At 37.8% G+C, this 72,089-nt stretch overlaps 7 protein-coding genes across 7 annotated transcripts; 1 reads left to right on the forward strand and 6 right to left on the reverse strand.

Moving 5' to 3' along the window:
* The first annotated feature begins 3,824 nt into the window (after positions 1-3,824).
* Positions 3,825-4,349, forward strand: LOC136777289 (uncharacterized). Its single transcript, XM_066733457.1, has one exon. It carries the CDS (start codon positions 3,825-3,827, stop codon positions 4,347-4,349), a length of 525 nt encoding a protein of 174 aa, XP_066589554.1.
* Positions 4,350-6,676: 2,327 nt separating this feature from the next.
* On the reverse strand, positions 6,677-10,459 carry LOC136777290 (uncharacterized). The gene has a single exon (XM_066733458.1). It carries the CDS (start codon positions 10,457-10,459, stop codon positions 6,677-6,679), a length of 3,783 nt encoding a protein of 1,260 aa, XP_066589555.1.
* Positions 10,460-10,513: 54 nt separating this feature from the next.
* Positions 10,514-11,797, reverse strand: LOC136777291 (uncharacterized). The gene has a single exon (XM_066733459.1). The coding sequence runs from the start codon at positions 11,795-11,797 to the stop codon at positions 10,514-10,516; it is 1,284 nt and encodes a 427-aa protein (XP_066589556.1).
* Positions 11,798-36,487: 24,690 nt separating this feature from the next.
* LOC136777292 (uncharacterized) lies at positions 36,488-37,183 on the reverse strand. Its single transcript, XM_066733460.1, has one exon. The coding sequence runs from the start codon at positions 37,181-37,183 to the stop codon at positions 36,488-36,490; it is 696 nt and encodes a 231-aa protein (XP_066589557.1).
* Positions 37,184-38,223: 1,040 nt separating this feature from the next.
* LOC136777293 (uncharacterized) lies at positions 38,224-40,433 on the reverse strand. The gene is made up of 3 exons (XM_066733461.1): positions 39,575-40,433; positions 39,108-39,476; positions 38,224-38,717 (listed from the first exon to the last, which is right to left on the reverse strand). The coding sequence occupies exons 1-3, from the start codon at positions 40,431-40,433 to the stop codon at positions 38,224-38,226; spliced, it is 1,722 nt and encodes a 573-aa protein (XP_066589558.1).
* Positions 40,434-49,856: 9,423 nt separating this feature from the next.
* On the reverse strand, positions 49,857-50,409 carry LOC136777294 (homeobox protein engrailed-1-like). The gene is made up of 3 exons (XM_066733462.1): positions 50,302-50,409; positions 50,083-50,184; positions 49,857-50,023 (listed from the first exon to the last, which is right to left on the reverse strand). The coding sequence occupies exons 1-3, from the start codon at positions 50,390-50,392 to the stop codon at positions 49,857-49,859; spliced, it is 360 nt and encodes a 119-aa protein (XP_066589559.1). The 5' UTR covers positions 50,393-50,409.
* A 3,665-nt stretch (positions 50,410-54,074) lies between these two features.
* LOC136777623 (uncharacterized) lies at positions 54,075-55,709 on the reverse strand. The gene is made up of 4 exons (XM_066734062.1): positions 55,519-55,709; positions 54,908-55,146; positions 54,657-54,816; positions 54,075-54,352 (listed from the first exon to the last, which is right to left on the reverse strand). The coding sequence occupies exons 2-4, from the start codon at positions 55,079-55,081 to the stop codon at positions 54,249-54,251; spliced, it is 438 nt and encodes a 145-aa protein (XP_066590159.1). The 5' UTR covers positions 55,082-55,146; positions 55,519-55,709; the 3' UTR covers positions 54,075-54,248.
* Between the last annotated feature and the right edge of the window lie 16,380 nt (positions 55,710-72,089).

Below are 72,089 nucleotides of genomic sequence, written 5' to 3' on the forward strand. Positions count from 1 at the left end.
CCCCAATGCGCCTTCTGACGGTCGGGCTTTCGTTTTGTCAATAGCCATAGAATCATTTCCATATAAAACTTTTCGTGCCTCGAGGCATGTTGCTCGACATGTAGCCAGCTCTCCGTCTATTAGTAATATCTGCGATTTTGTTATAAGTGATATCGATGAATATGAGTGGGGTGATTTTAGACTGAAAGATAGTAATAGCAATACACACCTACCTACATGTCTAAACCATAATATTATGTGTGCGTTGAGGAATGTTTATTATATGAAATTTATGTATGAGAAAAAGAAGGAATAAATAAATCAGCTTGAAAATTCAATTTGCATTATTGTATCAAACTCCTGCAGTATTCTTATTGCTCTGATTCACGGCACGTGTTTAAAATGAAGAATCAGCATATTGGATATGTGATACCTGATTTTTTTCCATTTTCAAACGATTTTAACATTCACACATACACATAAATAGATGACTAAGTATATCAAATTTCATCTTCATACGAATTATAAAAAGATTCATCGCGGGTGAAAAGTTTCATTATAGTTTCACCCAGCGATTTATTGTTGGACACGAAGCAACTTATCAGAGATCTTCCAGTGATCATACATTTACAAAATGTATACCGAACTTCGAAAAAAGTTTAGCTCAATTAGAACAGAGGATGAATACTCTACATGGGTTCGCGAATGTCGTGATTATATTCAGGAATTAAGAAACATTGATCGAAATGCTTCAGTAGGTACGCGACAGAAACACTTTGCCGAGATCGCGAGCATTAAATGCCTCCTCCTCCGATCGGCAAAGGATAAGAGTTTCATTAAATTTGGTTCTGGCTCCAATGCAGCGGAAGGACTCATTTGGGAGGAGCTTGAATCAGCGTTTAATAGCCGAATATGCAGTGGTATGGTGATAAACTCAAATTATATAGAACCACGTGATTTTCTGTTAAATGCACAAGAAATTGTACATACCCGTGTAAATAAAGTATTCTGTAGTGTAAATTGTGTTAAAATAAACTGTGTGTTAAATGGACAATTTATTAGTAAGGATATTAGTGATGATAAGAACATTAGTACAAAAAATTATGTTTTATATAAAACTGATAATTTTAGCGATTGGTATAGGCAAAATATTGTAGAGACAATATTGAATGACTTGAGCGAGTTTCAAGAACGCGATAGTGGATGGGCTTTGGAAAGAATATTGAACTTGATAGTCAATATAAATCATTATAATCCACTGCGTGCTGGATGTGGAGTCAAATTACCACCCAGTATAATACATAAAAGAGCTGTGATAAACATTGATTATGAGGATAGTGCATGTTTTGCATGGGCTGTGACGGTAGCGCTTTTTCCTGCAAAACCACCCGCCAAAACCTACCGCACATCCTCCTATCCGCATTATCGGTCTGTTTTAGACGTTGGAAGCTTAACCTTTCCAACCACTCTGAAACAGATCCCGAAATTTGAATCGGATAATGACATTTCAGTCAATGTGTTCACAATGGAGGAGAAGGAAAATGAAAGCAAAACTGAAATAAACATCACACCTCTTTAGCTAACGAAGAAGAAGCGATCGAGACATGTTAATCTCCTTCTTATCACAGATGACCAAGGAAATGCACACTTTCTATGTATACGAAATCTTTCTAGATTAATAAGCAACCAGACAAATAAAAGGGGACATACTATTCATATTTGTGAACGGTTTGTAATGGATATACAAATATATGTATACATAAATATTATATTCATACTAAAATCATATTCATTTTTTTGTTTAGCTGTCTACACTATTTTCATACGGCAGATAAACTTCAGGTTCATGAGAGGGATTGTGTGCAGCTTAATGACAATATCCGTGTCATACTGCCAAAGAATGCAGAAGACTGTTGGGTATCTTTTAAGAACCAGAAGAACAGTGAAAGAGTGCCGTTTGTCGTCTATGCAGACTTTGAATGTTTACTAGAGAAAATTGACAATAGTAGTAATAGTAGTAAAAATAGTTACGATTATCAGAAACATGTACCTTTTAGTGTAGGGTATTATTTAAAAAGTGCTCGCAATGCGTCACTCTCATGTTATAATTCACATCGAGGTGCTAATTGCATCGAATGGTTCGTATGCGAGCTAGAGAGCATTGCACGCATCGTCAGCGAAAAATTGAAGACTGTAATACCGATGAATACTCTTAGTGATGTTGAAATTTCGCGGCACTACAGTGAACCTAATTGTCACATTTGTGGAAAACCGTTTCTTCCAAATCAAGTGCGTATTCGCGATCATGATCACCTAACTGGTAGATATAGAGGACCGGCTCATAATAATTGCAACTTAAACTTTAAAGACTCGCATGTTATTCCCGTAATATTCCATAATTTATCCGGCTATGATTCACATTTTATTTTTGAGGCGATCGTGAATACGCTTGAGGGATCGGTAAATTTGCTGCCTGTAAATAAGGAAAAATACACTTCATTTAGTAAATATCTGCGAAAGTATAATATACAGCTAAGATTCATCGATTCGTTCAAATTTATGGCATCCAGTTTGGATAAATTGAGTTCATATCTGAATAGATCTCAGCTGAAAAATTTAGAGTCACAATTTTCGGAATTAAGTATTGAACAGTTCAGCCTGCTTACGAGAAAAGGTATTTTTCCTTACGATTATGTGGATAACATTACTCGCTTGGAAGAAACGGTTTTACCTGCACGAGAGTTGTTCTACAATAGACTGTCCGATAGCGATATCACGGAAGAAGCATATAATCATGCCAAAGAGTTATGGACCAAATTCTCTGTGACAACACTCGGGGAGTACAGCGATCTTTATTTAAAGACCGATGTCCTATTGTTGGCCGATGTTTTCGAGAGTTTTCGCGATAGCTGCATGAAAAATTATAGTTTAGATCCTGCTCACTATTATACGCTTCCAGGCTTCACTTGGGACGCGATGCTCAAGCATACGGGAATCCGTCTGGAGCTCTTCACCGATGTGGACATGTTGCTTTTATTGAACGCGGTATACGCGGTGGTTTGAGCCAGTGCTCCCACCGCTATGAGAGGGCCAACAATCGGTACATGCGAAACTACGATCCGGCGGAACCGTCGAAATACTTGATGTATTACGACGTTAATAATCTATATGGATGGGCAATGTGTCAACCGTTGCCTACCCACGGTTTCCAATGGATCGATGACGCTGCCAATCTCGACATCCTTAATGTGTCCGAGGATTCGTCCGAAGGCTATATTTTGGAGGTGGACTTGGAATATCCACGCGAGCTTCACGACAAACACTCCGATCTACCATTCTGCCCGGTGCGTGAGAAGCCGCCAGGTTCACACCAGGAGAAACTGCTCGCAACTGTCGACGATAAGACGCGTTATGTGATACACTACCGTGCTCTACAGCAGTGTATACGTAACGGTATCGTCTTAAAACGCATTTATCGCGGTTTAAAGTTCCGGCAGTCCACCTGGCTGAAGGCGTATATCGAATTAAATACACGCTTGCGGACAGCCTCGAAAAACGATTTCGAGAAGAATCTCTTCAAGCTAATGGACAATGCAGTATTTGGTAAGACTATGGAAAATGTTAGGAATAGAGTTGACGTGAGGCTCGTAACCAAGTGGGAGGGAAGATACAGGGCGGAAGCGTTCATTTCCAAACCGAATTTTCACAGTCGTGCGATATTTAAAGAGAATTTGGTCGCTATTCAATTGTCGAAATTATCCGCGAAGTTTGATAAGCCCGTGTACGTAGGCATGAGCATTTTAGATATTTCAAAGACCTGCCTGTATGAATTCCATTACGATTATATGCTTCCTACATTCGGCAGTAAATGTAAAGCGATGTATACCGACACGGACAGTCTAGTGTACAGTATCGAGTGTGACGATATTTACTCGGTCATGAAACGTGATCTGGTCAAATTCGACACCAGCGATTACCCTCCTGATAATCGGTACGGCTTACCTCGAGTCAATAAAAAAGTGCCTGGGCTAATGAAGGATGAGAACAATGGAAAGATCATGACCGAGTTCGTTGGACTGAGAGCGAAAATGTATACCTTTAAGGTGCAGGACTGTACGAAAATTACCAAACAGGCTAAGGGGGTCAAAGGTTATGTTATCGATAGAAACATAACTTTTGACGACTACAAGGATTGTTTGGATAATTTCACCGTACAGTCCCGTAACCAAAATTTAATTCGTTCGAAATTGCACAAGGTATTTTCCACTACTCAGCGAAAAATTGCTCTCAGTCCGTATGACGATAAACGTCACATAACACCCGGTTCTGTAGCGACTCTACCTTGGGGACATTATAGGTTAAAAGAGTAGATTTTAATAGCTGTATTTATTGTATTATATTATATTACATAAATTATTATTATTATTATTACAAAACATTCTTATTTATCCACGAATTATGCGTTTTATCCATTCCTAACCATTTTACAAATACCTTATTCCCTTTCTTACGCAATATCTTCTCTACCAAGTATACATCAGGATTAGCTGTTTTTAAAAGTTCATATTCATAAAATCCACCATGTATGTCTGTACCACGAGAATCTCTAAGTAGATACGTGGCAGGATTTGTCCTTTGCACTTTTGTAATTTGAAATATTTCAGTAGTCCAGTTCGGTGTATAACCTTTAGCAAACGCATTTTTGTATTTACTGATTCGCACGAAATCACCAGCCTTGAACTTGGTACGTCCAACGATCTTAATGTTGCTATATACAGTAGCAAGCAGATGCTCAGCATGCTCAGGTTTCACGTCAACGGGTCGCATTCCTATAACACGATGTCTTCGCGCGTTATAATCATCTACCAGCTGTTGCAGTATATTTCGCCATTTGTAACTACCGTCCAGTGTAAAACGTTTCCACATTTCGGTTTTTAAGGTTCGATTCCAACGCTCGACTATTGACGCTTTTAACGTGCTGTACGTGGAGTAATGATTTATTCCACGTTTTTTCATGAGCAGTTGAAACTCGTTGTTGTAAAATTCTTTACCATTATCAGTTTGCAAATTTTTGGGACATCTTCCACTCTTTAAAATTTTTCCCATAGCTGTGGTCACTTCCTTACCACTTTTTGTCTTAAGCGCTACTGCCCAACCATACTTCGATAAGGTATCAATCACTGTCAGAATATAGTGATGACCAGTATCAACATAATAACGCATATCAACAAGGTCAGCCTGCCAGAGATCATCGAAACCACGTATTATGACTTTTCGTCGTGGAAAATTTCTTCTCGCAGGGACATATAACTCTTGCACCAGTTGTTTCTTTTCTTCACTCACGATTTTCCCTGATTCGCTTTTTACAACCTTTCCCCCAGGCACATATAATTTCTGTTTCTTTTTTTCACTCATGATTCTTTTTCTTTCGAAAGCAATCGATTATCATGAGTATAAAATGTATGATGCATCCTAAACATTCACTTTTTGGATCCATCATTAATCTTGCTGTTTGTTTGCAAAAGTTTTGCCTCAATCTCCTGTATTTTTTTATTTATTCTTTCTTCAATGTTCTCCTCCAATTTAGCTAAACTGTGTTGCAAGAACTTTATATTCACAACACATGTATTATTATCAGAATCAATAGTCAAATTTACTATTTTTTTATTATTCAAATCCAGTGCTCTTTTAGTCACATTTAATGTACCAATATTAAATTCTTTCCTTACGTTAAAACCACTACCAAATTTGTTAATTGACATATTGACGTGTGGTACGCAACTGAAGAAAATGTTTATAAACTGTACCCTTTTATAGAATAAGATCCTTGTTTTGGAGGAACTACTTCGCACGAAGGAATTCCTTAGTTTTTGAATAACTTGTACACTTTTTTTAGGGAAAAAGCCCGAAGGCATAAAAAACCCTATTTATTGCTCGTAATATACTTTCACTTATAATTAACTATAATTCGTTAAACAACATATTGATGGATTAATTACACTATATTAAATGAACATTATTAAGCTCGTTGCTTGTTGTATTTTTATTCTCTTTCGCGTAAATTGTTGTTTAGGCTTACGCCTGTTTTCATTTCTTCTCTCCTTCGTGGAGTTCGTTTTGTAGGTTCACACCTTATTTCGTTTCTCCTCTCCCTCGTGGAGCTCGTTTTGTAGGCTAACGCCTGGATTCGTTTCTCCTCTCCCTCGTGGAGCTCGTTCTGTAGGCTAACGTCTGGTTTCGTTTCTCCTCTCCCTCGTGGAGCTCGTTCGATAAGCTTGCGCTTGATTGTATTTGATAACAACTTGGTTGCTATCGTTATAATGAACAATCCGTTAAGCACCTCAATTACGATCACTTATATGAATATAATATCATTTCTTTTCGCTTCGATTAAAATTGCTACGACGCGTCCGCTTTCTTTAACTGTTACCAAGAGAATGAATTTTATCCGGCAACTGTTCAATCTGATCTGGGCTGAAAACAAAAACCAGCTAGCAATCGATTTTTACATGTTACTACGCAGATAAATCGATCACCTGACTGCAACTAAAATCTCGATCCTTTTAAATCATGCTTATCGAATTGTTCGGTTACCTTATTAATTATACCATTGTATGGATTTAGCTACAATATTCAATTTAAAGATTACATGACTTGAACATCCTCCCCCCGTTGAGAGATGATATCGATCAAAACTTTATTTACAATCCATTAAACAACAAATTGATTTTACATTTCGCTTGAAATTACCTCTAGATGTTTTAACGGTTACTACTCGAACTATACCATCATCCCCAGGATGCGTCTCTATTATTTTTCCTATAGACCAATGCATGCAAGGTTGATTTTTTTCTAAAAGCAGCACAATAGTTCCTACCGTTATCTCTTGTCCAGGATAGAACCACTTATTTCGCTTTTGTAATTCCATTAAATACTCGGATTGCCATCTTTTCCAGAAATCTAAACGAATCTTTTGAATTAGGCGCCAAGCTCTAATATGCTTGTGAGATATTTCGGAAATTTCAGATTCGGGTAACATGTTTAGCGGTTTGCCTATCAGTAAATGAGCTGGAGTCAATGCTAACGGATCATTTGGATCAGACGAAATTGGACACAAAGGTCTAGAGTTTAAAATTGCTTCTATTTCTACCGTAAATGTATTTAATTCTTCTAAAGTAAGCAACTGATCACCGACCACTCGTTTAAAATGGTGTTTAAAGGATTTAACCGCCGCTTCCCATATGCCTCCGAAATGAGGGGAAAGAGGAGGATTAAAATGCCAATATATTTTGTTCTCCAATGCGTAATGCTCCCTTTTATCTTTAAATTCTCTTGATTCTAATAACATATATAATTCTTGTAATTCGCGATTGGCACCTACAAAATTTGTTCCATTATCGGAATAAATGTGAGCGGGTATACCTCTTCTTCCGGTGAACCTTCGTAATGCCGCTATGAAGGCCTCTGTTGATAAGTCGTTAGCAATTTCTATATGTACTGCTTTAGACGCCATACATATAAATACGCATCCATAGGCTTTTATTCGATTCCGATTTCTATATTTTTTTTCTTTTATGAATATGGGCCCGAAAAAATCTATACCACCATGATGAAATGGAAGAGACGGCTCCACTCGTTCCGCTGGTAAATCCGCCATCTTATAATTGTTTATCTTTGGTTTAAATCTTAAACATCGCACACAATTTCGTACAATTTTACGAACCTGATTTCTACCATCAGGAATCCAAAACTTATGTCTTATTGAATATAAAGTACTCTGCACCCCAGCATGATAAAATTTTTCGTGGCATGCACGTATAATCAAATCAGTAACGTGATGCCGCGCTGGCAACAATACAGGGCATTTTTGATTAAAAGGTATCTTAGAATTTTTTAATCTACCTCCTACGCATATCAATCCGTCATTATTTAATATAGGACTCAATGAAGCTATTTGATTTGATTTAATTTCCTTTTTGTTGCTTAAACAATTTATTTCATATGCAAATCGATCAGCTTGAACTATTTTTAATATTTTAACTTCTGCTTGATTGATTTCGTCGTTACTTAAACTTCCTCGTTGTTTATTATTCTTATTAAATCGTAAACAATATGCTATTACCCTTATCATTCTAGAATATTTAGAAAATCTTTTAAGAATTTCCATTCCGCTAACCTTGATTATAAAACACGACTCATTTCGCTCCCCGACTTCGTTATCTAAAGTAATTTGTATCGATTGTGGCCACAACTTTTCGCCTTTTTTTAACCATGACGGTCCTTCGAACCATGTCTTGTTATTCAGGAATTCACTTGGTGATTGTCCTCTCGACAAATGATCAGCTGGGTTTTCATGCGTTCTCACATGGCGCCACTCTATTTGATCCATTACGCTTTGTATCTCCGTGACCCTGTTTGCTTCGTATAGCCTTAAAGATATCGGTGTTTTACGAATCCAATGTAAAACTATAGTAGAATCGCTCCAAAATACGATTTTTTGTATTTGAATTGTTATAATAGATCTGATTTCCTTGTATAGACGCGCAAGCGTTAAAGCCCCGTTCAGTTCCATTCGTGGAATGGTTATCTCCTTTAATGATGCTACTCGAGATTTGGAACAAATTAGTCGTACACTTATATTTCCTTTCGCATCGATAGATCTTAGATATATACAAGCACCATAACCCAATTTGCTAGCGTCACAAAAACCATGAATCTGTACCTCACATGCTTCACCAATCAAAGAATAACGTGGTACCGTTACGTCGTTCAGTAGGATTAATTGGTTGGCAAATAATGCCCATTCTTCTCTTAAAGTCATGTTTATCGACTCGTCCCATGACACCTTGATCTTCCAGCATTCTTGTACAATGATTTTTGCCATGAATATTACCGGACCCAAAAGACCGATTGGATCAAAAATCTTGGCTACTGTTGATAATATAATCCGCTTAGTAACTCGTTCATTAGACTCTATTGGTTTTACGATGTATGACAATTCGTCACTTTTGGCATTCCAAAAAACTCCTAATGTTTTCTTTGTAATTGTATCATCCGTTAAGAACTCCATGTCTGACATCTGTTCATCCATAAATTCTATGGCTCTCGGATGATTCGAAGACCATTTTCGTATTTTAAATCCTCCCAGATTCAACAATGCAATTAACTCATTTCTCAATTTTAATATATCGTCTAAATTGTCTGCACCTGCCATGAGATCATCAACATATAGATTTCGTTTTAAAATCGCCGCACCTATGGGAAATTTATCTCCTTCATCCTCAGCCAATTGTTTTAAAGTGCGAATTGCCAAAAATGAAGATGACGATATTCCGAAAGTTACCGTGTTTAGCTCAAACGTTCGAATTTGTTCTTGATGAAACCATAATATCCTTTGATAACGTCTATCCTCTTTGTTTACCAGAATTTGTCTATACATTTTTTCTATGTCCGCTGTGATCATGTATTTATTTAACCGAATGCGTACTAAATGCTCGAATAATTTATCTTGAATGTTCGGGCCGGTTAATAAAATATCATTTAACGATATTCCCTTACTGCCTTTAGCCGATGCATCGAATACTACCCTGACCTTCGTTGTGATGCTATCTTTTTTTACTACCTCGTGATGTGGCAAATAATAACCTTCTTCTTCTTCTGATTCTATTAAAGTCATATGCCCCGATTCTAAATATTCTTGCATGACTTTACGGTATTCCTTTTCTAATTCCGAATCATTTTTAAATTTTCGAATTAATGCATGAAATCGCCGCGTAGCTATTATCTTAGTATCCCCTAGATCTGGTTTGTTCAATTTAAAAGGCAACCGTACTATGTATCTGCCCTTATCATTTCGGATAGTATTTAATACGTAATGTGCTTCACATTCATTCATATCATTTAACATTTTTTTCTTCTTGTTTAATTCCGTTGATGTAATTTGTTTGATAAAACTTGTTAATTGACAATTCTCAATCTTCCTATGGTTTTCTCTCGGCATTTCACCTACAACAACCCATCCTATCAACGTTTTTTGCAGATATAAATCGCCTTCATTAGGTATTAAATTGAATTGAACTACACTAAATAAAGATATTGTTGCTCCGGAACCTATGAGTAAGTCAACTCCTCTCGGCACATGGAATTGAGGATCAGCGAGTTTTAAATTTGCTGGTATCTTTATCTTTTCGCGCGGAAAAACTTCACTCGGTACATTCTCTGAAATCTTAGGCAATACTAGACATGTCAATTTTTTATTAAATGGACTATGAGCTGAATAAAAAACTAATTCTACCATTCCGTTTGTAAAAGTCTGTATATTATCAATCGCGTTAATCCTAAATTCGCATGCTTTAATAGGCAGGTTGAGTCTACGAGCCATTTCATTAGTTAAAAAATTAGCAGTAGCACATGTATCTAATAAAGCACGACCCTTAATAAATTTCCCTACATCATTTTTTATTCTTATTTCGGCAGTCATTATTAATTGTGAAAATGAACGGGTCGCGATCGTGTGCATCGCGACCATATTATGTCAATTTTTGTCGCCTGGTCGTATTGTTTCTCTATTAGAAGTATCATTTACTTTCGATATATTAACTCGTTGTTTCTCATCTATTATTCCCCTTTTATGTAGCGATGTGTGATGAAACCTGTTGCAAATTTTACATTTTATAGATTTACATGGTCTTTCATGAACGCGTAGACAATTCTGGCATACCCTTAATTGTTTGACTTTGTCCCATCTTTGTTCGATATTCATCGCATCGTATTTGGGACATCTGAATATAGAATGCATACCATCTCGACAAATTGAACAATATCCCCCTCGAGAAGTAGTGGTTAACATAATTCGCGTATCAAAATTACTCTTTTTCATTTTAAATCCATGACTATGTTCAAATCCATTGCTCATTCTTTTACGTGTCTTTTCTTTTTCAATATTGTCTATTCTTAATGCGGCGCTAGCTAAGAATTTATATAATTTATTTAATGAAGGCATTTCATCGAACCCTAAACTTTCTTCCCATCTAGCTCTAATGTTCAAGGGAATTGATCTTTCTAATATTCTCACTAGCATTGTCTCATCTATTTTTACGTCCATTAAATCTAACATATTAACATGCTGCTTCATGTTGTCGATCAATTTATTTAATTCCTTACCGTCGAATCTTGTTTGATTTGGTATGTCAAGAATAGCATCTAGATGTTTGTTTATGATTATCCTTTTCTTTTCATAACTTTCGACTAACAAGTTCCATGCAAGTTTATAACTTGCATCACTTGTGTCGTATATGGATATTTTATTTAATGCTTCCCCTTTTAAGGAATCTTTTAAATATAAAAACTTCTGTAAGTCAGTAATGTCTTCTCTTGAATCTATTAACGTGACGAACGTGTTTTTATAGGATAACCAATTTTCTATTTCGCCTGAAAACCCTGGTAATTGCGCGATAGGCAATTTAATTCTCTTCATTCTTTCATTCTGTGATGCTGTCAATGAGTCAATATGATCAGATACTATCGCAGCGCTAGAGTTATTCTGATTTAATATAGTATGTACTCGACTAGCCAAGTTATAAAACCTATCTTGCACTTCGAGCATTTCCTCAAAATGATCACCGTTCGGCTCTATTAATTCTAATTCGTCATGCAATTCTTCGTAATTCTTAAAATGCTCTTTAATACGCTCGAATCTTAAATTCACGTTAATGCAGTCCAATCGATCATTATCTATTGCGTTGGTTAATATCGTTATTTGTGATTTAATCGTACTTCTTTTTTGATTAATAAATCTTATTCTTTCGTTACGTTCCATTTTTAAACTATGTTTCAATTAATTATTGTTATGTGATGTTATGTATAATTTGGATTTAATTTCCGACCCACTCAATTACTCTTGTTTATAAATGTGTTTATTAATCACTTGCAAACAGTAAACAAATTAACAACGTGTCTATTTCTTTTAATTGGAGTGCATGTGCACTTAAACCGCGTGAAACTGTAATAACCTTATACGTTCATCTTTTTCTACTAACAATAAAACAATTAATAACGCGTCTTGTTTCTATCGATTGGATTGCGTGTGCATTTAATCCGCGTGAAACTGAAATAAATTTATAATCTTATCTTGTAAATAATACATGTATACTAGCTATCGTTTTGAATCTAATCCTCTGCTGCTGCTAATCGTGCGATTTGCCTTTTATTTGCTGGGGTGAGCCTATATGGAATCTTAATCTAACTGAGATTATACGCGAAAATAAATCTTGCTAATAACGCTTTTACTCCTTTGCTCGGCTGGGATGATGGTATACGCAATCTTATTCGAGCTGAAAACGCATAAAAATAAGGAAATATATATCGCTCGCCGTTTTGATGTCCTTTAGCCTCAGTTGTTGAATCGTGACTAGATGGCCATGTATGTCCTTGTTCCTAGCTGATGTGAAGTGTGCTGCGCTCTCGGGCCTAAGCTTAGCCGCCTGAACCTCGCTGTGCTGTTAGTCGATTTGGCTTCTATCTGAAGATTGCTCTCGTTTCCAGGCTCGCTGTTGTTTGTCACTAGCTCCTTGAAGTATCCTTCTTAATCATTTTCTAGACTCGCTTGCTCTCGATTCTCGATTCACTTTAACGCTTTTCACACACGAATTATTTACTCTTCGTATTGTACTTGCACTTTTCGATTCTCGTATATATGAGAAGACCTCACAGGAGGCACCATGTTTTGGAGGAACTACTTCGCACGAAGGAATTCCTTAGTTTTTGAATAACTTGTACACTTTTTTTAGGGAAAAAGCCCGAAGGCATAAAAAACCCTATTTATTGCTCGTAATATACTTTCACTTATAATTAACTATAATTCGTTAAACAACATATTGATGGATTAATTACACTATATTAAATGAACATTATTAAGCTCGTTGCTTGTTGTATTTTTATTCTCTTTCGCGTAAATTGTTGTTTAGGCTTACGCCTGTTTTCATTTCTTCTCTCCTTCGTGGAGTTCGTTTTGTAGGTTCACACCTTATTTCGTTTCTCCTCTCCCTCGTGGAGCTCGTTTTGTAGGCTAACGCCTGGATTCGTTTCTCCTCTCCCTCGTGGAGCTCGTTCTGTAAGCTAACGTCTGGTTTCGTTTCTCCTCTCCCTCGTGGAGCTCGTTCGATAAGCTTGCGCTTGATTGTATTTGATAACAACTTGGTTGCTATCGTTATAATGAACAATCCGTTAAGCACCTCAATTACGATCACTTATATGAATATAATATCATTTCTTTTCGCTTCGATTAAAATTGCTACGACGCGTCCGCTTTCTTTAACTGTTACCAAGCGAATGAATTTTATCCGGCAACTGTTCAATCTGATCTGGGCTGAAAACAAAAACCAGCTAGCAATCGATTTTTACATGTTACTACGCAGATAAATCGATCACCTGACTGCAACTAAAATCTCGATCCTTTTAAATCATGCTTATCGAATTGTTCGGTTACCTTATTAATTATACCATTGTATGGATTTAGCTACAATATTCAATTTAAAGATTACATGACTTGAACAATCCTCTTCACGCAACTCTTCTATTATTGACTGTATTTCATTATGGTGGTTTGTATGAACTGCGGTGGTTGATGCAATTAAAAGTCGCAATCGATCAACTAATTCATTAGGATCGTTCCAATGTATATAGTTTACAGACTCATCAGTAACACGCATAAATCACCTACCAGCTATCACTCGTTGTGATGGTACTTTATTGTAAATTAGTGGTTGAATAATTTTCTTATACTTTAGACCCTTATTCCCTTGAACCTGTTGGTAACTATCATTTGCTCTTTTATATGATTTAGTTTGTTCAAGGATTTGCTTATATATGATCTTGTCATCAATGGTGTAGAGCTTTCTATCAGGCTCTTTCATGAAGATTAATTCAAAAAGCCCTCTTGTACCAATATAGCGCTTTTTATCAATTAAAATATCACCTTCATGACTAATATCAAATGTACATCTTCCCATCACATATTGGTTCCTTTCATCTAATGTAACTCCGAAACCGTGATCGATTTCATCTTTATTACCGAAAAGGAGCAAATGCATATAATGACGTGCAATAGGTGGAAATGATCTCCAATCTATGGAATGATTTATTTGTTTTTTGAGCAATCCTAAGGTTTCCTGTCTTGATGTTGAATGTGATGATGATGTAGACTCTTGTCCTGGCTCTGAATGTAATGATGCAGATTCTTGTCCAGGCTCTGAATGTAATGATGTAGATTCTGGCATTGATTTCATTGGTAATATTGATTTATCAAAAGTAGATTTTTCATCATTATCATCATAGATCATCAATGATTTATTTGTAAGAGTACCGTCATTGTTATGCAATTTCTTTTTTTTCTTGATAATATACTCATTGGGGGTTGAAGTATGATAACGTTTCCGCTTCTTGTCATGATTTAGATCAATGTTTAAGTCATAAGATTCTTCATTGCTATTATCTGTTTGCATAACTAGTTTTTTCAGTGGATCAACTATTGGTTTAAAAGTTTCATTCAATCTACTTTCCACCATTGATCTTTCCGATTTCAGTGCGCGATGTTTTTCACGAATCACCTCACTCGTTTCAGCAATCTTCTTAAGTAGTGACTTTTCATCCATTTTTTTTTGTAAACTTTTAATTGTTTAAGCAGTCAATGTGCTAGTTCAATCGATCTTTAAAGCTGTTCAATCAACTAGTTTAGCAGTTCGACCGACAGGTTCAGCGGTTCAACCGACCTGTTTAGCGGTTCAATCAATCGGTTTAGCGGTTAACCGACCTCTTTAACGATTCGACTGACCGGTTTACCGATCCAAGTGACCCGTTTATCTGTATAACTGGTTTGCTTAATAATGTAACCGGTCCGTTTTGTGTAATTAAAAGCTTTACACTGTTCAATGCACTACGTTAAACTAACACTTTCCAGCACTGATATGATGCTTTATGCTACTCGATGGTTGCATACACATTGAATCCCTTCCGATACCCACCATTTTGCATACCACTGTCCTTATCAATTACTAAAAATCCATAATCTTCCTGCCAACACTTTGAACACAATTCGCAAAATTTTTCAAATGTCATATCAGTGTTTACATGATCTTTGTAAACATGCTTCAAGTTAGTCCCATCCTGCTTAAAAATGATTATCATATTTGCATTGTCACGAATCAGATGTTTTGGGATCTTGGCATAGGTCTGACAAAGATAGAAGCAATCGATGCTCGAGTGCCGACCCATTGAAAAGTAGTCTCTGATATTGTCCTGCTTATCGCTTGCCACATCATCAAATATAAAGATTGAATTTGGTAATGCATCTGTCACATTTATAACCTCACTATTATTTGAAAATTGATGATAACCAATTTCCTCCATATCTGTCAATAGCTGTTCCAAGTAACGGTACTTCGGTTGCTGTAACGATTTCGAGTAAACGTACAGGTTGTCAAATCTTACACCGTGAGGACTCTCAATAAGACTTAGCAATACGTTTGTTTTCCCACAATTTGAGGGTCCGCAAACTATACAGCATATAGTTGACGGTAGCAAAGTTCCATGACGTTTCATATCACTAACGGTGGCAGTGTGATAATCGGTATTAAAGATATTGATACTTAATGGCTGCTTTACGAAATGCATTCTCGAACGACTGTGAGGTTAAATCTTAATTGCACGAGCTATTTATAGGCATGAAATCAGAGAATTGAATCAGTTTTCATTATGCCTGCATTTGTGTTGGATGTTACAAGTTTGGAGGAGTTAAGCAGTGATCAATTGGAATACGTACCGAAAATTGTACTTTTAAAGTACTTTTCACACAGTATTGACAGATATTGGAATAAATTACCCAAGCATATTCGTGCAGATCCTGAGGTTCAAAAATATCGCTATTGTTTACAACATTTCAATCTACCTAATACTACTCATGCGGATGGACTACCACCGTTGATAAAAGATTGTTATACATGTCGTGCGTTGGATGTGGATCATTTCTCAATAAAACAATAAACAAACTACCGATTGAACTTCATTTACCGGGATACAATTACTGTGGACCAGGAACTCGACTTCAAGAACGATTAGCACGCGGTGATCGAGGTGTGAACCAGCTGGACGAAGCCTGTCTGGAACACGATATCGCATATTCGCAATACAAAGACCTATCGCAGCGTCATCAAGCTGATAAAGTGCTCGCAAAACGTGCACGTAGACGTATCACAGCTGGTGACGCAACCTTGGGTGAGCGTGCTGCAGCAACAGCTGTCTGGGCGTCCATGAACGCAAAGCGTAAACTTGGTTTAGGATTACAAACAGATATGGTGAGGAAAGCAGCAGTGAGAAAAACTGGAAATAGTGCTGTAAAAAAACGTAAAATTCGAGTGCCTAAAAAACGGGGCGGCTTGTTGCCTCTGCTCCCACTGCTAGGTGCGGTGGGAGCACTAGCAGGTGGAGCATCAGGTATAGCGAAAGCTGTAAACGATGCCAAAGCTGCGAAAAAACAGTTGGAAGAAATGCAGCGTCACAATCGTATGATAGAAGCAACTGCAAGAGACGGACGGGGGCTGTATCTCGCACCGTACAAACGAAGCGGAGGAGGCGTAGCAAAAAAATCAATGTCAAAGAAGCGAACAAAAAAGTAACTGTACACGGTCTACCAAGATCTGGTGCTACAAGTAATATTCAATTATCTCACGTAGGTCGTGATATACCAAATTTCCGTGGAGTCTTTATGCGTACAAGTCTACCACGAAACGGTCCATGGTCTAATGAATGTGCAATCGTTAACCTTGACGATTCTAATGGTCCAGGCACTCACTGGGTTGCCTACGTTAAATGCAATAATCTTGTAAAGTATTTCAATTCTTTCGGTAATCTGAAACCACCGACTGAACTTGTTCAGTACTTCGGTCCGCTTAGTACAATTTATTACAATCATGACCAATATCAGTCGTATGATACGAGCATTTGTGGTCAGTTGTGTGTTAAATTTCTAAGAGAACAGACAAAATGTCTTTAACATTTACGCTATCAGGATACGATCATGTGTTGGAATCAAATTTTTTCCCTCCGATCAATCTAGACGACGGTCACTATGAACTGGGGCTCGTAGATTTTCAAAGTTTCTACTCGATCGCCAATGTAGATGAGACGAATAATAATTTTTACTTTGGTAAAAATAAACTAATAGCCATACCTACAGGCTGTTATGAGTTGAGTGCGATAAATGAATACTTGCGTATGCGGTTGGAGTTACCTTATGATGATAATGTTATTATTCTGCGTGCCAATAATAACACACTGAAAAGTGAAATAATGTGCAAATATTCTATTGATTTTACAAAAATTAATAATATTGGTTCTCTGCTAGGATTTTCGTCAGACCGCGTAATCCTACCAAACACTTGGGCTGAATCGGACGAACCTGTGAACATTTTAAAAGTAAATATTCTACGTATCGAATGTAATATTACCGCTGGTGCATATACGAACGGTAGACCACGACATGTCATCCACGAATTTTTCCCAAGCGTTCCACCAGGCTATAAAATCTCGGAAACACCGAAGAACGTCATTTACTTGCCAGTCATTGAAAGGGTAATCGATCGTCTCACATTACGTATTCTCGATCAAGACAATCGTCCTGTAAATTTTGGAAAGGAGGAAATCACCATACGATTACACATTAGAAGATGTTGATTTATAAGAATACCGACGATTATAAACCAACATTACTCGATGAACCAATCAGTCAATTAGCTGCAACAGAGCTGAATACATCAGTTCAGAGTGAAATAGGGAAAAACGTTATCGGTGACAAAAAAGTTTTGACAAGAAAAAATATAAATTTTTTACACTCATTGGGTCTGACTGTGAAGAAAAGAAATCATGGATCCATTGAACGTTACCGCACAGCCTGCGTACGACGCCCGCATCACTAAATTGGAAATACATGCTTACAATCCGTATGCGAATGCATCATTGGGAAATAGCGATGAAATTCGTATCCCAATACAACAGCAAGATTTGATTCTTTTGCCCAGTGGTAGTTACCTCTACATAGAGGGGAAGCTGATTGAAGGTACTCGTGCTGCTACTACACCTTTGACGGATAAAGTTATGCTCGACGCTAATTCCATGGCATTTCTGTTCGATGAAATTCGTTATGAATTGAATGGTATTGAGATTGATCGGTGCAAAAACGTTGGTATCACTACCAGTATGAAGAATCTCGTATCTTTAAGCAGTGAAGAGAGTATGAGTCTACGTCATTCTGGCTGGTTCGTTGCCACTCAAGAGCGTGAAAATGTTGCTGACACATTCAGCTTTTGCGTTCCCCTGCATATGCTGTTGGGATTCTGCGAAGATTACAAACGTGTCGTTATCAATGCACGCCATGAGCTCGTTCTGATACGAGCGCGTAATGATATAAATTCAATATTTTCTTCGAATCAGTTTACTGATTCTGGGATTGAACTGCATCGAGTGCAATGGAGAATGCCTCACGTAACTTTAAATGAATTTACCAAACTACAATTTCTACGCATTATCGAGCAGAATAAAAATCTCACCATGGCTTTTCGTTCCTGGGAGCTCTACGAATATCCCCTTTTACCTCAAACACAGCGACATACTTGGGCTGTTAAAGCAGCTACACAATTGGAGAAGCCTCGATACGTGATACTGGCGTTTAGAAAAAATAAGAAGAACGATCAATATTCGAATGTACTTAAATTTAGCGATTGCGATGTACGTGATGTTAAAGTCTATTTAAATTCTGAATTTTATCCGTACGATCGTCTCGATACTGATTTCACGAAATCTCGCTACTCCGTACTCTATGATATGTATGTAAAGTTTTTCCACTCATATTATGCTGGAGAAAAACTGTCGAAACCAATGCTCGATTACCTAAACTTCTTGCAATACGGTCCGCTCTTTGTAATTGATTGTTCACATCAGAACGAGTCAGTGAAAACCGGCACGATCGATGTTAAGATTGAAATCGAGTGTTGGAAAAATATTCCAAGTAATACTACAGCCTATTGTTTAATTATACATGATAAAATTATAGACTATAATCCGCTTACGAATATTGTTAGAAATGTAAGTTAGATATGTAAGGTTAGAAAAAAAATAAAGCACTTTTTAATAAATATATATAAAGCATTTTATTCACTCATTTATTATGCAAAACACTTATTGTTTAATCTTAAATTCTAAATTATTATAATTCCCGCCTAAGTATTTCATGATTAAAATATTTTGTGATGCTGCATTTATCAGCTCCGTAAACTGATCCTGCGATTCGAGTAAGGCAACCATCCGGGCAGGGAGATAAAACCAATCCTCCGTTGATAGTTTCGCTATTATCCTCATTCCATATTTAGTCTTTATTTTCATCATTTCAATTATTTCATATTCTTTATTTTCCTCGAGACTGTTTAATTAAACAAATGTCTTCTCAGGGATGAAAGCGAATGCATTAACTCCAGTTAAAAATGCCATTTTATCTAGACCCTGTATTGCAGAAAACTATTATTATTATTATTATTGAAAATTAAAACAATATTTGAATAATATATTCCTACCTTTCTTTATCAGTTGAGACTGAGGTATAAACTGATCTGAGTATTCTTACTGGTTGTGGTTGATGCACTAACTAAAGTACTGATTTGAAGATTCTTGCTGGTTCACTATTGTTCGAATCCATTTATATAGAAAAAAATGTTGTTGGAAGGAGTAAAATTCATTGGTGGAAGGGGTAAATAATTTTTTGTTGAAAACGTGTAAGATGATATACTGCTGATTAATCAAATTATGACTCTATTAAAAGAATATGCATGAATCATTCAAGGACATATTGATGATCTTCAATGTGTTAGCGATCAACATATCTGTAAAGATCTATCATCTGGATAAAATATATATTATTATTTTTTAAAAAAATATGATCTTGCTGAAGATCTCAATTTCACCCCCATACGAAGACATATCGTTATACGGTAAGGTCCAGTGTGGAGCGTATACGTCAAAGATATTTGTATATCTAAAGCAGGCTTCTCCTTCGCTGAAATTTGATGCATCAAAAGTATTTGAACATCCAAAACATACATCGTTCATACAAACCTTTCTAATATGTATCTTATTTAAGAATTAAACGACATAGGCTTATTAATAAAATTTCTTGAAAAATTTTTTCTTCTCGTGCTGAAATGAATACCACAAAGATATTTGTATATCTGAAGCATGCTTCTCTCTTGAATCTTTATTACATGCATTCTTACGATGATTTTAATTTCATTGTTTAATAAGATGATGATGTGTGTTTGCTTATCTAAACTTGGGGTGTAATTTCATCAAATGACACGTATAAGTACCCTCAACACTGTCGTTGAAAGGGCGTTTCTTATTAAGATAGCTGGTGTTAGAGATGGTATAAAAATCATAGTAGTTACGTTTATTCTCACGATGATTTTTGGTTCCATTGCTTAGTAAGACATTTGTACTTCTCGAGGAGTGAGAAGAAAGGATGATATTTTTTCCTGGAAGTAACTTACTCTTATTTCAGTTCAGAGAAAGAGATTTTACCACTGATCTGTAAAGATCTATCGTCTGAATAAAAATCCAAAATTTACATTAAAATTTTTTAAAAGGGATATAATCTTGCTGGAGATCTCAATTTCATTATACGTAGACATATTGTTTTATAGTAAGGTCTAGCGTGGAGCGTATTAGAAGTTCTTAATTTTCTTCTCGTGCTGAAATTAATACCACAAAGATATTTGTATATCTGAAGCATGCTTCTCTCTTGAATCTTTATTAAATGCATTCTCACGATGATTTTAATTTCATTGCTTAGTAAGATGATGATGTGTGTTTGTTTATCTAAACTTGGGGTGTAATTTCATCAAATGACACGTATAAGTACCCTCAACACTGTCGTTGAAAGGGCGTTTCTTATTAAGATAGCTGGTGTTAGAGATGTTATAAAAATCTGAGTAGTTCCAGACTGCTCAATAAAGTTTGCTTCTACCTCCGATCTGTTTCAATTAAAATAAACGTAACCATGTGCACCGGAAATATGTATAATGGTAATAGTATAATCCGAGAATCCTCAATCGATGGTAATATGATAAATCTTTTAGATGAAATTGGTGTTGGGACAGATTTAGGGGCGATAATAAGACTTTTATTAAATGACATTGAAGAAGTGGAGGAAATGAGTAGTGATGACGATGGTTATGATGGTGATGATGAAGAGGAGGAGGTTTTGAGGGATGAAGAGGGTGAAATGGATCTAGTAGTGGAGGACGATGAGGGCGATGAGGAAGAAATGGAAGAAATGGAAGTGATAGTTGTAGAAAGTGAGGATGAAGTACAGTTTTTATATGAAGAAACAAACATTAATGAGAGTGTGGTTGTAATTGACAGTGAAAATGAAAGCGTGGTTGAGGTTGATAGTGATGATGAAACTATAATTGAGATTTTGAGTATGGATGAAGATAGCAGTGAGAATGAGAGTGTAGTTGTGATTGGTAGCAGTGCTCATGAACAAATTGTGGAAATAGACGTAGAAACAGAAGTAGATGCTGACATTTTAGAACTTTTAAATGGATTTGAAAGGGATATTGAAATTATAATCGAACTTTTATTTAGTAGTGATATAGTGGAGGATAAGAGTGTAGTTGTGATTGCTAGCGATTGATAGTGATGCCGAAACTATACTTGAGATTTTTAGTATGGATGAAAAAACTGATTCTGACAATGAAGATATGGAGATAGTTATGGTAGAAGACATGGATGTAAAAGAGGTGGGGTCGGAGTGAGAGGACTATGAATGCATGGAAATGATTGAGGTAATGCATATGAATGTGAAGAATGTGTAAAAAGTATAGTTAAGCTTATTTTAATAAATTGTAATTTCATTTTAATGCTAATAGTTATCTATTATGAGTTATTTAAATATCTATGTGTTTCATTTATATCAATAAAACAATAATATTAGTGATGCAGCTTACCAAGGCTTTTTCCCTCTTTACGGAGGTTTTTATGCCTAGGTAAGTAATTGAACTATTAACTTCACAGGAATTAATCGTATATTTATTTACCTACCCGAACTCCTTAACCTTATAAGAATCCAGTTTACCACATATAGGAAATTAATTTTACCGACTGGAACCTGACGTCAGACGAGTGGGGGTGTGACGTCAAAATGCTGCAAGTATCCTCCCGCACCCCCGCAACCCTCTCGCCTATACTTGCTTCAAGCTCACGTGGAGCCTCCGATTTCCCCCACCACCACCGCTTAGCACTTCTTGGCTCCCCCCACTACCTCGCAACCAGGCTCAGCCGAGTGGACAGGAGTGGGGGGGGGGGCTAGAATCGGCATAGTATGTCTACTGCAAAAGTTAAATTTTTGAAAAAAAAAAAGGAACAAAAAGTTACTTGCCGGGCCCGTAATGTCCATGCACAGTGAGAAATAGAATCGTCAGTGGTTCGGCTAACTTCACTCTGTATTTAACATGAAATTTGCTGTACTACGCTATAGCTGAATCTCACACACGATTCAATTTCCCACTATGCATGGACATTACGGGCCCGCTAAGTAACTTTGTTGTTCCTTTTTTTTCAAAAATTTAACTTTTGCTAAGGTGAAAAAATACACTTGCCTAATATTTGGATTTCACTACTTTTTTTAACCCATTAAGTCCCAAATGTCAGCTTTTTCGTCGCCTCCTTTGGCCGCTGTATTTTGGGTGAAAATGGTATCTGAAAAATATGGGACGGACCAATTTCGACGCAAAATTTAATTATCTTTCAGAATCTGACCTTAGAATATGCAACAGATGAGAATTTCAAAAGTTATTAGCAATTTTATGCAAAAAAACGTGATTTTGAAAAAAAAAATTTTTGGTTTTTCCAACTTTCGACAAGGAAATCCTTTGAAATCTCTCGGCTTTCGTGCAAATATCGTGGCATAGACACCCAATCTATAAGCTCTCGGTGTTTAAATAGGAGATTTCAATGTTTAAGCACACAAAATGGCAGTCGGAATGGAAAAAGATGAGATGAAACTTTCGGAATTTTTAACTCGAAAACGAAGGGTTTTAGGAAAAAATGTTACGGGACAAAAAGTGCTTAGAATTGGCTGAGGAACTCGTGTGATTTTTTTCAGAATTTTTGGAGCGATTTTTGGATTTTCCATAAAATTGCCATATCCAAAAATCCAAAAAATCGCTCCAAAAATTCTGAAAAAAATCACACGAGTTCCTCAGCCAATTCTAAGCACTTTTTGTTCCGTAACATTTTTTCCTAAAACCCTTCGTTTTCGAGTTAAAAATTCCGAAAGTTTCATCTCATCTTTTTCCATTCCGACGGCCATTTTGTGTGCTTAAACATTGATATCTCCTATTTAAACACCAAGAGCTTATAGATTGGGTGTCTATGCCACGATATTTGCACGAAAGCCGAGAGATTTCAAAGGATTTCCTTGTCGAAAGTTGGAAAAACCAAAATTTTTTTTTTTCAAAATCACGTTTTTTTGCATAAAATTGCTAATAACTTTTGAACCTCTCATCTGTTGCATATTCTAAGGTCAGATTCTGAAGGATAATTAAATTTTGCGTCGAAATTGGTCCGTCCCATATTTTTCAGATACCATTTTCACCCAAAATACAGCGGCCAAAGGAGGCGACGAAAAAGCTGACATTTGGGACTTAATGGGTTAATTGGATAATTTTACTATATTATTTATGCTAAATGGTTTATGTACTTGCCGCCTTTTTTTACAGGCGAAGTCTGTTTTTTGTGGGATTTCATAAAGTTTTGTAAGAGTATAATATTTAAAAAATTAAATAATTCTTTTAATTTTTCTACAGAATTTAAAGAAAGTTTCCACACTTCTCATTTTTTGAAACAGTAGCGCTTAACTAATAAAATAATATATATTAATATTGAAAATATATCACAGTCAACACATTGAATTTATTGATATTTGTAATGCATTCTGCATAAATGAATTTCATAATTAATGCCCCGGCTACTTGTTTAATGTTTTCAGTTTCACTATAGTAAAAGTTTGATTAAATTTTTCATAATCAATAAACATACTTTCAACATATAAAAAAAATTAAGTAAAATGTATGTTTTAATTAATTTACATTTTCTGTTTATCAACATTTGACTTTTACCACCATCTGACCTTGCCAGACTTCACTAGTTTCATCAACTACTTGAGTTGATATTGGGGCAAGACTGGACAAGCAATTCGCAAAGCTTTGAATAAGCTACAATCAAGCATATATTCAAAGCTGACAATGTCGTTTTGCATACCACGTTTCTTTTTAGCACCAATTACTATCACATTTATGCTGCTAATTCTTGACAAAGGTGATATAGGAGATACATTGGCGAGTCGTCCTTATAACATTTCCTGTGCCAGAGTCCTCAAATTTTCGTTTCGCTAATTTCTATACACTGTTGAAACTGGTCGGATTTCTGGTGCTGCAAAATGGAGTGGAAACCATTAATTTTTGGACTGAGTTTCAATTGAGAATAAACGTGCATTTTTTCATCCATACCAATGACCAGTATACTGCCTTTGCCCTAGAATACTAGCATAGGTAACAGAAGAAAACAATCAACAGTTATTAACTCAGTTTTACAGAATTTAATCCAATGAGTCTCATCCTTAAATTATGGCTGAGCAATGGATGACGTTTTTCTGAATATTGGCTTATTCTTACTTTGCCAATCTTTCAATGCTTGCATCTTTGCCTGTTTCGAGTACCAGAATGCAGGAGTGAAAAGCACAATTGTTGATTCAACTCCAATAGTCAGTATGTGTGCGAACCTTCCTCCTTGGATTTTTACTTCAATTGTACCAAATGTATTTAAGTCAAAGCACAAGTATTACTATTTACTATAATACACTTGCACAGTGACTGTAAAATACTAAATGATAACATCTGAGTAAACCTAATATCAAATTCATCATTTAAAAATCTCAATTCTTCAAAGAAAATAATATTTAAAGAAACATGAATCATTCCATTTGTTAATCAACATTTGACTTTTTACCAACATATGACTTTGCCAAACTTCAGTAACTCCATCAGCTACTTGGGTGATACAGGGGCAAGACTGGACAAGCAATTCGTAAAGCTTCGAATAAGCTAGAATCAACACATATAGTCGAAGTTGGCATTGTCGTTTTGCATACTCCGTTTCTTTTCAACACTGCTAATTGATCCATTTATGCTGCTAACTCTTGACAAAGGTCGCATGGGAATTACATTGGTGAGTGGTCCTTATAACATTTCCTGTGCCAGAGTCCTCATATATACGTTTCACAAATTTCTAAACACTTTTCAAACTGGTCGGATAACTGGTGCTGCAAAACGGAGTCGAAACAATTAATTTTTGTCTGAGATTTTTCCCATTGAGAATAAACGTGCATTTTTTTATCCATACCAATGACCAGTATACTGCCTCTGGCCTAGAATACTTGCATAGGTAACGGAGGAAAACAAACAGCAGCTATTAATTCGACTTTACATAATTTCATCCAATGAATCCCATCCTTAAATCATGGCTGAGCAATGGATGACTTTTTTGTGAATATTGGCCATTTCTTACTTTGCCAATCTTTCAAAGCTTTCATCTTGGCCTGTTTCAAGTCTCAGAAAATGCAGGAGTGATTAGTCCAATTTTTGATTCAACTCCATCAGTCATTATGTGGGCGAACCTTCCTCCTTGGATTTTTAGTTCAATTGTACCAAATGTATTTAAGTCAAAGCACAAGTATTACTGTGTTCTATAATAGACTTGTACAGTGACTATAAAATACTAAATGACGATACTACGAGAAAGCCTAAAATCAAATTGATCTTTTACTTAAATTCTTCAATGGAACTAAATATTTCAAAGAATATGAATAATTTCATTTATTTATACCAACATTTGACTTTGTTCCATCCTCATTCTCTTTATTTCTTGGTAACCTAACGTCCTTAAGTTTAAATATCTTTAATACTTGGGTATGTCTTTGTTTTTTTTGTAAACATCTCCTATCGTATAATTAACTCAAATCCAAGCACTTGTCAAATTCTATTATTCGTAAATGAGGGTTATTTGGAATGTTTCACATCTTACAAACAAGGATTATCATAATTTAATTTGAAATATTTCTTTGTATATACAGGGTGTATCTCTAACGGCGGCACATAGGAGATTCGTGTTAGTTGACTATAGCGCTCAGGACGATAGTAACTGAGAGTGCTGATTGGTCAATATCATGTAGTGCCAACTTGAAATGGTCCGTTACCAATAGATGAATACGAAAAATGAGACCCATCCGCCATTTTGGAGTGGAGAAGTGTTTACATGCTACTTGTAGCAGAAAGAGGTGTGAAATGGAAAAATGTCAAATAGTGAGGTTACTAAAGTAAAAATGGAAAATAATGAATGGACAGTTCGAATATTCTTACTTTCCATTCATTATTTTCCATTTTTACTTTAGTAACCTCACTATTTGACATTTTTACATTTCACACCTCTTTCTGCTACAACTAGCATGTAAACACTTCTCCACTCCAAAATGGCGGATGGGTCTCATTTTTCGTATTCATCTATTGGTAACGGACCATTTCAAGTTGGCACTACATGATATTGACCAATCAGCGCTCTCAATTACCATCTTCCTGAGCGCTATAGTCAACTAACACGAATCTCCTATATGCCGCCGTTAGAGATACACCCTGTATATGATTGTTACTTTTGTAAACATCTCCTATCATATAATCAGCGCAAACCCAAGCACTGGTCAATTTGTATTCTATGTAAATGAGGATTATTTGGAATGTTTCACATCTTCCAAACAAGCATTACCATAATTTAATTTGAAATATTTGTTTGTATATATATGATATAACCTATCGGACAGTTGAAACCCATATCAGTTTAAAGAAAAGAAACAGTAAAATATGGATTTGGTTAATGATTTCAATACTGGGAAGTTTACCATATGATTTTCAAATACCTTAACAATTTATTGTAATTAATATGCTCCTGATAATCACTGACGCATATAAATGTTGAAAGTATACTTCTCTTTGGCACGGTGTTTAAGATATATAAATATTAATCTTACTTCATCCAGTCAGCTCTATCCTCAGCAATGATACAACAACCACATTATATTTTAATTCTTCACTCCACAGCTCGACCCTCAGCAGTCAGACAATAAACACATCACTATAATTTAATCTGAAATAAAATCACACAAAGTACCTGTTCGAGATTGGGAGCAGCAGAAAATGTTGCGAAGTAGATTCCGCATTTCTCTGTTTTATCTCCCATCTCTATTGCGCTCACAATAGACGGATAGACCGACAGCGTCTAGCCGCTCTATCTGTCCCTCTCTCCGCGGCGCGCTTGCGCGTCTTCTGGCCCTGGCGCGTCGCGGCCGCGAAGCGACACTACTTGCGCGCTTGGCCACTAGGTGGCCAGCGCCCGCAGCAGCTCTCTCGCTGACAAGATTAGTGTCACGTAATTATATAGATGGGTCCTTGATAAGGACCCATCGCACCTCAGCCTTGCTCGACAGCTAAACCAGCTCAACAGCAGCAGTTTTTGCGCCTTCTTGGCAACTCGCCTCAACGGCATTTTTTGGACGCCTTCACGGCATCATCAAACGAGCGCCTCCACCGGCGAACTCCAAGGGTCGACTACTTTGGTAAGTATCACCCAACCACCCACCGCCTACCAAGAGGGGACTACCCCTCTGCGGCAATATCCTCCCTCCTAAGGGAGATTTCTCCGGGGACTTCCCGGGAGAAGTTAACCCTCTCCTTCCCCTCCACACTGCCTCCGAGGACTACCTCGGACCCAGTGTTCCGACCCTAAACTCCAGGGCTCTCGACAGAGTCGGGTATTGGGAGGGGTAGAATCACCCTAGGGGTTGGGGTGGCTCGGAGCCGCCATAGCTCTTGGAGAAGGAGGCTGAAGGGTAAGGGGACTTCCCCTTCCCTAAAACCACTTCTCCAACTCCGCTCCCTCCCGTGGCTGGGGATTTTACTAGGGAATACCCTAGGGAAAATTGTCCAGTCCGGGAGTTTATAAGTCCGCGCTCCTTTCTGGGGAATTCTAGTCTCTGGGGTTCTTGGGAATCTTCGGTTACCGAAATACCCTAGAATTTGACGACAACAAATTCCGTAGGAAGTCGATCATTTTAGTCTAGCGGTACTTTGTAAATATATTGTAAAATTTTTTTACATTTTATTTATTTAAATAAAAACTCCTTTTACCTCTTATCTTTGGCTTTGAATATTTTATTCTAGAATAAGACCTTCCCTTCTGACAACAGGTTCGGAGCCAACTTGGGACATTGTTTCGCACAGTACCAGAAAATATATTACATTTTATATCATAAAATTCATTGTTATACTTATCTAATCTGTTGATTCGTTTATGTAATTAAAAATCCTTTTAATGAGTATAACCTCATCAAATTTAAATAAGAACAGCCTAATCATGTTTTTCCATTTATTTATTTCATAATTAGGTTCAAATTGTTTTAAGGTTAATACTGTCAATCTTGCAGCTTAACCTGATTTACCGTAATAAGCGAAGTAAAACATATGTATATCTAGGAGATACACACAGCACTGTTTACGATTGTGTGCAACTATGTTTACGTTACGTCTACTGACGTCACTAACCTACGTTAAACAACTAACTTCAGCCCGAGACATACACTTTGGCTGGCGAAGAAAAAGATTATGGAGAAGAATCTCAATTTTCGATATATATATATACAGGGTGAGGCACTTAAGCCGCCCCAGAATACGAATGCCAAAAGAGGTGTATCTCTTTAACTATAACAGATATTCAACTTTTCCATAGGACATTTTCGAAGCCTCTTGTTATTTGCTTTCAGAAAGGTTCTATGCAAAAATGGAATATCTTTTATAGGTGAAGAGATACGCGCCTTTCTGTATCCATATTCTGGGGCGGCTTAAGTGCTTCACCCTGTATATAGCTAACTCAGTATGAGATCTCTGGATTGCATGAACCGTTTTTAATGTTCATGGTCTTAAATGAAAGCTTATTCCAAACTAGTTTAAGGAAAGCTTTACTTAAATCATGACAGTGGATCATTCATGGAAATAAATCGGTTTGAAAATTGAGGCGGCGAAACCTACTGTATAAGTTAACGGTAGTGCTCGGCGGTATAGACATGTCATTATCTACTTTTATATGTACTTGCCGTCGAGGCACTACCGTGTCTCTTGATGTATTTTATTACCCATCTATAATTTAAAAAAATAGAGACTGTTCAATAGCAAAGACGGCTATGCTTGAGGGGCAACTCCGCATGAAGGAACTGCTTAGTTTTTAAATAAATAAAATGTATACAAATTAAGAAAAAAAAGTCCGAAAGCACAAAAAACTCTTTTTATTGTTTTATACACCTTTTACACTAATCACGATTACAAATGATATACGATCGTGCAATGAATTAAGCCGTATGCCGGTTACAATGTTTGTTACTCACTTTCGCATTCAATAGGCGAATCATTCCACATTTCGTACATATTATCGTTTAGCACGAGTCACGTCATTTTTCCAAACAGCCGAGCTGTCGAACCATTCGTATTCGTTTAGAATCGGGCCTTATGTCTTTTGCGAGCAGACAGGTTGCGGAATCACTCGTATTCGTTTAGGACCGGGCCTTATATTTCTAACAATCAGCCGGGCTGCTGTTTCATTCCCATTTGTTTAAGACCGGGCCTTATAACTTTACAAAAAACGGCGCTGCGGTATGATCAAAAGTTTAAAGCTTCAAGGGGAATCGAGCTCGCTTATTACTTCGATATTTCAATTATCGGTAGGTAATTCGTCTTTTTAATCGGGTTAAGGTGCTCGGGGACGTCTTGATTGAAGGGCTATTGCCAAGAAGATATCTGCTTTCGGCATATGTTTCAGAGAATTGACTCTCTTGTAGTGTAACAAAAACCAAACTTGCCAATGATTTATAATCGATTACTACGCCACTAATATCGATTACCTGAAAAAAAACCGGGATTCGATCTGTTACCATGTAAAGATCGAACAGAAACTTTATCGCACTTTGAAAGAATTCACTGAGCAATTTTACTCTAGAAAGAAGTAGATATTCTTAAAATTTTAGAAGATTCCTTGGAATAATTGTAATAGCGCGACTAAGTCAAATTTCAAATATGTCTCGGTTTTACTATTAAAGTTTTGTCAAAATAATCTTTTATATACAAGTCTAAGAACGTTTATTTCTTTCTAACAAAAAATCAATCAGTGATTTCTGCCAAAGTGCAATATAGGCTCCCTGTTTTGTAATTACTGATAGGAATAAAAAATAATTATTTATATTCAACTTTTTTTTTAAATCGGAAAAATATGCCTTTACGTACTTTAAGTAGATTAAAAGCAGAGGTAATTAGGTTCTTATGAAAATTTATATTCCTCCATTTATAGGAAATTTGTTGGAATTACATTTTCGCCACTAGATGCATCCTTTCAATCATTAGTATATTATACAGGGTGTATCAGCAATGATGCATTTAATTTTAACAACGTATTCTTGGGACTAAACTAAGACGAAAAGTCCTATACTATAAGATCTGGAAAATCATCATTGCTGAGATAAATCAATTTTAAACCGATAAATCAGGGATTTGATTCAACAGAAAAATTACTTTCATTTCACTTTCGTTGACAGTTACCCTTTAAAAAACAAAAGAAGTTTGTACTTCTCTGCCGATCCGTATACACACACGCACCCAACTACGCCGATTATTAATATTACCTCCTAATGTCCTACATTTCTGATCCTGTTGTTGATGAAATTCATTTTCTGCCTATTTTTAAAAGGATCCTCGACAGCATCTATTTCATAATTGAAAAGTCTAAAGAATAATACGGCGTTATTTGTAGATTAATTTCAAGGCGTTTTATCTTTGCGGTGACCCGACATATGAACTGTTCTAAGGTAGTCAAGAAATAAGTATTATATTAAAAAAGCTATTATAAGAAATTTTATTTTTTTCTGTTTTTAAAAATCTTACTGTTTTATCAGATAGAGCAGTTTGCTGTGTGCATCATTGGAAGATCAAAATGACTCGGTAATAGATTTTCAAGTAAGGCCATAGTCTTCTCTGGAAATTTCAATCTAAATGGAGAGGTTGAGGAATCCCTTTAAGAATAAATAAGCCTTTTTTCATTTTCTGAAGAGACAAGCCAAAAAATTAAAAATAATTTTTTGTTAATGCTGTAGATTATTATTCAGTCTTTGCACGCTCTTAGGTACGAAAAGATTTCAAAGATAAATTAGTAAATGCTTATGTTTTTCTCTTCACTTTATTACGCTTTGCTTGGTGAATTATAAAATATTTCTTTTTGGTGACCATATCAACTTATAGTCACTATAAACTAGAATCTGACCTAGCAATTGGCTAATTTTACTGGCTAGTCCATTTAGGCAGATACTATGCAAAAAGGCAAAAACTATGGATAATCTACGACATAAAGAAAAAATTATTTTTAATTTTGTGGCTTGTCCCTTCATAAAATGAAAAAATGGCTAATTCATTCTTAAAGGGATCTCTCAAGTTCTCCACTCTCTTAGATTGAAATTTCTTGTGGACTATGGCCTTACTTGAGAATCCATTTTTGAGTCATTTTGATCTTCCAATGATGCAGCAAACTGTTCTATCTGATAAAACATTGAGACCTCCAAAAACAGAAAAACATACAATTTCTTATAATAGCTTTTATAATAAAATACTTATGTTTTGACTACCTTAGAGCAGTTCGTATGCCGCGCCACCGAAAAGATAAAGCGACTTGAAAATTAATCTACCAATAACACCGTATTATTCTCCAGATTTTTCAACCAAATGGGTGCTACCGAGGATCGTTTTAAAAATAGGCAGAAAATGAATTTCATCAGCATCAGGATCAAGAATGTAAAACATTAGAAGATAATATTAATAATCGGCGTAGTTGCGTGCGTGTGTATATGCGTGTACGACAATACTGATCGGCGGAGAAGTACAAATTTCTTTTTTTTGAAGGGGAACTGTCAACGAAAGTGAAATGAAAGGAATTTTTCCGTTGAATCAAATCCCTGATTTATCGGTTTAAAATTGATTTATCTCAGCAATGATACTTTTCCGGACCTTATAGTACAGAACTTTTCGACTTAGTTCGTGCTAAAGAATATATGGTTAAAATTAAAAGCATCATTGCTGATACACCCTGCATATTGACTCAAAGATGGTAAGTACTTCCTGACGCTATATTATACCTGAAATATTTATTTTATACTTCCAATTGGTATTATAATTTTCCGTTAGCTTTTGAAATATTTAGGGGAGAGTTGGGCAAAATGATCACTCGGGGTAAAATGATCCCTGAGGGTTTTATAGAAACTATTGAAACTATTCGTTTAAACATTAATCAATATTAAAATATAAACTTCTAAATACACAATAATATAATATTGTAATGTCTATTTTTAATACCTAAAAAATTGTTAGTGGCATTTATGTGTTTTTCATCATTTTTCTGTAAGATAAGCGATTTTTGAATCATATAGGAAATAAATGTGGGGATACTTTCAAAATCGCAAAATTGGGTAAATTGTAATAGGTATTAACTTTTGTTTCCTCTTAAAATTAATTTAAAATCGGCTTTGGTAAAATTTTAAGATTCGATGAAAGATGCGCAGCTCATTTTGGGCAAAACGATCCCATAAGCTCGAATTTATAAACCAAACTAAGCTCGAATCTCAGCTTAGCAATTTCTTAAGACGAAGATCGAGCTTAGCACTATATTGAAGGTTAAAGTGAGACAATTAATCTTAGCTAAGACCGTGCTAAGCTTAAGTTTCGTTTATAAACTTGAGCCATAGTGGAATCATTTGTAAGAAGCAGCCGGTGCTCAAAAAGTAGTAACGATGATGACAACGAATGTATTTTTCATAAAACAAACAGTTTAAAAACGAAACTTATTGAGAAGATTGGATCCAGTGTACTTTTTTCACGCTTTTGCGCTTTAAGCGATTATTATACTTGAATAACACGTTTTCTTTTCATAAAATTCAGAATGTTAGCACTAAAATATGCTTTTCTACTTTTTTAAAGAAAGTATTATAGCTTTTGTCTATCGTATCTATAAATATAAATTCATTATTTTAAATTATTCGGCATGGGATCATTTTGCCCCACTCTCACCTACAAGTTAATTTTTGTCTATTTTTCACCCTTCGACGGCGATATTTTCACTAATTTTGCGTGTTGAACGTCAAACATATAGCAAAAATTATATATAGGTGCTAGCTAATAAATGATAAATATAAGAACTAAAATATTTTTTCTCATCAATTGTTATAAATTTAAAAAATGTATTCTATTTGATTTTTTTACATTCAATATAATTGTTTAAATTTTCTGTAACATTAATTCTTAATGTATATATATAAATACTTAGAAGACTGGGTCCGATAAGACTGATAGATTATTTTTAAACTTTACCTAAATTGACCGTAATTAATAAGAATTAATCAAATAGCTTAATCAAATTATTGAATGATTTGATACTATAGTAAAAAAATATATCAAAGAATGCCTGAAAAAACAAGAGTAAACAAAAATATTATTCAAATGGGCATCAAATTCTAAAGAAGCGCAATAACGCCATCTACGCAGTGCTGCCAATTATATTGCTCAGGATTTTAGGCTGGCTAAAGATTGCCTTCGAGCTTAGGGTGACAAATAAGAAAGGGTGGGGGTAGCTGAGTGTCCTACCCCTATAGTGTAATTACACTACGTAGTGTCCATATCCTATAGCATAGTGTCTGAAAGGACACTACGCTATAAGATGTGTAGCATTTGAGATACTACGCTATAAGATGTGTAGCCTTTGGGATACTACGCTATAAGTTGTGTAGCATTTGAGATACTACGCTATAGGATGTGTAGTATTTCGGATACTACGCTATAAGATGTGTAGTACGACGCTACAATTTCTGTTAGTATATTAGTTTTCTATAGTGTAGTTATAGTCTTACGAACAATACTTCGTAATACTTCTATCTTCCTCGTGTATTTTGACAGTTTATCTAGAATTGTGTGTTATTATTGAACTTTGTATAGAATATTGAAGTGAAAATTGTTCTTGTAATGCATGTATATGTATAATTACCTAGTAAATTGAAAATTAAATAAATTTTTAAATATAGTGTTGGTCATTATTAAATAAATAATTTTATTCTTTTATTTTATCCCGATGATGAATGATCCCTTATAATAATGCTGTAAAAAGTTTATCCTTTTTATAATTTTTAAGAATTTTAAAAAGTACGAAAATTTATTACTCTTGAATTATAAATAGTTGTTGTGCGAAACAGTGCCCAAGTAGTTTCCAGTCCTGTGATCAGAGGGGAAGCTTTTTGTTCTTAAAACAAAATTGTCAAAGACAGTTTAACGATAAAAGGAAGATTTATTCAATAAATAAAATTGTACAAAATTTACAAAATATATATACAAAAGTAACCGCTGTACTTAAATTTTAGACTTCCTAGTGATTTTGTTCCCGTCAAGTTCCAGGGAATTTCTGCGGAAGAAGATTCCCAAGAACCCTAGAAAGTAAAATTCACCAGAAAGGAACGCGGAGCAATAAACTCCCGGACTGGACAATTTCCCTGGGGTATTCCCCAGACAAATCCCCAGCCACAAGAGGAAGCAAGGGTGGAGAAGTGGTTTAGGGAAGGGGAAGCCCCATTACCCTGCAGCTTCCTTCTCCACGAGCTCTAGTGGCTCCAGGCCACCCCAACCCCTAGGGTGAATCTACCCCTCCCACTACCCGACTCTATCGAGAGCCCTGGATTGGAGGTTGGGAATACTGGGTCCAAGGTAGTCCACGGAGGCAGTGTGGAGGGGAAGGAGAGGGTTTAATTTCTCCCGGGAAGTCCCCGGAGAAATCTCCCTTAGGAGGGAGGAGAGGGCCGCAGAGGGGTAGTCCCCTCTTGGTAGGCGGTGGGTGGTTGGGTGATACTTACCAAGTATTCGACCCAATGAGTTCGCCGGTGGAGGCGCTCCTTTGATGGCCTGGTGGAGGCACTGCCGTTGAAGGGTTCAAAAAATGCCGTGGGCGGTTGTGCCGGAAGGCTTCAGATATTCAGCGGTGCTCGGTTGCTGCGGCGGAAGTTGCTGCTGAGCGGTTTGGCTGCGATGGGTCCTTATCAAGGACCCATCTAAGTAATTGCGCGACACTAAACTTGCCAGCGAGAGAGCTGCTGCGGGCGCTGGCCACCTAGTGGCCAAGCGCGCAAGTAGTGTCGCTGTCGCGGCCGCGACGCGCCAGGGCCAGAAGACGCGCAAGCGCGCCGCGGAGAGATAGAGATAGATAGAGCGGCTAGACACTGTCGGTCTAGCCGTCTACTGTGAGCGCAAGAGAGAAAGGGAGATGTAGCAGAAAATGTGGAATCTACTTCTCAGCATTTTTGCTCCTCCCGATCTCGAACAAACTCCCCCCGTTGACGCGATGGCGTCAAGACAAGGAAGAATAACGTTATCGGTTTGAATATTTTTATTTACAAAATAAAAAATATAAAACAGATAGGGATGAGACGACTACTTTTTTAACTTCATGTGGAGCTACGCTGAATGAAGCTCCAATGACGGAGACCACCGCAGGGTGATCTTGCCCTGTGGGGCCCAGGCCTTCCAGCGGCGCAGTTTGAGGGCCGTATAGAGGGGCACCTCGACCCTTTGCCCGAATGCCCGGACGACTATCCTTTGCGCATTGCGCTCGAGTTCCCTGGCGCTGGGATCGTCTAAGACTTTCCCAGCCCAGTTCACCGAGGCAATGCGCGGTTTGGGTGCGACGACGGACCTCTGCTGTCTCGCCAACGGTTTGGGGATTGGCGGAGGTTGTGATGGTGGTGCCGGTGCCTCCTTCCTCTCCCCCGAAATATTGTTATTGGGGTCGAGCCCCTTAAGAAAGTCCAGCTCCACTTGTGGAGCATGGAGCTCGAGGACGTCTTCCTCCTCCTCCCTCTCGTAGCCTACGCCCAAGAGGTGGGCCCATGGATTGTCCGCCATGATCAAAAGTCGCTGCACCAAAAGAGTAGGTGATGAGTACTAAGACTCAGTAAGTAGCATGGCGGAAATCGGAAGTGTTCCAAAGGTTAGAACAGGAAGTAGAGCGACCTGAAGAATCCCAGGACGCCCTAGAAAGGAGGTGGTAACCTGAAGAGTCCCAAGAAACCAGGAGAAAGAGAATAGACAACCTGAAGAGTCCCAGGAAGCCAAGAAGGAGAAAGTTAAGCAACCTGAAGGGTCCCAGGAAGCTTGAGAAGGAAAGAGGGCAACCTGCCGGGTTTTAGGATGCCGGATAACAGGGTAAAGACAGACCCTGATAATACCCGAAACGAGGGCTAAGAATGGAGTTTACAAAGTTGCGAGAGACTCCATTGAATCTCTTTTCTCGCGGTTTTGAGTATAGCTACACGAGCTACCCCGTCCACCCCAGGGACTAGTTTGAGAATCCGCCCCAAGGTCCACATGCGCAGGGGGTTGTTGGGTACTTTGATAAGAACTAAATCTCCCTCACAAAATTCAGAGTTTGAGTTCTGCCATTTCGGCCTATGCTGCAGCGTGTGGAGATATTCAGAGGACCACTTTTTCCAAAATGTCTCGGTGATTCTAGTCACGGTTTGCCAACGGTTCAATGATGATTCGCGTAAATCCAAGGTGGAAAATTCCGGGGGAGAATTTAACGCCCGACCTAACAAGAAATGCCCTGGAGTGAATACGTCCAACGACTCTGGATCATCATGTAACCGCGAGATAGGCCGTGAGTTGAGGCAGGCCTCAATTTTGGTCAGTAGAGTGGTCATTTCCTCGAAATTTGGCACGAAAACTCCGAGGGAGCGCTTCAGGTGGTGCTCCATACTTTTTACCGCACTCTCCCAAAGACCACCCCAGTGAGGAGTGGCGACCGGAATAAATTTCCACTCGATTTCGCCGAGGGAATCAGTTTTCTGAGTGCGGGCGGCTTCTAGAGAAGATTGATACGCGCGTTTGAGTTCGGCATCCGCTCCTTGAAAATTAAGGCCGTTGTCTGAGTACATGACGGCGGGTTTTCCACGACGAGAGATAAAACGAGACAACGCGGCGAGGAAGGCCTCGGTATCCAGTCGAGAGACGAGTTCCAAGTGAACAGCACGGGTGGATAGACACACGAACACTGCCACGTAACATTTCATGGATTTTGCATTACAATCGTGATGCAATTTCACCAAGAAAGGCCCGGCATAATCTACTCCGGTGTGTTCGAAAGTGAAACTGCGAGAAACCAGAGCAGCAGGAAGTGAACCTATAAGTTGGCTCCGAGTTTAGCGCGTTCGCGAACACACGTGGTGCATTTGTGAACGCATGATTTTACTAGATTCCGCGCATTTACGACTCAAAACCTTTGTCGCAACGTGGTCAAAGTTAATTGGAGTCCCCCGTGAAGTGTATCTAGGTGGCTTTGCCTAATGAGTAAGGCAGTTAAGTGAAAGTCCGGTAGAATAATGGGGTGTTTCGTTAGTTCAGAAATTTCGGCGTTCTGAAGCCGCCCCCCTATTCTTAAGATTCCTTGTGAATCCATTATCGGATATAAAGAAAGAGGCTTTGATCGCGACGATATACGTAACCAATGATTCAAGGCTGAAAGCTCGTTTGCGAAATGTGTTCGTTGAACAGCCTTTACTATAGCGACTATAGAATCGCGAATTTCTGATGCAGACAGGAGGGAGTCCTCCCATTGGCCGGTTTTCCTGGTCCGCTGGACAAATCGAAGAACATAGGCCATAACTATGACCAGTTTAGACCAAGACGAAAACTTGTCAAAAAACCAACACTGACTTGTGTCTAGTTGAGCGATTAATGCTACCTTCCGACTTTCTTCCGCGGTTTCAAAGACCTGAACTGGATTGACGGTTGGTTCACGGAGAAAAGCAGGCCCATGCCACCAAAGTGAGTCCTCTGATAACTGCTGAGCACTAGTTCCTCTCGAGTACAAATCTGCAGGATTCAACTTAGTAGGTACATAATGCCAGCTGGCTTCAGATAAATGCGTTTGGATATATGAAACGCGATTGGCCACAAACGTCTTCCAATGTACGGGTTACTTTGCTATCCAAGCTAACGCGACCTGCGAATCCGAGTAGCAACGAATTGCATCACAATTCCCGACAAGACTTCCTTTGACATGAACCATTAACTTGACTAGAAGTGCGGCTGCAACCAACTCCAACCGAGGTATTGAAGTGGTCTTAATCGGCGCGACTTTTGTTTTGGACATTACTAAATGTACCGAAAGATGACCGTTCTCATCCGCGAGACGTTCGTAAACTACAGCACTGTAGGCCAACTCTGATGCGTCGCAGAATCCGATCAATTCGCGTTTTCCAGTATTGGGCCTTTGCCCGGTCCATCGGGGAATGCGCAAAGACTGTAGGTCGCGGAGCTGCTCATAGCACTTGAGCCACTTGGACTGAACAGGCTCAGGAATCTCTTCATCCCAACAGAGTTTTAGTAACCAGGTGGATTGCATTAACTGCTTTAATGTGATGACTATTGGAGAGATCCATCCCAATAGATCAAAGATCTTAGCATTCTCTGATAAGAGGATGCATTTGGTTAGTACACCAATAGATGAAGGAGAAACACGGAAGCGCAAGCTATCATCCCCGTGATCCCAATATATGCCCAAGACTTTACTTGATCCAGCAGGATCCTCAAAGAAAGAGTGCGGCTCGGTAGGTTCAAGCGGGGAAGTCCCCGGTTGATTGAATGCCCATTTGCTCAAGGAGAAGCCCCCTTTCGCCAGTAAAGCAATGAGTTGATCCCTGACCGAACTGAGTTGCTTTAAGTCATGGGCACCGAGAAGAATATCATCTACATATGTAGAATTTAACCAAACATCCTGCGCGAGAGGGAAGTTAGATCCGTCCGTGGAAGCTAATTCGCGCAAAACTCGCGAGGATAAAAAAGGTGCCGGTCCCGTACCGTAGGTCACCGTGTTGAGTTCGAAAGCCTGAATCTCACCAGAATCAGTCTTCCATAAAATGTTCTGATATTTGCGGTCCTCAAGACGCACAAGAATCTGTCTGAACATTTTAACAATGTCCGTCACGCCTACATATCGAAAGGAACGCCAATTCATTAGGATCTGCGTGATGTCCTGTTGGAGCTTGGGCCCAATGAATAACGTATCATTAAGCGAAACACCAGTAGATGTTTTAGATGAAGCGTTAAACACAACGCGAATCTTGGTCTTCTGGTTCTCGGTCTTAAAAACTGCGTGATGAGGCAGGAAGACGCGAAAATCAGAGTTCATAGGAACACAGGAGACATATGTCCTAACAAAAGATACTCCTGTAAAAATTGAGAATAACTTTCAGCTTGTTCTGGAGAGGTTTCCAATCGCCGAAGTATTCGTGATAAGGTTTTCTCTTCTACCCGAGAGGAAGAACCTAAGCTATGCTTCTCTATGTCGGACCGAAAAGGTAAAGCAACGACAAAACGACCTGAGGAGGTGCGTGATACCGTATCCACAAAATGTTGTTCACAGAGGGAGTCCTCTGTGGACATGGGTTTGACTTCAGGAACTTCTTCCAGTTCCCAGAAGTCGCGAAGAGTTTTTTCTACTTCAAAGCAATGATGAACCGTGAGACTATGAGAGTGCCTAACCTTGGGTAAGACCCCAGCTATGATCCACCCGAAAATAGTCCGCTGGGCAAGCAGCGAATGATCAGGAGAATGCATGTACGGGCCTTCTATCAATGCAGCAAGATAATCTGCACCAAGGAGCACATCAATTGGAGCCTTGGTTGAAGCGAAGTTGTCAGCAAGATCAATTTCGCTAAGTGCTGGAAAAGACGATGGAGAATAAGTCGGAGGCATATATTGAGTAATCCTTGGTAAGATCAATGCAGTTACATCCAACGAAACACTGTGTCGTGATAGAGAATGAAGCGTAATCTGTACCTCTGCTCGAACGTTTTGAGCCGAATTCACAGAGACGCCATGAATGGTAGCGTTGATACGTTTTCGCGATACTCGTAATTGCTGAGCTAAATTTTCTGAGATAAAGGAAGTCTCTGCGCCCGGGTCAACTAAACCGCGGACTATAACTCGAGAACTGTCAGGAGCATCAATCCTGGCAGAGAAAGTGGCCAAAAGAACAGACCGTGTATCGGTAACGCTAAAATGCGTTGTAGAATTCGAGCTAGAGGGTTCGCGCTCAGAAGAGGAGTTGACCGCGGGGGTAGTCCCCCGTGCCTTGCTCCCCCCGGTGCCAGATTTGTCAAAATGCAGTAAAGTATGATGCATTTTACTACATTTCCTGCATCGTGACGAGGAAGAACAATTGGAGCAACTATGCCCGGGCCTCAGACAGTTGATGCAAAGATTCTGTGAAAATGCGACTTTGAACGGGCCTGAGGGGTCAATGCAAGGTAGTCCTTGCACTGATACAAGAGATGGTTACTACCGCAGTGGGCACAACCAGTACTATTCACACTCGTAGCGTGTGACTTCAAGGATTTCCCAGATTCCTTTTTGGAAGTCTTAGGTTTGTTACCTAAGGATTGCATTAGTTAATGTGACGCGTTAAAAACTCAGAAAATTGAAGGAAAGTGGGATAATCTTTGCTGTTTCCCAAATACATCTCCTAGGCCAAGCGAAGGGTGTCATCCAATTTATTCTTCAGAGAATGCACAATGATGGGATCCCATGGTTCGACGCCGTAACCCATAGTTTTGAGGGCGTTGAGAGCAACCGTGACAGAGTCCTTAACCTCTTTCAGAACCTTAAAGTTGTCACCCCGTAGCGTTGGTACTTGCGAAATTTGATCTAAGAACGTATCCGTGATCATCCGTTTGTCCGTATACCTAGCCACTAGAGTGTCCCATGCTATCGCATAGTTCTCGGAGGTAATTGCTAAAAACTTAATGACCGTTGCCGCTTCTCCTTGCAAACAGGATTTTAGGTAATGGAACTTATCCCGCACGGATACATGTACTTTGTCGTGAACAATGGAACTGAACGTCTCATAAAAGTTGTTCCATTCTAAATAATCACGGGAAAACTTCGGTAAATCGATAACTGGAAGCCTAATGTGGTTTATTTTGCCTGACGGCGAAGTAGGACCTGATGCCGACATTGCACAACTGGATCGAAGTGTATCTAGATGTCCCAGAATAAATTCTTCCGCGTCACTATGGGCATCAAGGGCCGCTTGATACCAGCTTTCGGTCACGTACTCCATTTTAGCTAATTCGGCCGGTTTAGTGTGAGTAGTGATCTTAACGTGAGTTTTATGCAACACCTTAAGCCACTTCTCTACGGCGGCAAGTCTATCCTCCAAGAATGTAATTGGTGAAGTTGTTGACTCCACGCTTCTTGATATTAACAACCAACCGAACGAATTCATCCCGAATCATGGGTACGTAATTGATCGCTTCTAATAATTCACCTGAGCTAGTAATTTTGAAACTTTATCTCAGAACAAAACCACACCTTAAACACAGTCCGGAACTCTGACTTAGGAACACTGATGCACTTCAAACGTTTTTTGCCGGATATCCGGCTCGAAGGACCAAAAATTTGTGCGAAACAGTGCCCAAGTAGTTTCGAGTCCTGTGGTCAGAGGGGAAGGTTTTTTGCTCTTAAAACAAAATTGTCAAAGACAGTTTAACGATAAAAAGAGGATTTATTCAATAAATAAAATTGTACAAAATTTACAAAATATATATACAAAAGTAACCACTGTACTTAAATTATCGACATCCTAGGGATTTTGTTCCCGTCAAGTTCCAGGGATTTTCTGCGGAAGAAGATTCCCAAGAACCCTAGAAACTAAAATTCCCCAGAAAGGAACGCGGAGCAATAAACACCCGGACTGGACAATTTCCCTGGGGTATTCCCCAGACAAATCCCCAGCCACAGGAGGAAGCAAGGTTGGAGAAGTGATTTAGGGAAGGGGAAGTCCCCTTACCCCGCAGCCTCCTTCTCCGCGAGGTCTAGTGGCTCCGAGCCACCCCAACCCAGAGATGTTAACTTGTGGGAATTCGGTATCCCCACCACGCCGACACTAGGTTGCACGTACAATGACCGGCAGAAATGGCGTCCCTTGATGCGTTTAGGAACCGCATTTTAGGATCCTTCATTGTATACTCTATTCTGCTAGGCGGAGATAGGGGAATGGAACGCGATAACTATAGTAGTTAGTTTATCTCGCTCTAAATGCGTGAGTGCGAGAGAGAGCTTTATACGGCATAACAGGGCAAGCCAGGCGTCCCGAGGCTTATTTCTATCTGTGCCATTGCCTATGGCTATCTCTCTCGCTCGGTAAGAATCATTCGTCCGTCCTTGTTTAGGTCAGTTCTACGCCTATGGATACTCTCTAAAGAAGATTTTCTCAGGCGACACCATTGAAGACTGCGATTACAGCAGGGATTTTAAAATACTGTGCACCTGTCACTGTCAAACGTCAGTATGAAAGATTATTGTCGCTTACAGCGTTTGGTGCAATTAACATTATAAGTCTGGATTATTATGTGATATTTTGTAATGCACATATATATATACATATGTTAATTTACTTTTAATTTTTTAAACCAATAAGTTATTGGCATTATAGAAGAAACTCATTTAAATATAAGAATATACTGGTTTCTACTTATGTAACTTTTCTTGTAAATATAACATAATTTTAATTAATAAAATTCACTCGTTTATTAATCAGACTAAGAAGAGTTATTTCTTTTAAATTTTAACATGTATAGAATAATATCCTAAACGCGCACACTTAACTAACTATTATTAGAGAAATATTTTTATAATCGTTACACATTGATAATAATATATCTCAATATCCTTCAGTTTAAAATATCATTTACATTGAAGAAATCTTGATCAATGGTCATGAAGAGTTCGTGGCTCAATGGCTAGGTCGCTTGCCTCGAAGATTAGTTAAAGCGCTTTTGTCGGTGGTTCGAGTCCCGCGGGAGATATTTTTTTTTTTTTCGTTTTAAAAGCATTATTATCTTTTCTTTTTGTTAATTATTTGGAAGCATTGCTACTGCCTCCAAACATATTTTTGCAAACTTTAAAATATACAATGTTATATTTATGCTTTTTTTGTAATCTAATCCATATGAGCAGGAGCTCGCTTCTTCGGCATTTGTTTTGATCGGAAGTGCATGTAAACAAACCACTGAATAGCTTGTTTCTTTTTGATAAACTGTTTCATTGCAGTCTAGGTGGTTAGAGCTCGCGCATCGCTATTAGTTTTCGCGTATAATGGCACCGAATATCGAAGTTTGGTTGAGGGGGCGAATTGTAGGCCTTTGGGAGGCTGGAAAATCTAATTTAGAAATTGCAGCGCTTACAGGTGTTTCGGTGAAAACCGTTTGCCGGTGGATTACCGCTTTTCAGCGCGGCGGTGGTAACGCATTGCGTGATCACCGTGCAAATAATCATAGACCTGCTGGTTCACAACCAGTAGAGGACCAACTCCTAGTGGACTACATTTCGCGAGACCCCTTCGGGAACGTAGTTGACGGAATTGTTGAGACGGGATTTCCTTTATCCGAACGATCGGGTAGGCGGCGACTTAACACGGCCGGCATTAATTGCTATCGTCGAGCCCGCAAGATTACTCTTAATCCTCAGCACCGAGAACAAAGAGTCGCGTTTGCATTAGAAAATTTAGCGACCAGTCGTGAAACGTGGGAAACGGTGATCTGGACCGATGAAAAGGTTTTTGTATCATCCGTTGACCGACGTTTTTTTCACGTCTGGAGGCCCAGCGATTCTCGGATGAACCCCGAATACGTCGTTCAGAGTGATCGCTCTGGACGAATCACGTGTGGCGTTTGGGGGTGGGTGTCAGGAGGCACGATAGGTGAATTAGTTGAGGTTCCTCCTAAGATGTCTTCTGCAGACTACATTACGATCCTTGAAGAGGTGCTTCTTCCAAGTGTTCGTGCTGTGTATTCTGCCGAAGATATGCCAATAATCCGTGTAGTGCAGGATAATTCTGCAGTTCACACTTCACACGCCACTCGTGATTGGTTAGGGGATCATCCGGAAATCCAACTGGTCCAGTGGCCGGCCAAGAGTCCGGATTTAAATATTATAGAAAACGTTTGGGCGAGAATGACCAAAAAATGGGTCGCGCCAAGGGAGAGGACGAAAGCAGCAGTGCTTGAGAATGCAAGAGCTGTGTGGGAAGGCCTACGGCATGAACCACAGTTTCTTGAAAACTTAATTGAAACGATTCCAAATCGACTCAATCAAGTTATTGACCGGCGCGGATATTGGACTGACTACTAGACGAACTGACGTTACGTAGGACATACAATTTTGACAAAAATTAGGAAGCTCTAGCCGTGTCTGACTAACTGCCCTTTTCAGGGCAAAATAAACTTTTCAAAATATGTTTGGAAGCAGTAGCAAAGCTTCCAAATAATTAACAAAAAAAAAGATAGTAATGCTTTTCAAACGAAAAAAATAAAATATCTCCCGCGGGATTCGAACCACCGACAAAAGCGCTCTAACTAATCTTCGAGGCAAGCGACCTAGCCACTGAGCCACGAACTCTTCATGACCATTGATCAAGATTTCTTCAATGTAAATGATATTTTAAACTGAAGGATATTGAGATATATTATTATGAATGTGTAACGATTATAAAAATATTTCTCTAATAATAATTAGTTAAGTGTGCGCGTTTAGGATATTATTCTATACATGTTAAAATTTAAAAGAAATAACTCTTCTTAGTCTGATTAATAAACGAGTGAATTTTATTAATTAAAATTATGTTATATTTACAAGAAAAGTTACATAAGTGGAAACCAGTATATTCTTATATTTAAATGAGTTTCTTCTATAATGCCAATAACTTATTGGTTTAAAAAATTAAAAGTAAATTAACATATGTATATATATATGTGCATTACAAAATATCACATAATAATCCAGACTTATAATGTTAATTGCACCAAACGCTGTAAGCGACAATAATCTTTCATACTGACGTTTGACAGTGACAGGTGCACAGTATTTTAAAATCCCTGCTGTAATCGCAGTCTTCAATGGTGTCGCCTGAGAAAATCTTCTTTAGAGAGTATCCATAGGCGTAGAACTGACCTAAACAAGGACGGACGAATGATTCTTACCGAGCGAGAGAGATAGCCATAGGCAATGGCACAGATAGAAATAAGCCTCGGGACGCCTGGCTTCCCCTGTTATGCCGTATAAAGCTCTCTCTCGCACTCACGCATTTAGAGCGAGATAAACTAACTACTATAGTTATCGCGTTCCATTCCCCTATCTCCGCCTAGCAGAATAGAGTATACAGTGAAGGATCCTAAAATGCGGTTCCTAAACGCATCAAGGGACGCCATTTCTGCCGGTCATTGTACACAGTGCCAGTGATACATCGGTGAGCCAACCCCAGTAACCCCACTACTGTCGCCGCTCGCTGGTCACGCACACAGCTACATCGATACGTGCGTGTCTCGGCTTTCGCCGTTGAAGTTCGGTTAGCTCCGGTGAGGTATGAGTACGAGAGGGATGAATATACTTTTCTCGGATCTCTCATTCGCTCTCTGTTTCTCCCAAGTTTAGGCAACGAGCCGCGTCAAACTCCTTTTTCACAGTATCGGCTGGCTCGATGCAATGGGAAAATAAATTTACTTTTTGCCAATTATAATTCATGAAAATTGTTAAATGTTATTACAATTTAACATTTATTCTGAAAATGGTAAAAAATTATGAAAAAAAAATAAAAGTAACAAATAAATAATATTGACCGTGACAGTAATTGATTGAAAAAATCCTTTTTATATTGCACAAAATGATCACTAAAGTGTGACATTTAAAATTCATCAAATAAAAAAAAATTATACGAAAATACATTAAAGATTGATTAATATGAAAAAATGGTTAAAAATTAGGTAAAAACTCGACCATTCTCTTACAATATCACTGCACCGATAGCAACTCGGATTTGTAAATATGACCAAATCAAGAGACACGGTAGTGTCTCGACGGCAAGTACATATAAAAGTAGAAAATGACATGTCTATACCGCCGAGCACTACCGTGTAACTTATACAGCAAGTTCAGCCGTCCCAATTTTCAAACCGATTTATTTCTATGAATGATCAATTGTCATGATTTAAGTAAAGCTTTACTTAAAATGGTTTTGAAAAACCTTTCATTTGAGCCCATAAACATTAAAATCGGTTCACGCGATCCAGAGATCTCATACTATGTTAGCTATATATATATCGAAATTTAGATTTTTCTCCGTAATCTTCTTCTTCTTTTCCAGCCAGAATGTATGTCTCGGGCTGAAGTTGGTTGCTCAACGTAGATGCTAGTGACGTCGGTAGACGTATGCGTAAACATAGTTGCACACAATCGTAAATAGTGTGTCTGTGTGTGTATCTCCGCGACATGATTTACTTTGTTTATTACGGTAAATCAGGTTAAGCTGCAAGTTTGATTGACAGTAATAACCTTAAAATAAGTAGAACCCAATTTTATAATAAATAAATGAAAGAACATTATTAGACTGTTCTTATTTGAAAAAGATGAGGTTCTACTTGTACTCAACATACTCATTAAATGGATTTTAAAGGAATCAACAGATTAGATAAGTATAAAAATAAATTTTATAATATAATTGTAATGTATCTTGTGGTACTTTGTGGGATTTTATTTCAGATTAAATTATGGTGATGTATTTATTGTCTGACTGCTGAGGGTAGAGCTGTGGAGTGAAGAATTAAAATTTAATGTGGTTGTTGTACCATTGCGGAGGATAGAGCTGACTGGATGAACTAATATTTACATATCTTCAACACCGTGCCAAAGAGAAATATACTTTCAATATTAATATGCATCGGTGATTATCAGGAGCATATTAATTATAAGAAATTGTTAAGGTATTTGAAAATCATATGGTAAACTTCCTAGTATTGAAATCATTAACAAAATCCATATTTAACTGTTTCTTTTCTTTTAACTGATGTGGGTTTCAACTGTTCGATAGGTTATATCATATTCTCAATTGAAACTCAGTCCAGAAATTAATGATTTCCACTCCATTTTGCAGCAAGTTATCTGACCAGTTTGAAAAGTGTTTAGAAATTTGTGATACGTACATATGAGGACTCTGGCACAGGAAATGTTATAAGGACCACTCATCAATGTAATTTCAATGCGACCTTTGTCAAGAGTTAGCAGCATAAACGGATCAATGAATAGTGCTGAAAAGAAACGGAGTATGCAAAATGACAATGCCAACTTCGACTATATGCTTGATTCTAGCATATTCGATACTTTACGAATTGCTTGTCCAGTCTTGCCCCTGTATCACCCAAGTAGCTGATGGAGTTACTGAAGTTTGGCAAAGTCAGATGTTGGTAAAAAGTCAAGTGTTGACAAACAAATGAAATGATTCATGTTTTTGTTTAAATATTATTTTCTTTGAATATTGAGATTATTAAATGATGAATTTGATTTTAGGTTTCCTGGTAGTGTCGTCATTTAGTATTTTATAGTCACTGTACAAGTCTATTACAGAAAATAGTAATACTTGTGCTTTGACTTAAATACATTTGGTATAATTGAACTAAAAATCCAAGGAGGAAGGTTCGCACATATAATGACTGATGGAGTTGAATAAAAAATTGGACTATTCACTCCTGCATTTCCTGAGACTTGAAACAGGCCAAGATGAAAGCTTTGAAAGATTGGCAAAGTAAGAAATGGCCAATATTCACAAAAAAGTCATCCATTGCTCAGCCATGATTTAAGGATGGGATTCATTGGATGATATTATATAAAGTTGAGTTAATAACTGCTGATTGAGTTAATAACTGCTGATTATTTTCCTCCATTACCTATGCAAGTATTCTAGGCCAGAAGCAGTATACTGATCATTGGTATGGATGAGAAAATGCATGTTTATTCTCAATTGAAACTCAGTCCAGAAATTAATGATTTCCACTCCATTTTGCAGCACCAGTTATCCGACCAGTTTGAAAAGTGTTTAGAAATTTGTGAAACGTACATATGAGGACTCTGGCACAGGAAATGTTATAAGGACCACTCATCAATGTAATTTCCATGCGACCTTTGTCAAGAGTTAGCAGCATAAACGGATCAATGAATAGTGCTGAAAAGAAACGGAGTATGCAAAATGACAATGCCAACTTCGACTATATGCTTGATTCTAGCATTTTCGATGCTTTACGAATTGCTTGTCCAGTCTTGCCCTTGTATCACCCAAGTAGCTGATGGAGTTACTGAAGTTTGGCAAAGTCAGATGTTGGTAAAAAGTCAAGTGTTGACAAACAAATGAAATGATTCATGTTTTTGTTTAAAATATTATTTTCTTTGAATATTGAGATTGTTAAATGATGAATTTGATTTTAGGTTTCCTGGTAGTGTCGTCATTTAGTATTTTATAGTCACTGTACAAGTCTATTACAGAAAATAGTAATACTTGTGCTTTGACTTAAATACATTTGGTATAATTGAACTAAAAATCCAAGGAGAAAGGTTCGCACATATAATGACTGATGGAGTTGAATAAAAAATTGGACTATTCACTCCTGCATTTCCTGAGACTTGAAACAGGTCAAGATGAAAGCTTTGAAAGATTGGCAAAGTAAGAAATGGCCAATATTCACAAAAAAGTCATCCATTGCTCAGCCATGATTTAAGGATGGGATTCATTGGATGATATTATATAAAGTTGAGTTAATAACTGCTGATTATTTTCCTCCATTACCTATGCAAGTATTCTAGGCTAGAGGCAGTATACTGATCATTGGTATGGATGAGAAAATGCATGTTTATTCTCAATTGAAACTCAGTCCAGAAATTAATGATTTCCACTCCATTTTGCAGCACCAGAAATCCGACCAGTTTCAAAAGTGTGTAGAAATTTGTGAAATGATCATCTGAGGACTCTGGCATAGGAAATGTTATAAGGACGACTCGTTAATGTATCTCCTACGTCACGTTTGTCAAGAGTTAGCAGCATAAATGTGACAGTAATTGGTGCTAATATTATTTTCTTTGAAGAATTGAGATTGTTAAATAATGAATTTGATAATAAAAGAGTTACGATTAACAAATTTTTTCTATCATACCTACGAAAGGGTGGGAAAAGGAATACAATGGATTTGAAATGACCAACAGTAATAATTATAGTTTAATATATTTATTTTAACATTTATTTAAAAATTTATTATGTAAAACGACAATGCTAACTTCGATTATATGCTTGATTGTAGTTTATTCAAAGCTTTAGGAATTGCTTGTCCAGTGTTGCCCCTGTATCACCTCAAGCAGCTGAAGGAGTTACTGAAGTTTCGTAAAGTCAGATGTTGGTAAAAACTCAAATTTTGATATAGAAATGAGATGATTCATGTTTCTTTAAATTATTATTTTCTTTGAAGAATTGAGATTGTTGTATGATGAACTTTAAGATAAAATAACTACGATTAACAAATTTTTTCTATCATACCTACGAAAAGATGGGAAAAGGAATACGAAGAGTTAGATTTTGTCTATCATACTTACGAAAAGGTTGGAAAAGGAATACGAAGAGTTTGACTTTGTCCATTATACCTACGAAAAGGTGGGAAAAGGAATAAATAGGGTTTGAAATAACCAACAGCAATAATTAAGCTATAATATATTTATTTTTGAAATTTTTAAAATTTATTGGTGGCCTTGGCCACGACCACGGCCTCTTCCCCTTCCCCCCCTAGCCCCTTGCCCATAAGCCTCGTTGGCCAGCTGGCCAATCATCTTGGCGATGTTTTGGAAACCGCTGTCGCGGCGCCTCCACCATCTGGGCCGGCGGGAACGCTGATGTTGTCGCCCACCTGGAAAAATACATTATTTTAATAAAATTGCTATTTATTGATTCTATTGAGTTACTTACCATTTGCTGGACCGGCTTGACACGCGAGGCCTTCTTGTGGAGGTGGTGGTGGTGGCGGTGGTGATGGTGGTGGTGGCAGCTGGATGATGGCTGGCCTCGGCGCTGTTGAACAAACAGAAAAATTATTATTATTATTTTATTTTTTATTTAATTTTATTTCATTTTTCATTTTTTCACTTTATTTTATTTTATATTTTTAAAGAGATTTTTTGTACTTACCATTGTTAGGCGCCTGCTGCACCATGGGCTGTGTTGGGGGGATGGGCAAATTTTGCCTCCCCCTTTCATGACGGGACGATGGCCCTGGCATTGGCTCTGAAAATAATAATGAAAATATTAATATTAACCTACTATTATATAGCTACGTGCATGCATTCATATAAGTACTTATTTAAATTTTATTAATTAGCTACATATTATCCCATTCATCTCCTTCTAGTAGCTGCTGTAATTAAAAAAAGCATAAATTAGTAATTTATTTAATTATTTTTAATTATACATAAGAATCATTAATTAAAATTAAGAACTTACATTTTCCACGTGTTGAGGGTCGTCGGACATCTTTGAAAAGAAACATACTATAGCCTATGCAGTTGCAAAGTTTAATTTTTAATAGATTATGCACTCACAGTAGATTTCCTGTGATTAGACTATAGCATTTTCAACTATAGTAAAATTACTGCTCTCTATTTAAGTATTAAAAGTGATGACCGTGTTTAATTGACTAAAATGAAATTTATAATGAATAATAGAAGCAATTAAGTTAAAATAATCATTAAAACTTAATTATCTACACTTTTATTAATTATGATAATGTATAGTAAGTGCTATAGTCGAATAACACTGGTAGGGTCGGGGAAACGTTCCCAAATGCAGTGCTGGAAACCTAAAAATTCGAAACCAAAAATGTAGTGGTCTGTCTAAATAGATGGCAATCTCACATAAAAAAGGTAAATTATCATACAATTTATCTAATTTTACTTCAGAGTGTCTTCATAAATTCTGAGGTTTCTAGCCCTGCATTTTTTCACATTACACCGGTCACTGAAGATTTGGTAACGTTCGCAATTGCAGTGCTGGAAACCTAAAAATTTGAAGCCAAATAAGCAGTTTTCATGTTCGGGAGCTCGAAATCAATATATTCTGAAGATAAACTAGTTAAGTTATATGGTAATTTACCATTTTTACGTGAAATTGTAGTCTGTTTAGAATGATCACTGCTTTTTTAGTTTCGAATTCTTAGGTTTCTGGCCCTGAATCTTTCCATCTGTGATTGTGAGCTTCGTGTGGACTTCAAACCAAAGGTATACAAGGAATTATTTCATAGGTGAAGTTTTGTTCATTAATATGTACTATGAAAAGGAAAAATCTGACCTAATTTCTATGATGAGAGCCTAATAACAGAAAATGTGAGGCTTATCGGAAATTTCTTCGGTTATTCTCCAGTATGGAACACCTAAGCGAATTGAAATATCCTAAAATATATGCAAAAATAATAATAGGAAATAAAAATAGGACTTAATATATCACAATGTGAAATAATGTGAAGAAATAGCTCTAACCCACTATTTTCAAACCTTTTTTAATGCAAAATTTGAGTGTAGAAGGTACTTCCGCCTTGAAACTTTTGCTAATTCATATATAATTGTTGATATCTAAATAATTATTGCTCCAGAATATACTTAAAATAAAAGTTTATTGAAATTGAGTTTTACGCTATGATATTGATTAATCTGACTTTATCTCTGCATTGAGAAGCAAATAACTCAATTTCTCATCCTTCTCGGATGTTTCTTCGGCTATAATCTAATATAATATGTCCGAATGAACACAAACAGATGCTATTAATTATCAACAAATTATGTGGGAATCAAAATTGGGGATTCTAAGCTATGCTATAAAATAATGACCAGAAATGGCTAAAATTGTCCAATTTCAAATTGATTTTCTACAAAATTGGAGTATCGTAGGCGCTTTCGATTTGAGTTTTTTGCAATTTCAGTTATGTCCGAAGAATCATCCAAGAAATACGAGAAATTCAGTTATTTGCCTCTGAATATTTGCATAAAGTCAGATTTTTCAATATCATAGGGTAAAACACAATTTCAATAAACTCACCATTTTAGAGCTTTCAGAATGTCGGGCAACTTCAGCTTTAGAAGAAGAGCGACTACTGCTAACCAACACATTTTTATATGTCATCCGTGTAAAGTGATGTAGCATTTACCAAAAACTCTAAGCAAATCAAAATCCTCTTCCTCATTTAGTTTTTAATTTTTATAAAATGCTTATATGTAGCCTTTAATTAATAAGATTTGGCAATAAATACATAAAATGCGTTCAAATTGTATCAAATAATAAGTTGAGGTACAATAAACTCAATGTTTTTTATATTAATCTGCTAACAAATACATTTTGTGTATTTATTATTGAGTGCAATAAGTTAATGGTTATTAACAAAAAATTCCTTCTAATGAAAAAAAATGAAAAAATTTTAAGCTTCGCCAAAACTTAAACCCGAGTCTGCCGCTTGACAAACTGCTGCCTTACCATCCGCGCTACAGTGCTCACTTGGTGTACCAAAAGCAAAACAGCCTTTTAAAGACTGGCTACAATTCTTTCATTAACACGTCATAAACGATTAAGAAATAGCTGCAATAATAAATACACTTATTTACACAGCATTATTACACTAAATTTATTATGTTTTTAATTTGAAGCATACATTTTGCATGAAGATATGATAGTTTAACGGTAACCATGCAGTATACTAAATACAAAGCTAATCATATGCTACATTCTCGTAAATTAATTAAGTAATATTACAATATATGTTACGTGTAGTCGAATAATTTACGACAATGTAGCATATTAATAGCTTTGTATTTAGTGTACTGCATGATTACCATTAAACTATCATATCTTCATGTAAAATGTATGCTCCAAATTAAAAATATAATAAATTTAGTGTAATAATGCTGTGTAAATAAGAATATTTATTATTGCAGCTATTTCTTAATCGTTTATGACGTGTTAATGAAAGAATTGTAGCCAGTCTTTAAAAGGCTGTTTTGCTTTTGGTACACCAAGTGAGCACTGTAGCGCGGATGGTAAGGCAGCAGTTTGTCAAGCGGCAGACTCGGGTTTAAGTTTTGGCGAAGCTTAAAATTTTTTCATTTTTTTTCATTAGAAGGAATTTTTTGTTAATAACCATTAACTTATTGCACTCAATAATAAATACACAAAATGTATTTGTTAGCAGATTAATATAAAAACATTGAGTTTATTGTACCTCAACTTATTATTTGATATAATATGAACGCATTCTATGTATTTATTGCTAAATCTTATTAATTAATGGCTACATATAAGCATTTTATAAAAATTAAAAACTAAATGTGGAAAAGGATTTTGATTTGCTTAGAATTTTTGGTAAACGCCCTAGTAAACACAATCATATTCAAATAATATTCAGTAAATATTCTTATTTGATTCCAATTAAATGAAAAAAATATACCTGAAATATTACATAAATGTTTAAGTGGCACTCTTTGAAATATTCAATAGCAAGGTAGAGAATATTCTTTTAAGGAACATTTGAATGTTTTTAGAATATTTTAAGAATGTTCATAGGACTTTCTGGAAGAATGATTATAGACTATTTAAAAATAATGTTAATTGATCAAGAATTAAAAGTTTAAAAAATTTATAATGCTTCATTCTCATAAACATTGAATTGAAAATATTTATAGATATTTAAAATTTAATGTGCAGTGAGACAAAACATAATAAACTTTGCTAACAATTTTTTAAATTCCTTTTCCCTCAATTGCTATTATTTCTTACAATATTTCTTAAACATTCTTGCATTTATTTAAATACTGTTATTTAGTATTTGTGTGTGTGTACAAAGTAAATATAAAATAAATATATTTGAAATGTATTTAACATTTATTCTTAGTAAACCTTTATAAATGTATATATATATTTATATATATATAAATATAAAATATAAAAACAGTTATTTATACATGCCACGTATAATATTTTTTCGCACAAGTAGGAAAATTCCATCTTTCGATCAAAGCAAATAATAATGCTTCTTGTCATATAACATGTAATCTCTAATTATATAGAACTTCAAAATAAATACTTATTATTGTTAATCAGTCTTCCTTCGGTTTTCTAAATTTAGCTTTAACAAGCCATCCCTTTAGCACGCTTTCGATTTCTGAGAGTGTTGTTGTTCGGTGCGTCTTTTGTTTGGCGTCTATAAAATAAATATATTAATTAACAAACTTATATTTACTAAAACCGCGATAAGCTCTCAAATAATTTATTACTTATAACTGAATTTTTTTTATAATTTTCTATGTAATGTGAATATTTGTGTATAAGTTAGGTCATATGTTTTATTAAATTTACTTTCAATTATCTTAATGATTTTGGAATTTTAAGAGCCTTGACTATCAACATATTTTTGACGTAAGGATGAAAACCTATTCCACATTGTTCATCATCATATTACTTATTAATATTTACAATAAGTAATTTATAAAAATAAATATTTTCACCTGTAATCACAATTGCAATACGTAAAATGGAGAAGTTATTTTTTCCTTTAAAGCCGACCCAACTGTATTGTTCAGCTACTTCGTTCGAAAGGATCTTGATCATAATACGTTTAGCCATATGCTTATATGTAATACCACCAATTTTTGTCAATTCTCGTGTCTAAAAATTGCAAAAATTGAAGTACCAAATTATTTTTGTTGTATCAAACATAACTAATTATATTTCATGTGTTATGTTATGTAATATTTACCAATATTAACTTGTTGTTAGTGTTGTCTAAATAATCTTCTAAACATTGCAAATCAGCAATAGTCTTTAAAGGAAAATCAAATTTGTTCAAAACACTTTCAGTTTCAGTCACAGCAACATCATTTTCATTATTTCTTTGCAAGTACCGAATAATTACTTGAATATCTTCCCACATTTGGGATTGACGAAGATTAAGTATTTGCAACTGACGCAAAACTTGTTTTTCAAATGATCCATTATCTATAAAATATTATTTTTAATTAGTATATATATATATATATCGCAATTGTACGTTAAATATTAGAGTGCGTATCATGTTATGTAAATATGGAATATTTGTGTAAATGTAATTGTTCTTAAGTAAACTATAAGTTTTTATTTTGTATATCCAATTATTTAATGTAGCTGCCTAAATTTATAAAAATTTAATAAGTAGTTTATATATCAATCCAAATTAAAACTGTTAAATGTTCTATATTTGCATTATTATTCACAGCCTCTACTAAACATATAATTATATATATATAAGCTGCTTACTATCAAAGATCCTTAGACTCTCAGGAGCTTCGATAAACCTTGAATTATAATTCTTTTCTGGTATCAATAACTTACCTTTATTATTATTACATTGTTGCAATTGTCCTGCCGAACTAGTATTGGGCCTCAGATTTAAACTGTCATTAAAAACATTGTCCTCTACATTTCCATAACTGACATTCGTCTGCGCGTTAAAGATTTTGCATGAACTGTGTCATGCAACATTTGACAACTGGTACTGGGCTGCATCTTGAAACGTTCATGCAACTTGCTATTTCCACAGCTTGCAGATTTATTATTCGATTCCACTAATCCATCATTGTTACCTAGTTGATGAAGAAATTTAATTAATACTTGTCCCATAATAATGAAAACAAATTGTGCGAAACAGTGCCTCAAGTTGGCTCCGAACCTGTGGTCAGAAAGGAAGGCCTTATTCTAAAATAAAGTATTCAAAGCCAGGTTATGTGGTAAAAGAGTTTTTATTTAATAAATAAAATATATACAAAAGTTTACAATAATTTTACAAAAGAACCGCTAAGTTAAAAATAATCGACTTCCTAGGGAATTTGTCGTCGTCAAATTCTAGGGAATTTCGGTAAACGAAGTTTCCCAAGAACCCCAGAGACTAGAATTCCCCAGAAAGGAGCGCGGACTTATAAGCTCCCGGACTGGACAATTTCCCTAGGGTATTCCCTAGTAAAATCCCCAGCCCCGGGAGGAAACGAAGTTGGAGAAGTGGTTTTAGGGAAGGGGAAGTCCCCTTGCCCTTCGGCCGCCTTCTCCAAGAGCTCTAGTGGCTCCGAGCCACCCCAACCCCTAGGGTGAATTCTACCCCTCCCACTACCCGACTCGTCGAGAGCCCTGGACTTGGGGGTCGGAACACTGGGTCCGAGGTAGTCCTCGGAGGCAGTGTGGAGGGGAAGGAGAGGGTTGAATTTCTCCCGGGCAGTCCCCGGAGAAATCTCCCTTAAGGAGGGAGGAATGTGCCGCAGAGGGGTAGTCCCCTCTTGGTAGGCAGTGGGTGGTGGGTGATACTTACCAAAGTATCCCAAAAAGTTGCCCAAGTGGAGGCGCTGCCGTTGAGGTGTCAGTTAATTGCCGTGGAGGCGAACAAAAGCTGCTTCGTTGCTGCGGTGGCTGCTGCTATACAGCGGTCGAGCAAGGCGAGGGTGCGATGGGTCCTTATCAAGGACCCATCTATATAATTCCGCGGCACGAAACTTGCCAGCGAGAGAGCTGCTCGTGGCGCTGGCCACCTAGTGGCCAGGCGCGCAAGCTGTGCCGCGGCCGCGACGCGCCAGGGCCAGTAGACGCGCAAGCGCGCCGCGGTGAGAGATAGAGTGAGATAGAGGTAGCGGCTATACGCTGTTGGTATAGCCGTCCCCTGTGAACGCAATAGAGATAGGGAGATATCGCAGAAAATGTGGAATCTACTTCTCAGCATTTTTGCTCCTCCCGATCTCGAACAAACTCCCCCCGTTGACGCGATGGCGTCAAGAAGGAAGAATAAAATTAACTGAGTTTAACGATTTTATTTACAAAAAAAAATAAAATAAAATATACAAAACAGATAGGGACGAGACGACTATTTTTTGGGCTTCATTTGAAGCTTTGCGGAGTGAAGCTCCAAAGCGGGGGACCACCGTAGGGTGATCTTGCCCTGTGGGGCCCAGGCCTTCCAACGGCGTAACTTAAGGGCCGTATAAAGGGGCACCTCTATGGTTTGCCCGAATGCGCGTACTGTGATTTTTTGCGCATTGCGCTCAAGCTCCCTGGCACTGGGATCATCCAGGGTTTTCCCAGCCCAGTTCACTGAGGCAATGCGCTTCTGTGAGGCCATAACGGGCCTCTGCCGTCTGACCCGCGGTTTGGATGGTGGTGGTGGTGGTGCTGGGGCCTCATTCGGCCCCGCCGGGAGGACATGGCTGAACAGCCGCCGAAATTCACTTTCCTCCCGGGGGGCATGTAATTCTAGGACGTCGTCCCCCTCGTCCTCATATCCTACGCCCAGTAGGTGGGCCCATGGATAATCCGCCATGCTCAAATATCGCTGCACCAAAAAAGGCAAATGATGAGTACGAAGACTCAGTAAGTATTGTTGGAGTTTTGGAAGAAAAGACATGGCGGAAATCATAGGTGTTCCGAAGGTTTGGAACAGGAAACAGGACGACCTGAAGAGTCCCAGGACGTCCGAGAGGGGAGGTGGTAACCTGAAGAGTCCCAGGAGACCGGGAAAGAGAATAGACAACCTGAAGAGTCCCAGGAAGCCCAGAAGGAGAAAGTTAAGCGACCTGAAGAGTCCCAGGAAGCTTGAAAAGGAAAGATGACAACCTGAAGAGTCCCAGGATGCCGGAAAGCAGGGTAAAGATAGACCCTGATACGACCCAAAGCGAGGGTTAAGAAGGGAGTTTACAGAGTTGCGAGAGACTCCGTTGAATCTCGTTTCTCGCGGTTTTAACTATCGCTACGCGAGCTACCCCGTCTACTCCAGGAACTAGTTTGAGAATCCGCCCCAAGGTCCACATGCGCGGGGGATTGTTAGGTACTTTGACAAGCACCAAATCTCCTTCACCGAATTCCGAGTTAGAGTTCTGCCATTTCGGTCTATGTTGCAAAGTGTGTAAGTATTCAGAAGACCACTTCTTCCAAAAGGTCTCGGTGATTCGATTTACGGTTTGCCAACGATTTAATGATGATTCTCGTAAATCCAAGGTGGATAATTCAGGTGGGGAATTTAACGCCCGTCCTGACAAAAAATGCCCCGGAGTGAGTACGTCCAACGATTCTGGATCATCATGTAACCGCGATATAGGTCGTGAATTTAGGCAGGCCTCAATCTTAGTCAGTAGTGTGGTCATTTCCTCGAAATTAGGCACGAAAACTCCGAGGGAGCGTTTCAGGTGGTGTTTCATACTTTTTACAGCACTTTCCCAAAGACCGCCCCAGTGGGGAGTAGCGACCGGAATGAATTTCCACTCGATTTCACGGATGGACTCGGTGGGTTGAGCGCGGGCGGCTTCTAAGGCACATCGGTAGGCGCGTTTTAGTTCCGCATCCGCTCCTTGAAAATTAAGGCCGTTGTCTGAGTACATAACGGCGGGTTTTCCACGACGAGAAATGAATCGAGACAGCGCAGCGAGGAAGGCCTCGGTATCCAATCGAGAAACGAGTTCCAAGTGAACAGCACGGGTGGATAGACATACGAACACTGCCACGTAACATTTCATGGATTTTGCGTTACGACCGTGATGCAATTTAACCAAGAAAGGCCCAGCATAGTCTACTCCGGTGTGTTCAAAAGTGAAGCTTCGCGAAACCCTAGCGGCAGGGAGTGATCCCATAAGCTGGTTACCGAGTTTAGCGCGTTCGCGAACACACGTGACGCATTTGTGAACGCATGATTTTACTAGATTTCGCGCATTCACGACCCAAAACCTTTGTCGCAACGTGGACAAAGTTAGTTGGAGCCCCCCGTGAAGTGTATCTAGGTGCGTTTGCCTAATGAGTATGGCCGTTAAGTGGCAATCCGGAAGAATAATGGGGTGTTTCATTTGTTCAGAAATTTCGGCGTTCCGAAGCCGCCCCCCTATTCTTAGGATTCCTTGTGAATCAATAACCGGATGTAAGGAAAGAAGCTTTGACCGCGACGGTATACGTAACCCATGATTCAAGGCTGAGATTTCGCTCGCGAAGTGCGTTCGTTGAACAACCTTTACCAAGGCTTCAATCGAACTGCGAATTTCCGTTGCAGACAGGAGGAAGTCCTCCCATTGGCCGGTTTTCCTGGTCCGCTGGACAAATCGAAGAACATAAGCCATAACTCGGACCAGTTTAGACCAAGACGAAAACTGATCAAAAAACCAACACTCAGTTGTGTCGAATTGAGCGGTTAACGCTACCTTCCGACTTTCTTCCGCGGTTTCAAAGACCTGAACGGGATTTGCGGTGTGCTCACGGAGAAAAGCAGGCCCATGCCACCAAAGTGAGTCCTCTGATAACTGTTGAGCACTGGTTCCTCTTGAGCACAAGTCTGCAGGATTCAACTTAGTGGGTACATAATGCCAGCTGGCTTCCGATAAATGCGTTTGGATATATGAAACGCGATTAGCCACAAACGTCTTCCAATGCACAGGTTGCTTTGCTATCCAGGCTAAAGCGACTTGCGAATCCGAATAGCAACGAATCGCATCACAACTCCCGACCAAGCTTCCCTTGACGTGAACCAATAACTTGACTAGAAGGGCAGCTGCGACCAACTCCAGACGAGGGATTGAAGTGGTCTTGATCGGAGCGACCTTTGTTTTGGACATTACTAAATGTACCGAGAGGTTACCGTCCTCATCAGTGAGGCGTTCATAAACGACTGCGCCGTACGCAAGTTCTTAGGCGTCACAAAATCCAATTAATTCGCGTTTTCCAGTAGTAAGTGATTGTCCGGTCCACCGTGGAATCCGTAAAGTCTGTAAGTCTCGGAGATGCTCATAGCACTTGAGCCATTTTGACTTAATAGGTTCAAGAATTTCTTCGTCCCAAGAGAGTTTAAGCAACCAGGTGGATTGCATTAACTGCTTTAGAGTGATGATGATTGGAGAAATCCATCCCAATGGATCGAAGATCTTAGCGTTCTCTGATAAGAGGATGCGTTTGGTTAGTACACCAATGTGTGAAGGAGAAACACGGAAGCGGAAGCTATCATCCCCGTGATCCCAATATATGCCCAAGACTTTACTTGATCCAGCAGGATCCTCAAAGAAAGAATGCAGCTCGGTAGGTTCAAGCGGGGAAGACCCCGGTTGATTGAATGCCCATTTGCTTAAGGAGAAGCCCCCTTTTGCCAGTAGAGCGATGAGTTGTTCCCTGACCGAACTAAGTTGCTGTAAGTCATGGGCCCCAAAAAGTATATCGTCTACATAAGTAGAATTTAAAAGCACATCCTGCGCGAGAGGGAAGTTAGCTCCGTCCGTGTAAGCTAATTCGCGCAAAACTCGCGAGGATAGGAACGGTGCCGGTCCCGTACCGTAGGTCACCGTGTTGAGTTCGAAGGCCTGAAGCTCACCGGAATCAGACTTCCATAAAATGTTCTGATACTTGCGGTCCTCAAAACGCACAAGAATCTGTCTGAACATTTTAACAATGTCAGTGACGCCTACATATCGAAAGGAACGCCAATTCATTAGGATCCGCGTGATGTCCTGTTGGAGCTTGGGTCCAATGAATAACGTATCGTTAAGCGAGACGCCAGTAGAAGTTTTAGAAGATGCGTTGAATACAACGCGAATCTTTGTTTTCTGGTTCTCGGTCTTAAAAACTGCATGATGAGGCAGAAAGACGCGAAAATCAGAGTTCAAAGGAACAGGAGACATATGTCCTAACACTTGATACTCCTGTAAGAATTGAGAATAACTTTCAGCTTGTTCTGGAGAGGTTTCCAATCGCCGAAGTATTCGTTTTAAGGTTTTCTCTGCTACCCGAGAGGAAGAACCTAAGCTGTGCTTCTCGATGTCAGATCGAAAAGGTAAAGCAACGACAAAACGACCTGAAGAGGTGCGTGATACCGTATTCACAAAATGTTGTTCACAGAGGGAGTCCTCTGTGGACATGGGTTTGACTTCCGGAACTTCTTCCAGTTCCCAGAAGTCGCGAAGAGTTTTTTCTACCTCAAAGCAATGATGCACCGTGACACTATGAGAGCGACCAGCCTTGGGTACGACCCCCGAAACGATCCACCCGAAAATAGTCCGCTGAGCAAGCAACGTATGATCAGGAGAATGCATGTACGGGCCTTCCATCAATGCTGCAAGATAGTCTGCACCAATGAGCACATCAATTGGAGCCCTGGTTGAAGCGAAGTTATCAGCCAGATCAATTTCGCTAAGTGCTGGAAAGGACGACGGAGAATAAGTCGGAGGCATATACTGAGTAATCCTGGGTAAGATCAATGCAGTTACGTCCAACGAGACACCGTGTCGTGATAGAGAATGAAGCGTAATCTGTACCTCTGCTCGAACGTTTTGAGCCGAATTCAGAGAGACGCCATGAATGGTCGCGTTGACACGTTTTCGTGATACCCGTAGCTGCTGAGCTAGATTTTCCGAAATAAAGGAAGTTTCGGAGCCTGTGTCAACTAAACCGCGGACTATAATACGAGAACCGTCATGAGCGTCGATTCTGGCAGAGAAAGTGGCCAAAAGCACTGATCGGGTGTCGGAAACACTAAGATGTGTTGTAGTATTCGAGCTAGAGGGTTCTGGCTCGGAAAAGGAGTTGACCGCGGGGGTAGACCCCCGTGCCTTGCTCCCCCCGGTGCCAGATTTGTCAAAATGTAATAAAGTATGATGCATTTTACTACATTTCCTGCATCGTGACGAAGAAGAGCAATTGGAGCAACTATGCCCGGGCCTCAGACAGTTGATGCAAAGATTCTGTGAAAATGCGAACTTTGAACGGGCCTGAGGGGTCAATGCAAGGTAGTCCTTGCACTGATACAAGAAATGGTTACTACCACAGTGAGCGCAACCGGTACTATTCACGCTAGTAGCGTGTGACTTCAAGGATCTCCCCGATTCCTTTTTGGAAGTTTTAGGTTTGTTACCTAATGATTGCAAAGAGTTAATGTGACGCGTTAGAAACTCCGAAAATTGAAGAAAGGTGGGATAATCCTTGCTGCTTCCCAGATACATCTCCCAGGCCAAGCGGAGGGTGTCATCCAGTTTGTTCTTCAGTGAATGTACAATGATGGGATCCCAATGATCGACGCCGTAACCCATAGTTTTGAGGGCGTTGAGCGCAACCGTGACCGAGTCCCTAACTTCCTTGAGAACTTTAAAACTGTCACCACGAAGCGTGGGTACTTGCGAGATCTGGTCCAAGAACGTATCCGTGATCATTCGTCGGTCAGTATACCTAGCTACTAGAGTGTCCCATGCTATCTCATAGTTCTCGGAGGTGATCGCTAAAGATTTAATAACCGTAGCCGCTTCACCTTGCAAGCAAGATTTTAGATAGTGGAACTTGTCTCGCCCGGAGACATATGCCTTTTCATGAACAATGGAACTGAATGTTTCATAAAAGTTGTTCCATTCTAAATAATCCCCGGAAAACTTCGGCAAATCGATAATTGGAAGCCTAATGTGGTTTATTTCGCCTGAAGGCGCCGTGGGACCTGATGCTGGCATCACCTGACTGGAGCGAAGTTCATCTAAATGTCCTAGGATGTATTCTTCCGCGTCACTATGGGCATCAAGGGCCGCTTCATACCAGCTTTCGGTTACGTAATCCATTTTAGCTAATTCAGCCGGTTTAGTATGAGTAGTGATCTTAACGTGAGTTTTATGCAACACACTAAGCCACTTCTCGACGGCCGCAAGCCTATCCTCCAAGAAAGGGAGGGTGAAGTTGCGTACTCCACGTTTCTTAATGTTAACGACCAACCGAACGAATTCATCCCGAATCATGGGCACGTAATTGATCGCTTCTAGTAATTCCCCTGAGCTAGGCGTAGTCATCTTGAATCTCTATTCCAGAACAAACCACAATCTTAACCCAGTCAGAATCTCCAACTTAAAAACACTGATGCACTTCGAACGTTTTTTGCCGGAAATCCGGCTCGAAGGACCAAAAATTTGTGCGAAATAGTGCCTCAAGTTGGCTCCGAACCTGTGGTCAGAAAGGAAGGCCTTATTCTAAAATAAAGTATTCAAAGCCAGGTTATGTGGTAAAAGAGTTTTTATTTAATAAATAAAATATATACAAAAGTTTACAATAATTTTACAAAAGAACCGCTAAGTTAAAAATAATCGACTTCCTAGGGAATTTGTCGTCGTCAAATTCTAGGGAATTTCGGTAAACGAAGTTTCCCAAGAACCCCAGAGACTAGAATTCCCCAGAAAGGAGCGCGGACTTATAAGCTCCCGGACTGGACAATTTCCCTAGGGTATTCCCTAGTAAAATCCCCAGCCCCGGGAGGAAGCGAAGTTGGAGAAGTGGTTTTAGGGAAGGGGAAGTCCCCTTGCCCTTCGGCCGCCTTCTCCAAGAGCTCTAGTGGCTCCGAGCCACCCCAACCCCTAGGGTGAATTCTACCCCTCCCACTACCCGACTCGTCGAGAGCCCTGGACTTGGGGGTCGGAACACTGGATCCGAGGTAGTCCTCGGAGGCAGTGTGGAGGGGAAGGAGAGGGTTGAATTTCTCCCGGGCAGTCCCCGGAGAAATCTCCCTTAAGGAGGGAGGAATGTGCCGCAGAGGGGTAGTCCCCTCTTGGTAGGCAGTGGGTGGTGGGTGATACTTACCAAAGTATCCCAAAAAGTTGCCCAAGTGGAGGCGCTGCCGTTGAGGCGTCAGTTAATTGCCGTGGAGGCGAACAAAAGCTGCTTCGTTGCTGCGGTGGCTGCTGCTATACAGCGGTCGAGCAAGGCGAGGGTGCGATGGGTCCTTATCAAGGACCCATCTATATAATTCCGCGGCACGAAACTTGCCAGCGAGAGAGCTGCTCGTGGCGCTGGCCACCTAGTGGCCAGGCGCGCAAGCTGTGCCGCGGCCGCGACGCGCCAGGGCCAGTAGACGCGCAAGCGCGCCGCGGTGAGAGATAGAGTGAGATAGAGGTAGCGGCTATACGCTGTTGGTATAGCCGTCCCCTGTGAACGCAATAGAGATAGGGAGATATCGCAGAAAATGTGGAATCTACTTCTCAGCATTTTTGCTCCTCCCGATCTCGAACACAAATGTATATGTAAAAAAAATCCCTTAAATCAAATATTATAAAACAAATAATACCTGCTTCTTCTGAAATTAATGGAAAAGACATATTAATATCTGCAGCCTCATTTTCATCCTCATTTGAAGTATTCGTTGATTCAATATCACCCTCCGTGCTTTCATAAAGAAATTTTTTGGCCTTCCTCTATTTTTTCCCTTCTAAATCTGAGGCAAGGTCAGATGTATCTTCGGCAGCAGCAGCCTTTGACTTAGCCTTCAGTAAGTTTTCTACAATTAAAGATGTAAAATAATACAATTTGTCCAGATCAATTAACTCAGTAATGTAAATTATTGTTAGCATGCACTGTTTTAGAGAATTAAGGACTAACACAAAACCAATGGGAAATATCTTGCTATTAGCAGTAAAAAATCTTGTGCAATTTATTATTATAGTTATATAATATTTATTAATTTTCACAACAATTTATGCAGATTTGTGGCTTGAAACTTAATTGTTAAATATGTAATCCTATAAATATTAACAAAATGAAAATATTATTTAGGATTTTTCTATTGCTAATTACAATTAAGAAATATTTACTATTATTCTAAATCATTTGTATATATAACTCCTTACCATACATTTTTTCATTTCCTAATCTTCTAATTTTATGCAAACTCCATGTTCCGAATACCGGATCCTCGCACTTTTTAATAGCTGCATTCAATTTTATTGCAGAGTATGGTGGCCAGTAACAAAGTTTACCCTGAATCCAGTTAATTGGTACAGCCTCAACTTAGTTTTCATTAATGAAATGAACGACAGCCCACGCCATTATATAGATGATGCTAATAATTGTGAAGAAGAGGAAAAACTACATAGTTGTTTTTATTTGGAAAAATTACCATTTTTGAAGAAATGCTATTAACAGGCCAAACTGATAAATCACCAAGATCTTTTATCGCATAAATATCTAGAACTGTTGATTGAAATGGTTGACTTATAAAGCTGCTTACATTCATAAATTGTTTTCCAATTACAAAGTAATTATTTTCTTCCGTTGCAAAATTTTCAATTAACACAATGCTATTATCCTTTAATAAGCAGCAATTATCACCGAGTCTTGTAGTAAATGTAATATTATCAAAAACCAGTTTCTTAAATTGTTTAGAAACATTTCTGACTGGCAGAGGACCATTATGATGTTCTTGTATCATCTTCAAATTACTTTTTTCCGAACATATATTTGCTAAGATATTATCTGCTTCACTAATGCGATTTATAAGCTGAACCAAAGGAAGGCTAGGTTTTCTAATTAATTTTTTCAAATGTTGTAAGTAATTTTCAAATGGAAATGCACTATATCGTTCTAAATTTCCATAAAGTTTATAATCATTAACAACGTGAATTAATCCATGTACATTATGTGATATATATTTTGCCCCGTAAATATTTTTAAAATTACTTACAAAGTATATTAATAAGGAATGTGCATATTGAGAATATTTTGCAAATAAATCAGCATGGAGTAATATTCTCATAGCAATATGCAAAGATAGGAAATGTAAATATTTATCTTGTGATAAAATTTCTTTTAAAATGACTGGTCCACAATATAGCATAAAAAATCTGAACTCTGTTGCCTTCCATCGATTAATTTCTTCTAAAGAGCGTGTTTTTCGTACAAAGTCAGATGGGATAAAAGATCTTATTTCAATGAGGTAATTTGAAATCTGTTGTACGCTACTTTTTGATAATTTGTTTGAAGGAGGTCCTGCTATCCATATGTTTAACATTAACTTTTTCATCACACCAAGGCACACCAGATGCATGTACTCTAAAGGAAAACTGTCAATCATGTTAATAGATGGTATTTCTTGTAAAATTGAATATCCTGTATGATGTTGCGCTTGAACTCTATTTCGGAAACTCTCATCGGTTCTTAAGACTACATTATCACTTTTAGGATAACACACTCTTCCTTTTATATACTGTCCTTTTTGCATACATTTAGTACATGCAAAGTATCCAGTATGACCTTTACAGCGAGTAATAAGTGACTTTGCAGGCGCATCACAAATGAATGCCTTAATTTTAAAAGGTATAGTACCCTTTTGACATATAAAACCTTCTGACAATTTTTTGACTTCATCTACAAATTCTGATAAAAACTCGTTTATATTGCTAGGTTTTTCATTACCATGGTAGATACCTATTACAGACACACAATAAGGATATTCATACAACGAACATAAGATTGGGTATATTTGACTGTTGGAGCTTTTACTTAGAGGTAATCCATCTATATTTATCAATAAATTAATTTGGTCTGGATGCTTATCAATAACAGCAATAATTTTTTCAACCGCAGATTGAATTCCTATATGCGAATACATTCCTGAGCTTACATATCTACTGATTATTTCTCGAGGGGTGTGCAGCAGTGTTCTTGGATCACGTGGTAAACTCAATTCAGTACTTGAATTCAATAATATCAACAAATCACGTATAGCATTATGAGTAATTTTATGTTTTATAGCCCATAATCTAAATCCATTTCTGAAATTAGTACTATTTTCTTCTATATTATTTTCCACATTTATTGGAACCTCATTATTAATATTATTTTCAGAGTGATCAGAAAGATTGCAATCACCTGCTATTGCAGTTGCAATTGTAACATTGTAATCAGTTGAACTTATATTTGTACATTGTTGAATTTCTATTTCACAATTTGTATTCTTTTCTTCATAACTGATGCTGTTTATACTCATGGATGGGTTATTTTCACAGTTGTTGATCAAACTTTCAGATAATGTTAAACATAATTCTGTTCTCATTTTTACTCTTCGATAGAAAGCTGATTTTGATATGGTACGCTTCATTTTAAGATATTTATATTGGTGAAAAATGCAAAGACATATACTTATTTTCAGATTTCAATTTAAACAGCAAGCTTCAAATTTAATGAGAACAATTGCAATATTCAATCCCTGAATTAAAATATACCTGTAGAGAAAATATATAGACAATTGATGCAATATCAATTTATGCCTGTTAATATCATGACTATTTTTAAGTTCTTAAGTAATATATGAATTATAAGAAATTATAAATGAACTTACCAACATTGAAAAAATGTAACAAAATTTACCAGTTTATAAACTTTTATTTAATTAGCAGCAACTGTAGTAGCAGTCATTCACTCAAGACCACAAATGATTTAAACTGATTTGGTAACCGTCACCACCATAATTACCGTTATTGTTAACGTGGTAAAATTAGAAAATTGACAATGTGTATATAATGTTATACATAGATATATTCTGATGAAATGTTTATATATGGAGCTTTAAATTATGTCGGAATAGGAATAAATGAGTATTCCTTAAATGACAAATGTTAGCTGAACTCTCCCTGTACTATCTTCATTGCAGGAAGGCTAACTCTACATAAGTTTTCACCCAACATCAAAAAGTCACCTATGAAAACTAGTCATTATCATTGAGTAATTAAACTATTATAGATAGTAATGGTGATAAGAAGTGTTACAGTTGTATCAAACCATCAAACTATATATACTAGCGCCATCTTAAAACATATTCTAACTATAGCAAATTCTTCAATATTCTATTCAGAATATTCTCTAAATATTTAGTCATAATTCCTTGAGGAATATTCTAAATAAAGAATGTTTACACTATTTTGGAATATTCAGAGAATATTCTGTGTTTACTGGGGCTACATCACTTTACACGGATGACATATAAAAATGTTTTGGTTAGCGGTAGTCGCTCTTCTTCTAAAGCTGAAGTTGCCCGAAATTCTGAAAGCTCTGAAATGGTGAGTTTATTGAAATTGAGTTTTACCTTATGATATTGAAAAATCTGACTTTTTGCAAATATTCAGAGGCAAATAACTGAATTTCTCGTATTTCTCAGATGATTCTTCGGACATAACTGAAATTGCAAAAAATTCAAATCGAAAGCGCCTACGATACTCCAATTTTGTAGAAAATCAATTTGAAATTGGACAATTTTAGCCATTTCTGGTCATTATTTTGTAGCATAGCTTAGAATCCCCAATTTTGATTCCCACATAATATGTTGATAATTAATAGCATCTGTTTGTGTTCATTCGGACATATTATATTAGATTATAGCCGAAGAAACATCCGAAAAGGATGAGAAATTGAGTTATTTGCTTCTCAATGCAGAGATAAAGTCAGATTTATCAATATCACAGCGTAAAACTCAATTTCAATAAACTTTTATTTTAAGTACATTCTGGAGCAATAATTATTTAGTTATCACAATTATATATGAATTTGCAAAAGTTTCAAGGCGGAAGTACCTTCTACACTCAAATTTTGCATAAAAAAAGTTTGAAAATAGTGGGTTAGAGCTATTTGTTCACATTATTTCACATTGTGATATATTAAGTCCTATTTTTATTTCCTATTATTATTTTTGCATATATTTTAGGATATTTCAATTCGCCTAGGTGTTCCATACTGGAGAATAACCGAAGAAATTTCCGAGAAGCCACACATTTTCTGTTATTAGGCTCTCATCATAGAAATTAGGTCAGATTTTTGCTTTTCATAGTACATATTAATGAATTTGGTCATATTTACAAATCCGAGTTGCTATCGGTGCAGTGATATTGTAAGAGAATGGTCGAATTTTTACCTAATTTTTAACCATTTTTTCATATTAATCAAACTTTAATGTATTTTCGTATAATTTTTTTTTATTTGATGAATTTTAAATGTCACACTTTAGTGATCATTTTGTGCAATATAAAAAGGATTTTTCCAATCAATTACTGTCACGGTCAATATTATTTATTTGTTACTTTTATTTTTTTTCATAATTTTTTACCATTTTCAGAATAATTGTTAAATTGTAATAACATTTAAAAATTTTCATGAATTATAATTGGCAAAAAGTAAATTTATTTTCCCATTGTATCGAGCCGGCCGATACCGTGGAAAAGGAGGTTGACGCGGCTCGTTGGCTAAACTTGGGAGAAATAGAGAGCGAATGAGAGATCCGAGAAAAGTATATTCATCCCTCTCGTACTCATACCTCACCGGAGCTAACCGAACTTCAATGGCGAAAGCCGAGTCACGCACGTATCGATGTAGCTGTGTGCGTGACCAGCGAGCGGCGACAGTAGTGGGGTTACTGGGGTTGGCTCACCGATGTATCGCTGGCAATGTGTGCGTGCTTGCTAGTGGCGGCGTGGTGGGGATACCGAATTCCCACAAGTTAACATCTCTGCCCCAACCCCTAGGGTGAATCTACCCCTCCCACTACCCGACTCTGTCGAGAGCCCTGGATTGGAGGTTTGGAATACTGGGTCCAAGGTAGTCCTCGGAGGCAGTGTGGAGGGGAAGGAGAGGGTTTAATTTCTCCCGGGAAGTCCCCGGAGAAATCTCCCTTAGGAGGGAGGAGAGTGCCGCAGAGGGATAGTCCCCTCTTGGTAGGCGGTGAGTGGTTGGGTGATACTTACCAAGTATTCAACCCGAAGAGTTCGCCGGTGGAGGCGATCCTTTGATGGCCTGGTGGAGGCGCTGCCGTTGAAGGCTTCAAAAAATGCCGTGGGCGGTGGTGCCGGAAGGCTTCAAATATTCAGCGGTGCTCGGTTGCTGCGGCGGAAGTTGCTGCTGAGCGGTTTGGCTGCGATGGGTCCTTATCAAGGACCTATCTAAGTAATTGCGCGACACTAAACTTGCCAGCGAGAGAGCTGCTACGGGCGCTGGCCACCTAGTGGCCAAGCGCGCAAGTAGTGTCGCTGTCGCGGCCGCGACGCGCCAGGGCCAGAAGACGCGCAAGCGCGCCGCGGAGAGATAGAGCGGCTAGACGCTGTCGGTCTAGCCGTCTACTGTGAGCGCAAGAGAGAAAGGGAGATATAGCAGAAAATGTGGAATCTACTTCTCAGCATTTTTGCTCCTCCCGATCTCGAACAGTTGTGTTTTTCTTGTTTATATGAATTTTATTGAAATTAAATGTCTTTATTTATGTGATAATGATCGTTGGAGATTATAGATTTATGTAAATGTCAACTGAGTTCTTTTTCCTGTAAATTATTATTAAGGGGTGATACTCCTGTAAAACGTTGTTTTTTAAATAATTTTTATTACAAGAAGAGTAAAATATTTATTGATTCGCCGTAAAGTGCATATTAATTAATATTAAATTTAAAAGTTGCTGATTCACTTAATGCTGATACCAATGAATAATCCATCGTTATGGATATTTACAACTCCGCATAAAGAAATTCTAGAAGTAATTTGTAAAAACAAACCTAAGTTCAGCATAGAATTAGTGGGCTCCGGAACGATTTATTTACATAATAATTGTTTGTTAACAGCTACTGATTTTATGTTGGAAACCGTACAAACCTATAAAATAAGCAAGTGAAGGAATTATATTTCAAGCCATAAATTTTCTTTTAATACAATTGATCCCAAAAACAGCATAAATGCAGCGGATACCAACAAGATACCTCGACTCCACACTATACTAAGTAAACTCAACGAACATATAATACCCTCAGCGCCCAGCTCAAGGACCTCGAGAAGGACCTAGATAAAAAGGTCAAGGGAGAGGTCACTACCTGTTTCCTATCAATTTATTTTATGCTATGCAACATTGTAAAATAACTCTACGAGGACAGAATAAATTTAGTTGTACCAATGTGATTGAATTTGTTTATCGCAGTGTGAACCCATAACAATATAGTGAAATTTAACAAAAAAAAGTCTAAAAATTAAAATTTGAGGTTGTTTTGAACAAAAATGTCGTTTTTTTTATAAACAAACGTAGAAAAAATTTATTTATAATGGTTTTTTTAATGAGGTTTAAGGTATACTTTGCTTATTGCTGAGGCCAATAAGTTAAAAAATGTATTTGCAAAATTTCCAGTAAATTAGACAAATAATTTTTTATTTGCATTTCGCGACGCGAAAAATTAAACGTTTTGCGAAAAACGCGTTTAAAGTTTTTGGACTTAAAAGTTCTGTTTACTAACACTTTTATGAATTTCATCCTTACCAAAGTTTAATCTGTTTGCCGTACATGTACATATATGTATTGAATAATATTCAAATAGCAAATTATGTATAAAGCTTATTAGGCCAAACAAGGCATAAGACAAAACTGCGAACTCGTTTTCTTATTTCATCTCATATACGCGTTTCGAGAGTATAGCTTCGATAGCTTTGTAAAGATTCTTAAATTATTTTTTTTCGCTTGAAACTTTGGGAATATATTCTTCACATGTTAAAGAATCTTTTTACAATAAAAAATTTTTAACAAACAATTTGTAAACTACTCTTCCACGTTAATAATAGTCATACTTCTTCAAATAAAGTATCTATATATACAGGAATAACGAAAAGTGGAATGTTACATGCTGCCTCACTCTCCAGTATCACCTGTGACTCTGTATTATTTTAAGATAGTACATGTTCACTAAAACAATATACATGTCTTTCTATAGAACCATGAGACATATTATGGTCACAGTATCAAGGCCATAATACCGTGTCATATACGCTTGGCCTACCTATCATCTGTAATGCAGTATAAAGTTCGGTGATTGATAGGTCATAAAAGTAGTGTAACGATCGTGGCCCATAAGTCGTGTGTTAAATGGGCCTAACGAACTACGGCTTCCCGCAACTCCCGAACATTCAAGTTGAATTTTCGGAAGAAGTCGGACCTTGGGTCTGATTGGTGGTACCAATAACTTAATCGGCTCCGCCAATTAGATTTATAGTTATGAAGAGTTGGGGGTAAGGGACCAACAGCTCGTTGCTGGTGTCTCCCGATTTTTGCGACACTCGTTATCTAGTCCTGGAAGAGTTCAGACACTATTGTTGGGACTCGTAATCTAGTCCTGAAGGAGATCAGTCGCGATTTTGGCAACTCGTACGTGAGT

Source organism: Prorops nasuta, unplaced genomic scaffold (genome assembly GCF_024137725.1).
Source record: "Prorops nasuta isolate Cenicafe-Biocafe unplaced genomic scaffold, Cenicafe_Pnas_1.2 PNAS00011, whole genome shotgun sequence".
Lineage (NCBI taxonomy): Eukaryota > Metazoa > Arthropoda > Insecta > Hymenoptera > Bethylidae > Prorops > Prorops nasuta.

Excerpts from the sequence above, each read along its gene's own strand:
- LOC136777289 (XM_066733457.1), top strand. The coding sequence starts at position 3,825 with ATGCTTCCTACATTCGGCAGTAAATGTAAAGCGATGTATACCGACACG.
- LOC136777290 (XM_066733458.1), bottom strand. The coding sequence starts at position 10,459 with ATGACTGCCGAAATAAGAATAAAAAATGATGTAGGGAAATTTATTAAG.
- LOC136777291 (XM_066733459.1), bottom strand. The coding sequence starts at position 11,797 with ATGGAACGTAACGAAAGAATAAGATTTATTAATCAAAAAAGAAGTACG.
- LOC136777292 (XM_066733460.1), bottom strand. The coding sequence starts at position 37,183 with ATGTACTCAGACAACGGCCTTAATTTTCAAGGAGCGGATGCCGAACTC.
- LOC136777293 (XM_066733461.1), bottom strand. The coding sequence starts at position 40,433 with ATGCATCATACTTTACTGCATTTTGACAAATCTGGCACCGGGGGGAGC. Across the intron at positions 39,477-39,574 it reads CATAGAGAAGCATAGCTTAG|GAGTATCTTTTGTTAGGACA; the intron begins GTTCTTCCTCTC and ends CAATTTTTACAG. Across the intron at positions 38,718-39,107 it reads ACTCAACACGGTGACCTACG|AGAATGCTAAGATCTTTGAT; the intron begins GTACGGGACCGG and ends TCCTCTTATCAG.
- LOC136777294 (XM_066733462.1), bottom strand. The coding sequence starts at position 50,392 with ATGCCAGGGCCATCGTCCCGTCATGAAAGGGGGAGGCAAAATTTGCCC. Across the intron at positions 50,185-50,301 it reads GCAGCAGGCGCCTAACAATG|CGCCGAGGCCAGCCATCATC; the intron begins GTAAGTACAAAA and ends TTTGTTCAACAG. Across the intron at positions 50,024-50,082 it reads TCAAGCCGGTCCAGCAAATG|GTGGGCGACAACATCAGCGT; the intron begins GTAAGTAACTCA and ends GTATTTTTCCAG.
- LOC136777623 (XM_066734062.1), bottom strand. The coding sequence starts at position 55,081 with ATGTGGGAAGATATTCAAGTAATTATTCGGTACTTGCAAAGAAATAAT. Across the intron at positions 54,817-54,907 it reads CTAACAACAAGTTAATATTG|ACACGAGAATTGACAAAAAT; the intron begins GTAAATATTACA and ends TGCAATTTTTAG. Across the intron at positions 54,353-54,656 it reads TATTGCAATTGTGATTACAG|ACGCCAAACAAAAGACGCAC; the intron begins GTGAAAATATTT and ends TTTATTTTATAG.